The 72,089-nt window shown below is 34.2% G+C and overlaps 1 long non-coding RNA gene across 1 annotated transcript; it reads right to left on the bottom strand.

The window, feature by feature from the left end:
* Positions 1 to 34,440: 34,440 nt before the first annotated feature.
* LOC145693914 (uncharacterized) lies at positions 34,441 to 47,905 on the bottom strand. Its single transcript, XR_014132849.1, has 3 exons — positions 47,778 to 47,905; positions 36,687 to 36,878; positions 34,441 to 34,634 (listed from the first exon to the last, which is right to left on the bottom strand). It is a non-coding gene; the product is annotated as an uncharacterized LOC145693914 (long non-coding RNA).
* Between the last annotated feature and the right edge of the window lie 24,184 nt (positions 47,906 to 72,089).

Below are 72,089 nucleotides of genomic sequence, written 5' to 3'. Positions count from 1 at the left end.
AGCATTGCCAACTGTAACAAGTATAGTGTAATGTCGAAGAGGTCGGGCACCCGAAAAATATAACCTCAGTGCAGAAAGGGGGCAATCACTCCAGCAAATAACAAGAACATTCATTTTTAACAGTTATAAATTCATCAAAATTAACATATAAAAACAAACAAATTATCTCATTGCGTTAGAGCAGGTACGATTTATTGAACTTTTACATCATGTCTCTCCGGTCTTCATAAAATAACCAACTTTTTTTTTTAACATATACTGAGTAAACGTTAATGTTATTTTAAATGGTTACCTCGTTCAAATCCTCATGATTTGATTACTTTCTATTAATTACTTTTAGTTTGTTGCTTGATATTCATAAATACTTTCTTTCTGTATGCTTTTTACTAGACTATCCAGTTATTTGATGATAATACAAACAGAGTTCGGTGTTTTCCGTTTGGCAGATTTGTCAATTGGCAGATTTGGTAATTGGCAGATTTGGTAATTGGCAGATTTGGTAATTGGCAGATTTGGTCATTGGCAGATTTGGTAATTGGCAGATTTGTCAATTGGCTGATTTGTCCATTTTCACGATTGGCGCATATGGTCATTTTCGCGTTTGGCAGATTTGGTAATTGGCAGATTTGGTAATTGGCGGATTTGTCAATTGGCAGATTTGTCCATTCTCGTCATTGGCGCATTTAGTCATTTTCGCGTTTGGCAGATTTGGTATTGGCAGATTTGGTAATTGACAGATTTGGTAATTGGCAGATTTGGTAATTGGCAGATTTGGTAATTGGCGGATTTGTCCATTGGCTGATTTGTCCATTTTCACAATTGGCGCATTTGGTCATTTTCGCGTTTGGCGCATTTGGTAATTGGCAGATTTGGTAATTGGCGGATTTGTCATTTGGCGGATTTGTCCGGGTCCCTGATCGGATTTACGTTGCATACATTTCACACAACGCTTTAAGTGTTTCTTCACAACTGGTCTCATCTACTTCAATAAAATGATTTTGAAATGATCCGAAGCGTTTTATCTACCCATGGGTGATCTAAATCGTCATGGTAAGCTGTGAGAACGTTACTCACGTTACTCACCTGGGAATGTAAATTTTATACAAGTCTGGGAAATGAAAAACTCTATACAAAAGAATACCGTTATCGAGTTTTAATTTTTTTCTCAATTGTGTGAATTCCTTGGAAGCTCTTCTATTTCCTCGCCTGTCAAAAAAGAAATAATGGGTAAATCAGCAGGATCTTGCTTTTGTGCGTTCTGTAACTCTTAAACTTAACTGTTTTTGATTTTTTGTTGAATAGTCTGTAAATGATAAACACGCTAGTTTGTAATTCTTTGGAAGGGAATAGACGTGAAAGAGTATCTGCACAAAGATTAACAGAATCTTTCTGGAAACGTATTTCGTAGTCCAGCTGTTGTAATTCCAAAGACTATCTCAAAAGACGAGTGTTCCAAGGCTTGGCCTTATCCAACCAACAAAGATTTTTATAATCTGTAATAAAAATAACGTGGTGACTAATTAAAAATTGGCGCCACATTCGGACCACAAATACGATTGCAAGATATTCCAGCTCAGTAAAACTACAGCGAGACTCAGCAGGTGTTAAAGTCCGATTAGCGAACTGGATTATTCTTTTCTGTCCATCACTGTACTGATATAAGACTGCACTGACTCCCAGGCGGATGCATCTGATTCTAAATAATAAGGTAAATTCAAATCAGGGTGAGACAAGAGAGCACCTTTACAAATATCGTCTTTAGTTTGTTGAAAAGGTCGTTCGTGTTCTTCATGCCATAGCCACCTTTTTCCTTTTTGAGAAGCTGAAAAAGAGGTTCCATTTTTTCTGAGAAATGAGGAATAAAATTTCGTGACCAATTAAAGAGAACAATTACAGATTATAAAGATATAATATTCGTTGGTCTGCTTAAGTTACGAACCGTTCCTATGGTTTTGGATCCTTTTCGATGCCTTCGGGAGTAATGAAGAGACAAGATAATGAAGAGAAAATATATTGAATTAATACAAAACAAACATTTTTCAATGTTAAGATTAAGGTTGTGTTATCTGAACTTTCAAAGATTTGCCCCAGCAATGCAAGGTGTTCTTCGAAGCTATCCAAGTCGTCGATATATCTTAAGATTTTGGAATGTAACTCTGGTCCCAGTACTTTGTGGAGCATACTGTTTAATACACTGCTACCATTTTTGTAACCAAAACATGTGACATTGGTAATGCTGGCCTTCGAAATTGAATGCTTTATATTCCTGGGACTTAGAAGTAAGTAAGGCTTGATTATAACTACTTGCAAGCTCCAGAGAGCTAAGGGAAAATTTACATTTTACTTTTAATAATAAGTCCTGTATGCTTTCAGATTTTGTTTGGTGAAGTTCCACAAACTGGTTCGGCAAATGAAGATCTACACGTACCCTTGGTTTCCCGATTTTCTTCGGAACTACAAAGATAGGATTGCTGTGAACAGAATTCGAAAGACAAATTAATCCCAATTCTAATAACTTATGAATCTCATTTCGTGCATCTTGTAGATACTTATGAGGGAGGTTATATTGTTTACGCACCAACGGCTTGTCAGTTTCCACCTCCATCTCGTAAAAAAGTCTTTACTGGGGCCTGGATAATTTGTAAAAGTATCCCTACATTATGACAAAACAGAGTATAATTGCTTTTTCTTGTGTTTTTTAGTTAAAAGTGCTTTTTAGCGGCATCTCTAATCTGTTCGCCTGTAGCACATTGTTTTATAAAATAGCAGCTGAAACAGAAAAAATTGTTATCTATTGTATCTCTCTCTTCGTCTTCGGAAATTTCCTGAAAGTCAAAATTTTCTGGTAAAAGATTAATAATCTAGCCAAATCGGGGTTATTTGCACTACAAATGTGAGTATGAGATACCAGAAAATGTTTAGTTCGACCTACAGTAGGATAGTATGTGTTGACCTGTACCCCATATATAGTACAGCCTTCTAATTGTTTTCCGAGTGGCCAGAATTCCATTCACTACGTCGGTTTGACCAGTTTGAGCTATTCCTATTGCTATGATTTTGCCTTTCGTTGTTATTTCTACTATTATTATTCCTCCTTTCATTATTAGTACTATTGTTTCGCAGATTCCTAGAATTATTGTTTTTCCGTTCAGGTCTAGTGTTAGAATTATCGCGCGATTTGCGATTCCTGTTTCGACCCTCTTTATTGCTCTGATTACGTGATCTCGAGGGTCGGTTCCTACTATTTCTACTATTGTCATGTAGCGTACGACCTTGGTTTTGATTCCTCTTAATTCTCATGTTATTTACCCCCTGGTCTTGGTATCTTTGATTGTTACTCTTATTATACGGCAAATTTCTTTGGTTACATTGGAAATTGGAATTTTGATTACCATTATAGCTTTACTCTGCTTATATCTTTCCTCTCTACGACTTTGCTGAGCAAGTAAAGTTTCTAATTTTTGAATTGCCGCCACAAATTAGATGAAATTGTTACATGAGGGAAGGAAGAATTCAGTTTTAATCCATTAGGCAAAGTCTGTATTACATCCGTAAGTATGAGAAATTCAGGCAACTGCTGTGTCAATTCACGAAGTTTATTGAATTGATCAAGCGCGAAATCATGTACGGAACTATGTACCTTGGGATCGAACCTAGTACTCTTACAGGTTGATAGCCTGTGTTGTACGGTAGCGTTTTCCGCAAAAGCTACAATAATTGCTTGTTTGATTTGATCATAGTTAGTCAAGTCGTCTTTCCTGATATTATACCAACTTAATGAAACTCCTTGCAATGCATGCGGTATGAGCTTAAACAGAGCTTTATCAGAAAGTTATCTAATTGAGCTGTAAGTTCTAGCTTTTGCAAATAATTGTGAATTGATTCACTGTAAGGATCACCCTGAAATCTAGGAAAACACTGAATTTCCTTAAGCATGACATCATCTTTCAATTTCGTATTCATTCTCTGATGACTTGTGAAAGTAACACTTTTACTACGCTTATGGCTTCGATCATATACAATTCTGATTTCTGAATCATCACTTGCACTGTCACTACTACTGGTGTCCTTACATTCCGAATAAACCGAATCAGTAAAGTGCTTATTTCTAACTTGTCTAGGAGTATTTGGTTCTACTCGGGGTTCGAATTCTGACGCTCTATTTTCCGTACTTTCTACTCCCTGAGCAAGCTCTACCATATCAATCCTAATTTCTTATATGTTCTTATCTATTGCCCGTATTTCAATGCGACATTCTGCGTTAGATTCATTTTCTACTTTCATATTATAATCTATGAGTTTCGCTTCTTCGTACACTATCTTAATGTCTTTTCCTTGCCTTTGTACGCGTTCAGAAATTTCCTCAATACGGCCATGCGTCTCATCTAATTTATCGACCGTATCTTTATGTAAACTAACGCAGCTCTTCTAATTAGACTGACACACATCTAGGGCTGCTTCCAACTGATCCTGTGCATTCGTGCAAACCTCCTAAATGTTTCTGGATTTTACAAACTTTTGTCTCTATTTGTTCTACAGGATGACATGATTCTTCAGTTTGTCGCCTAACTTCCACGCTGGTCTCTGTGGCGAGTTCAACTGCATATTTCCTACTATGACTAACTTCGTGAAGCTTGTCATGAATCTTAAGTGTTATATCGTCGTATTCTTAACCGAGGAATTCGGCTACGTTTACTTTCGGATTCTACAGTTCTAATACCCCTCTCTAATCTTTCGTTATTTTCGCGAAATTCTTTTTGCACGGCGCTAACTTCTGACCTAATTCGCTCTTCAACTCAATAAAATTCACTTTAAAATGAGCAAATTTCTCTTCGTTTTTGCCTGCATTTTTGTTCTAACCTAGCGAAAATCTCTTCGTTTTTATCTGCTTTATTATAAAAGAAAATCTGGCTTAGTAGCCAAGTCTACTTCCTGGTGTGTTATCTTGAACAAGATAAAACTTAAAACGGACTATTAGAATAATATATACTATCACTAAAGGATATAATTAAAATCAGCTCAAAGATTTGTTTCATATTCCTGGTACTAAGCTGAAAGAGAAATGGTATATTAATATATTGATCTTATAAGTATTTTAGCACCAACGGTCTCGATTCGGATCGTTACTTCCGGCGTCATTTATTTATAAACAATTCGTGTTCGGGTCGCTGTTCCTGGTTCGTTGTCCTATCAATCAGTATTCTGCTGAGAACTGAACTTACCTGGATAGGACGACTAAGGACGTCTCCAAGAAGGGGTTTCAATTTGTTTCCAAATCTCTCGTCGTTCTCAATGATGAGATGAGCCTTAGGCGCAGAGAGGTTCGGGTGTCTCGTCTCGAAAACCTCACGGACGATCAGACGGTCATCCAGAGCATATCGCACACAAACATCATTCACATAAACAACGAAAACACACTGGATTAAATAACACTATACTTATTTATTGGAATACTATTATATAAAAAATAATAACTAAGAGAAATAAACGCAACACTTAACACAGAATGTGTATAATAATCTTCATTACTAAAATCACACTTTGCCTTTTTAATGCACTGTAGACCTTTTTATCACTTTTATATAGAAGATTATAATTCAGATTTCACTGCAAATGCTTCTCTCACACCATTGATGCACATGTGGAATTAGCACGAGGGAAAAAGTTACCGGGATAATCCCACGTAGAAATCCAGTTGCTATGCCAAACAATTCTGAAGTGTTAAGATGAGTCTTCATTAAATTAAAAAAGAAAGTCTCCAAAGTACAATGCCAATGTCGGAGGGCGCGTTTATAACTTTTAGACGCACAAGGTTTGTGAATCTGGGACTTCACTAGTTGGGGGCAGCCGTAAGAAAACGCCCTTTACCGGCTAATAGCTTGTGCCCCTTAACACAAAATCATACTTAATTCCCGACGCAATTTGCGTGGTGGATGTACACAATTCCGGAATCAAACTAAATCAATGTTATTTTTAGTTCAGTGGCCAAGATGCAAGAAACAATGTGGTAACTCGGGTGTGAGGAAGTACAGATAAGGAACTGCAAGACAGTCATTTCAACGAGAGTTCTGATGAACGGTATTGTGTACAAAGTATTAGTATATTGCTTTAAAATAATTCAAAAAACACTGCTTTATTTTTTTTTCATTGCGTAACAGTGAATATTTTAAATGGGTAAGCTTTTGATTGCTTCGCTTCTAACTTCAGATTTTCTGCTTCAAGTTCAGGAACGAGAATTCACGAGACACAACTTTATTTTATGACGTGCAGTTATCTAATGTACAGATCGCGGATTAGCGGGCAAATATGTGGAAAGCCAACGGCCGTGGCAGTACAGAAGATACCTTTCTAATATTCGTTTAGTGGAATAGACAGATAAGGACAATCTCAATTATAATGGGCTTAGTATAATGCAATACCATATTGAACCTACCCAGTACCACCTGCAAATTATATTTAGGGGATACAATATGAGATTCACTGCGATGATGTCCATAGTTATATTCCGATTAACGTTCAACGGTAATTTCAGTTGTAATCCGCAGTAACATAACGGTACATACTGATGTAGATGCATCCAAAACATTTTGCATGCATTGCGTTAAATTCTCACGGGAGAAACGGGTTTGCAAATGTTTGCAAATTCCAAAAGTATATTATTACAACTATATTATATTACTTTATATTACAATTCTATTACATTATTACAATTCCCTCTTTGTTTTGCATTTCAGTTGCTTCTTTTTCCCATGAATTCATACTTTGTTATACAAATGAGAGAATCCCTTGAAACTGAATTTCAACATATTTTAATTCAATATAGTACCAGTCAATTTTATACACAAATGTTTCATACAAAGAGTACTTATTGCAGGTAAAAGTGTGGTTCTCATTTGAGACTGTCATATTCATTCCCGCTTCACCCACATGCGGATGTAGGTCGGAAAGATGTTTTTCTAAGAATTAAATTTCCTCCTTTGCATTATCTCAGTTTTGCTTTAATCATCTTATTCCCTCATTCTTGAGCCGTGGAATGATGAAAACTCTCTGTGATTGCCTGTGCAAATTATTATGTTCATTTATCTCCAATTGTTTTCATATTAGTGGCACTGAACGTTTCATCTGAGTGATTTTCACAGGCAATCACAGAGAGTTTTCATCATTCCACGGCTCAAGAATGAGGGAATAAGATGATTAAAGCAACAGTATGTCTAGGAGGCCATTTTGAAAACGGAGACCCAACACTGTTTAGTATTTGAGGATCTATAAAACGAGGTTTCATTCTCCCGATATTTAAATTTAAAGTCTCAAAGCTTTACCTTGGGGGCACCGCGACAAACATCATTGAACGTGTCCCATGCCATTTTCCAGTTTCAATTTTTGTTCTGCTCTTTTATTTTCAACCAATAAAGTGTACTGACTTTTTACCTCCTACAAGGACCTTGTTTTGGCGTAGATTTTGAAAACGGTGACGTATATGAAGAAACCTTTGCCACAAAGGCATTTAGTGATTGAAGATCTATTAAACGAGTTATCACTCGACACATATTGATATTTAAAATTTTAAAGTGGGTTCCCGGGCAACCGTGAAGGGCGTCCTTTTGTGACACCGTAACAACTCCATTCGATGCGCTCCATGGCATTTTCTATTTTAGTTTTTGTTTGGTTAATTTATGTTTAACCGTTTTCGAGATACTTCCGTGGAAAGATTAAAATGGGCGACCCTATATATATATATATATATATATATATATATATAAATATGCTCGAAAATTTTTTCTCCATACGGCCGCAATGCCTCTGCGATAGAGCTTTCATCTTTGGTGCATGGATCCCTAGTTCGATCTCAGGTTCCACCGAGTGTATATTTCGGTGGACATACGCAGTCTGTGTGTGCTTTCTCGTGATTCTTTCGTTTCATCACATTTTCGTCATTACACAGTTTTATTCATTTCCCATTGCCACTATCACCGTCTTCTACCTACACGGCATAAGGGACGTAAGCTTAAAGGTTTCATTTAATTTAATTTTTGTTTCTCCATTTGCTGTAATAATTTATTTATGGATTTTCTTCAGTCGATAGAACTTGAAGGTTTTATTAGACATTTAAGTCGCAAAGTTCTTGACTATGAAAGTTTTTCACTCGTAATAGCTATGGCAGTAACACATTGAATGGAGTGAGAGGAAGGGATTTCAAAGGATATTATTCTTTGTTACCCTGACATTCCGGACATATGCATTCATAAATGCATTTCGATTATTACCAGTATGTATATTTTTCATGTGTAAACCTGAGACATGTGAATGCATGTGGGTATATGTATTTCACTATGTATTTCTTCATGCATTTAGTTTATCTTTCCACGTGTTACGTCGATAGGTAACTGATTATATTATTCTCCTTTTGCTTACAGCTTTTGTTATTGTCCGATTCGACAGCCTCCGCCTCAGTAATTGACAGTCAGAAAGACTTTTTACAAGAAAACCGAATAGAGACAAATGAGCCTAAAAATGTGCTAATTTCCTAAATTTACATCTGAATCGTTCTTTTTTCTTTTTCCCTTTTTCTTTTCTTTCCTTTCTTTTGTAAACTATCACATGCCATGTTTTCTTAGATACAAAACTAACAACAATATTGTATTCTCTATGCGTAGAAACGCATCTTGTGAAATATCAAACCTGCAAACTCCTGACTGCATTTGGTATATTATAAATAGATAGACATTTTGGGAGACACTATAGTATGTAGTATAGTTTTTTTTTTTTTTTTTTTTTGCAATTTCCTCAATTATTGCTTTTTCTTACGTGTCGGTTCACCAAAAAAACATTCCTTTGTCGCCTTCAAATCACTTACGAAAAAGAATATGGGATTTTGAAAAGTGGAATATGGTAAGAAGTTAAAGATATTTATTTATCAGAGGGATGTTGTGCATTATTTATTTCGTATCACCGTAAACTTAAATCACGCACTACTTAAGTGTTCAATGTTATAGGAATTATCTCTACTTAACTCATTCAATAATGATTTTGTTATGAAGTACATCATTTTAACATCCATACACATATTAACAGGGACACTAAATAAACCAGTGCATTCTGTGTTATGTCTGTGTAACTATTTCGGGTTTTATTGATATTGGTTTCCATTTAGTACTGTATTTTCTGTGTAATTTTACTATTTCTTAATATGTAATGATATATTTTCATTTCTTTAAAGTTAGTTTCCTTTTATATTTCTAATCCATTTCCATTTTTCTTTCTTTAATCTTCGTAATCGTGATACAGATAATTAGCGCACAGGAAATTCTCATTGATTGTGACTTTATGTAAATGTATGTGTATTTTATTTTGTAACTTTCTCTCATACCTTTTACAATAAAAATAACCATAACTTGTAAAAAAAAGTGAAGTATTGTCCTTTCTTTATACCTTTACACTTGCTTATTATGCATCGTTATTTTCCTTTGCATACAGGAATGCAGAGCGGCATTCCTAATAAAGGGCATTAAGAAATTATGCGTTTCAATTGTTTTGCATGTTCATTTTTGTCATTTTCAAAATTGTAAAGAAGTCATTTTCAGATAAACACACACATGCAGATAGTAGTGACGTATTTTAATTTGAAAAAACTTTTTTCCCAATATAATGCATGGCTTTGGCGCAAAGACGATTGAATATATATACGTTGGCTTATTTCTTCCTCGTTGGCAGCAAGATGGTCGCATTACTTGGTGAAAGTCAGATGGTGCGAGTGTGTTTCCTCTCGACGTTTTTCCCATTGTGCACCTTGTTTCAATGGAGGCACACCCAACTCCTGTTTCTATGTTAAATTGTGCAGATGACCCCGTTCGAGATATCCACGATACGCCACTGGTGTCGCTGCTATTTTCATTGCATTCTACACATACGATTTGGTAGTTCAATTGTTTGTTTGACGGTTCTATGTACATTATTAGCTGAGATAAAGGACTGCTACGGTACAAGATACAAGTATGCAACAACACCTCTGGCGGCTAAATGGCAAAGGATATAACAAAGTTTGTCCTCTAAAAGTTGACTTTTGTTTAATATCCTTTCGAACGATTTCAACAGTCATACCACTTTCCGTTGCAGATTTTGAAGTTGCCCTCCGTTGGAGGTATTCACGAGACGCTACTGGTATCGCGACTATCTTTATTGCATTCTACACATACGATTTAGTACTGCATTTTTTGTTTGAGAGCTCTACGTGCAGTTTAAGCTGCTATATAATCCTGGTACGTATATAATCACCCGGAATATATATATATATATATATATATATATATATATATATATATATATATATATATATATATATATATATATATATGTGTGTGTGTGTGTGTGTGTGTGTGTGCATTATATTTTAAGTATCTGTCTAGTATGTACGACTTCCACATCATAGTTTTAAAATAGTATATATGCATGGAAGAATCACTTACCTTGCCGTGGTAGCGCATCTACAAAGAGAAAAGAACTAAACAGAAAAAATATTATTTTTGTAGACAGCATAGTCTGAAGCTTCACGAACTAGGTCTTGTTAATGTGGCCAGTAGTAGCGTTATGTTAAAATATTTTAAGGTGTGCTGCTAGTTATATTGATTACATTTATTCCAAATATTCCAGTGTTGTTTTCATTCATTTCAACATTATATCTATAAAATTGCACACTAGTCTATTTCAGTTAGATGTGAATCGATGCGGATATTACCAATCTCTCCACCAACGCTTTTCAATGTTTTCATAATATCCTATCCAATACGGTAGACAGGCCTGGTAATAATTTTAAACATAGTTTTGGTTTGTGTATTACGAGAGCACTCAATATGGCTGCATTAAATAATATTGATCATATTTGATTTAACGACTGATATGTGATTGCTTTGTGTCAATTATAAGCTACTTTTTATGAGATTTTAAACTTTTGGTCTAACGTTATATTTTAATTTGGCATGGTTTCAGAAGTTATATTTTAATTTCCCATGCTTGCACATTTCCATATCTCTAAGTATATATTAGTTTAGAAAAGTTAACATTATTCTTTTTTAATTTTCTGTTACAAGAAAGAATTGTAAAACTTTGGACATATATATTTAAACATATTTCTGAATTAAAGACAGCTATGAATTCAGAGATAAAATTAAATCACTTTTAAACTAAAAGCTCGTAATATTATACATGAGAATGCAATTCTTTTCTAATATTTGTATTCTGTCTCAAACGATAATTTTTATGAGTACTGCAACATCAGGTGCTAAACGGAAGAAGTAGTAATGTGAGGTTGGATTTTCATCCCAGTTTCTAAATGGAATGCGTACGTAAAAAGGTGAACCGGAATGGATACATGTGTCGCCTATATTGCAATTGTAAAATCTCCTGCGTAATGTGAACATACTGTCCACAAAACGTCATGTTACTTTACTTACAGGTTGAGGAAAACGTTCTTGTCTGAAAAATGGTATAAACAAATGTATTAAACAACCAGGATACAATTCTGGGCACAGAATCCTAGACTTAATTCCAAAGCATAAGTCCGCAAAACGGCTCTACATCATTTTTGCTTCACTTATTTCAGCTCCATTCTATCACAGACAAGTTTTGGATCTAACCATAGTATTACTATACGCTTACTGTAATTTGGTGGATTCCAATTGCAACATAGATACTATACAAGAAAATACTATTTTTTAAATCGCCAATTCAATACACGTTATGTACTTCAAACTTAGATCGACTTAGAAGTCAAATATAAATATTTGTAATATTAGTCCTCCAGTATTAGTTGAAGATTATTTTTACATACAAAACTGAATATATAGTTATTATTTCACTAAGACAAATCATGGTGGACGGTTTAAAAATATATTTAATAATTTATCTTTATTCATTAATTATGTTGCCGACTCGCAGTATTGTATTGACCCCATTTTTAATTTGGTTCGTATGTCCGGAAGTGACATTTGACATTTATTTTAAGCTCTTTGATTGTTTTAACAATCGACAGTAACAAAATAGTTGGTGAAAAGTAATATTTTGTTGAATTCAAGAAATTCATAAATTTATTTTTGAATGTAAATTTGCCATAAACATTTTCATGTTGCTTTTGTCGTTACATTTTCCATATAGCTGGTTTGTCTATAAATTTTGGAAAATGGTGAATATACAATATATTTGTATTCTCGTTGTAACTCTCGGGTGTATTCTAGGTGATCTTGCATTCCTAGCTCTAACAAGCGATAGAAGAAAATTTATCACCTTTCTTAGTAGATTTCTATATGCTCAGAAAACTCTTAAAGTTAAAGATATGATTTAGAGTACTCGAGACATAACCAAAGAAGAGACAAACAACCATGGTCCTACTCATCTGAAACGATTAAAACAACTATACACCGTTTAAATCAATTAATTCTTCACGATAGCTATACACAAGATTATCGAGTTGGAAATAGTGGTACCAACCGGCTCTGCTCGAGCACTGAGCTACCGCGTCATCTTGAACTTCGGCTCGGTTCAACTGAGTCAACAGCAGAAGCCGAGCCGATTGGAATGAGCAATTGGCTCGGTTCGGCTCGGCATAGGTGAGCCATTCGGTATAAACGGGTCGGTTGAGATGAGCCACCGCCTCAGCTACTCTCGGGTTCGGCTCCACTCAGCTACACTCAGGTGAGCCATATGATCGAGCATGCTCGGTCGGAGTGAGCCATCAGCTCGGCTCAGATCTACTCAGGTTAGATATTGGCTCGAGCCAGCTTGGTTGGAAGGAAGCATCGGCGAAAGCGGGCACGGTTGTATCAGCCATTAGCTCGGCTCGCTTTTCAGCTCGACACGGTGTTGACTGAATCGGGAGCCAAGCTCCTCTAGATGCTGATAACACTTATACTTTGAACCTGAAAAAACATCGATTTGAAAGCAGTAGAAATACACATCACGTCCACTCGCAAAATACTCATGAGAGATTGTTCGGGGTAAGTTGATGGCTAACGTTTCATGAATCTCAGGGCATTCTTCTGAGATAGACTCTGGCAAACGGCGATAATAACGAGAGCTATTAATACATTTAAGTGGAAACATGTGAGATCGTCGTGAAACCCTATCGAAAATGGTTCTGATAAACCAAGATAACATTCACTACATAGGTATAACCAGCGTCGTAACTTAGATTTTTCTGGGAGAGCAATCATTAATACGGGTATTAGGGCCCCATAGAAAAGTTGTTTTCCTAATCCTTGTTCCCTCTCTTTCCATATTTCTCTTATTCTTAATGGACCCACCTGTGGGCACCTTCCGCAGGGCAAGGTCTGCGAGACAATTAGCTGCGCCCCTCAGCCCTTTCCATATATGACAAAATAATTAAGAGGGAAATAGCAAATCTCAAAGCCATACTAATACATATTATTTTTAGGGCACTTAATAGTAGACATTTCTTACTGAAATGGGCAATAGACTCGTTTTCGTTTTATTTACATGTTGTGTGATGTTTTATTTATGTAATGTAGGGAACCTGTTTGATGCTTAATTTATAACTTCATGTTCGTATCGTATATGGAGTAAAACAAACGTCATAAATGGGCTACGATCGAAAGCGGGAAGCTTCCCATGTGGGCAGATACTCATGCCCCCAAAAGTTATGGCTCTGGATGTAACAACAAACTATGAGGAAATAAAATGTGTCAACAAATTTAGTACCTTCATTTTTTATTTCCCATATTTAATAATAATAATAATAATAATAATAATAATAATAATAATAATAATAATAATAATAATAATAATAATAATAATAATAATATCCATCATTTTGAGTTTAGGGTCCCTTTCACCAATGAGACTATATGCGAAGTAAACCTACTGCTTAGCGAAGGCCCGGAACCGAATGAAATCCCGCCGGGAATCGAACACAGGTCTCCCCCACCAAAGACACGTATAATAATAGTATATTAGATTTTGAGATTAGCGCCCCTTTCAGCGTAAGTCCCAATTGCTGCTCTGTAGAAATCTGCTTGTTGTATGCTCGCTGCAACGCAATCTAAACTAGAGACTCTGTGACGGATTGTTTTTGCTGTTTAAAATGGATTAACGGAACGGATAGTTAAGGAAGTCAAATATATTATATTTAAAGTATATATGGTAGTGTTAGAAAGTATTTTTCCTGTTCTACTATTCCTACTACTACTACTACTATATTTTCTTGAAATACGTTCGTCGTTACGCAATTCTGCAACACTAACATTAGCCGCCATTGATCAAACATAAATGCGAGTACAGGTAGACGTAAAACTTAAAAACAGGCATGTCTAAAGGGAGATTTCAACATAGAACACTCACAGCGAGCAATATATGCGCCAGAATGCAGGGAAATATTTGTCCGCTGAAAAGAAAATTATGAAGAAACAATTGTTCGACGTGATATTGAAGCATAAGGATCACGTGGTCAGCTCCAAATGGAAATGATTGAAGTGTCAATTAATTTCTGGTTGCTTTTTAACAAGCATTACAAAAACCAATCATAAAATAGCTGGATTGGAGATTCGAACCCTAGACATTTAATGACTATCTCACTGTTCAAGTTTTATCCACCCATCCAGTAATACACAGCTGAAATTTCAGTAACAAACATAACATTTCGGAGTAGTTGTAATCATTTTTTGTATTAACGTTAAGTTCTAAGTATGAAGATTTGTTCTGATTTTTTATTTCTAAAGCTTGTTGTCTAAAGCGCAACATTAAAGTAAATGTAAATAACTATTTTTTTCATATTTGATACTTGAATACTTCTATTAAATATAATGAAATTACGAGGTGTATGCGTATTGTATGGACTGATTTTTCATAACATTGATTTTTGGAAGGGTTAGATAATTCATATTGGCGACAAAAATATTTTTACAGATTTTAGTGTATTATTTCACCACGCAAGACGCTTCTTTTAGATTTCAACGTAATTAATTAAATACCTACCAAGATACACAGATTTCTATGGCAGAGAAAAAATATTGTGTCACACTCTAGATTTCTTTAAAAGGGTTGTTCTAACCGAGACTTGGCTACTTAAGGCTTCATTAGGCAAACCGAAAGTTCCTGTTTATACCTGTTATTTTTTTGTAAACCAAAGTTTTGTTTTCGTGGGAGTTGGGAGACTTCGGCAGTAGTGAAAGAATAATTTAAGTGCTATAGGCACTAGGTTAGAAATCTGGGAGTCCTTGGTTCATGTCCCCTCAAAGTCAAATTAATACTTTAAATTTAATTTGTTCTTGCATGGTGTATGATGATTTCTCTTTGCTCAAAGTTTTCCATCTAGAATTGAGATGAAATAATCATGCACATGTTAACCGGGAGAAAGAGAGAGTGGAGATAACTCCAATTGAAATATTATCCTAAACATTCGTGGATATGCATATTTGATTATGTTTTAGTTTATTTTTTATTTATTCTTCTTTACGAAATTACAGTTTTCGATTACTTACATTATTGCAAGAGATAGTGTATAATATATTACGGCATATTAGAAGAAAGAATTTGTAAACTTTTGATATCGTATATGCTTCTAATAAAACATAGTTCTACAGGGTGCGGCACGTAAAACCGGCCCGTCGTAATATTCTGGTATATTGTGCTTTTGGCAACACTTAAATAATCTACCTTCCTACCAAGAAAGGGCATGTCGAGGTCGGGTCGACTTACCGGACCTGCAGCAGTCACGTGCAGCCGCAGCCAGTGAAACTTGTCGAAACCAGTTGAGAAAAAGACCTCGTTGTGTTAAGCCGGGTGAGTGTTAAGCCGGGTGTTGAAGGGTTCATTCTCACTGAATCCTTTGTCAAAACAAAGAATTTGTTTCGGGAGAAATTTCCAGGACGTTCTGTGCCAGCAAAAAGCACCATTCAGGAATTGATTGAAAAATGGCGGCGTAAGGATCGGTTCAAAATGCTCCCAGGAACAGACGACCATCTGTCTGCACACCTGAATTAAAGATGCAGGTGGAGGAGATAATGACAAGAAGTCCTCGAAAATCAACCAGGAGATTGAGTCAACAGGTTCATGCGAGTGAGAGAAGTTGCAGACGTGTTTTAAGGGGACTGAAGTTAAAACCGTACCGGATAAGTGTTGTGCAAGAACTGAAGGAGCCTCACCTGCAGAAGAGGGTGCATTTCTGTTCATGGCTGTTGAGCAATGTTGCCAGTGGTTTCTTGGATCCACTAATGCTCATCATGAGTGACGACGCGTGGTTCCACCTGTCTGGGTACGTAAATTCCCAAAACAACCGGTATTGGTCGACAGAAAATCCACACGCAATAGCATTACAACACAACAACTGTCAAGGGTATATATGAATCTCCTCAATCGTGCTCACATGTGTGTTGAAGTGGGCGGAGGACACTTTCAGCACCTGCTGTGAAGGCTGCTGTGAAGGTGAGTAGTCATATTCATACATTAACTAACTAACTAACTATATGGCCTATGGAACCCGGAGGTTCAATGCCGCGTTCACAAAAGCTCTCCACTGACTTCTATCCCTAGCTAATTGGATCCAGTTCCTACTTTGTATTCCTATCTCTGCGAGATCCATCTTAACATTGTCCTCCCATCTGCGCCTAGGTCTTCCTTATGGTCGTTTTCCGATTGGTCTTCCAGTCAAGTCTTTGAAATCGTTTCTACTTTCTTCCATTCTAGCTACATAACCCGCCCACCTAAGCCTCCTAGACTTGACGACCCTAACAATGTTGGGTAAACCATATAAATTATGTAATTCCTCGTTATGAAGTTTCCGCCATTCCCCATTTCCGTTCCTCTTGGGTCCAAATATTCGTCTCAGGATCTTGTTCTCAAATACTTTCAGTCTATGTTCTTCCTTCAGAGTAAGTGACCATGTTTCGCAGCCATACAGAACAACAGGCATAATTATCGTTTTGTATATTCAATACATTACATTACATTTATGTGTTGTAGTTAATCATATTCAATACATTACATTTCATTTTATGTGTTCACTTTACGGGCCGGTATTACGTGCCGCACCCTGTATTATAATTCGCGATTAAATTACACAAACTCATGTGCACACATAATATGGCTACTTGTTATATTTTAGAAATATGACATCCTTTCTACTGATGGAATGGTTTCCGCAAATTGAACTGACACGCACTGCTCATTTTGTTTCTACTTACTTAAATTATCTTCCTTTTCTCTTTTTTTTGTTTCCGTTGTATTTCTTTTTTCTTTTTCATTTTCTTCTTTGTTTTTTTCGAACACACTGGAAACCTCTAATGTAACTCCACAAATTATTCTTGTTAAGTTTATTGTGTAAATAAATAATAATAATAAGACATTTAAAAAATAAAATCTACGATGTTTTTGCTGATAAGAAATATTCTCGGAAAACAAAGTTGTTAGTTAAATCACCTCGATCTGATATTCTTTTCATAAAGTTTTAGTAGATATATGAAAACTTATATGTAACAAATGTGAAGGTAACGTTAAAGCGAATAATGTAAAAGAGAAATTTCACAAAATACTGTAACGTGTGAAATAATGTGAATTTTTGAACAACATTGATTTTTCCTTGGTATTTTTAAGGTTAAATAATATATCTCTTTAATTCTCTGATGATATCAATCGTTCTTTAGATACTAAATTGTCTTCTAACTGATTCTTTTTTCGCCACAGGGAATTAACGTATTTTTCGAATTAACGTATTTTTCCATTTTTTGAAGTTTGCTTCACTGACATTTGTCAAACAAATTAGAGCCTTTGTAGAACGTCTTGTGGAAGTCTGAGTCAACAAACCTTAGCAGTATTTTTTGGTTGGCTATCATTGCAGGATGTGTAAAGATGAATTGCGAATGAACTTTTGCTCGTGTACTTACATTATATTGTAATTTAAAACAACCTACGTAACTGGATATAATATTATAAGGTTCCTTCCCTCTTTTATAATCAATTACTCACGTGCTTTAATAACGAATATGAATTATTGCATACAGAACATACCACTAGCAAACGATGGAAAGAGGTTCCCGAGAGGACACGAGGAATGATCGGAAGAAAATCGAAGACGGCCAACTTCTCTCCAGTTATTACCCTTCAAGACGATATCTACAAAAGGGGCTTCCAACTTAATGGAACCATCACTTAACAACTCATCAATAATATATTAACAACTCTCTACAGGGACCACAAAGGACAATGGAGAGTTTATATAAACTACCTCTGGAGGTAGGAATTTGCACAAGAGGGATCCTGTAATCGACTTTCTGCCAGGGTTGCAGGGAGCTGCGGAGAAATCATATAGTTGAATCCCTCTAATTCCCAACTGGCGAGGTTGCATTTACCCTTCTCCAGGCAGGACGTTTTAGTAACGTAAACGGGCAACCGGGGCCTATCAGGGCCAGTAAATATTTTACGTGCAGAACACTCAAAATTCAATGTATTTGTCACATACTATTTCGTCCAATCTAGAATATTTATTTTTGTAAAGCAACAAAACTTTATTTAACCTTTTATTAGCCAAGCAGATAGCAAATCCGGTTCAGACATTGTTTTAACGTAGACGGGCAACCGGGGCCTCTGAGGCTCAGTATATATTTTAAACTAAGAACACGTAAAATTCAATGTCTATTGCCACATAGTGTTCCGACTAAAGGTTACAATAGCCATGTGTTAAATATATAATTATAGGACTATTTGATTTAATATTTCGTAGTAATTACAATAAGTTATGTGGGACCGTCTAGGCCCCGGCTGCCCGGCTAAGTCAGGAAAAGGTTTTCAACATTTTAAAAAGAAATCCAACAGCTTTACCAATGAAGCTACCGCGCCTGGAAGGCTCCAGTTGCCCGGATAAGGGTTAAGCAAAGTTTTGCCCGTGATACTCTAAGAGACAACCCTATCTTTCACAGTGTGAATTCCTATTGACCTTAAAACATTTAGAGATGTACAAAGAAAGTTTGTACATATTCATATTTGCAAATAAAATGATGAATAGTTTCACATCCCGGAGTCTTTATTAGACTCTACCGACAAAAATGTTTCACTATTTATTTAATTACTGAAATTAATTTTTCGTTAAATCTTTTGAAATTAATTACTTGTATTTTTTTCTAATTATTCGAAATAATTAGACACCAGCTTGTTGAAAGTCAACTGGAAATTTCGATTGGAAGCATTTGTCGATTTCTATCAATGTAATACATCACCTAATATTTTGGAACTATTGATATTAGGATAAGCAGAACTATAATATATCTATTATAATTACATAAAATCGATCACGGAAAAGAAACATTAAAAATGACCCTTAATATTGAGTGAAGTAAGTCTATAGAAATCTATCTAGCGATACAGTTTGATAGTTAAATTTTATCGTCTTTTCTGAAACGTCTATTGCACAGTTCCAATTTTCAAGAATTATGAAATTATATGCAAGTTGTTCAATTTGAAGTATCTTCACATCGAAGCGATTATTAAAACGCTACAGTGATATTTATGACATTATTTTATTTAACCCTACAACTCATACTCAAAAAAATGACACTTTTGCATAGGTGGGGTTTAGTAGACTCCATCCCCGTATCTCAGTGGAAGTAATTACACATTAATGTTTTGATCACTACAACATTAGTTCAATATGTGCTACTAATACCAATGCTATTTTGATATATCCACACTCATTTTAACCACAAATATTTTCGATATGTTTATCGTAATAAGTATAGAATTCACCTAAATATTTGCATGTAGCTCCGTAAGAGTAACAATTCGACATCCTTTCCTTTTTGCTGAAGCTATTCTTCCCCTTTCAAGATATTTGCAATATCAAATATATCCTGTGTAATATTATAATTTCATTAAACATATCTTGTGTAATAAAATACTCCTATTCGTGTTGTGGAGAAGTTCTTTTGAGGCTCCGTGCTGGTCCAGGGGTGTGTTAAGCACATTGTATTGACGAGTCTGACTGTGAGGTGTACTGAAATAGGTATACTGTACACTCTCTTGCGGTTAAAATACCTTATTCACCGAATTCTGTATCCGAAAGCAAGTTTCTTTCTCATTAAAAAAATCTATTTCACTTGAACTATTCGTTACGGATCACGTATGCTGTGCTTTTTCGAAGCATCCTTCTGCATCACTCTCCTCATGACTATCTTCAGGACTTTCCACAGAAGGGAAAACTCCTTCTTCTCCATGTAACTCAGACACAACTTCTCTAAAGTTGCTATCTTTAGGACTCACTGAATCTGTAGTCTTCCTTTTCCTGAACTCACTTTCACTGGCTAGTCGGCGTACCTTGAAACTAACACAAAATTACACTCACACCTAATAAAGTAACACTAACTTCACCCTAAGTGGAGTACTTTCACTACGCCATTAAAATTATGAATAAAAAAGTTTATTTGTTTTTAGCAAGCAGGTTCATACTTTCATAATCTCTGAAAGTAAGAGCAAAAGGGCTACACAGAGAAAATCTCCAAAACTAAATGAATTCTCTTTATAATCAAGTAAATAGCAAATAAGTAATAGAGTTTTCATTTTATATACGAGCAATAACATTTAAAATGAAGTTAATTCATCAACACAATTTATGAAACACCTGTAAAAACTAAAGTCTATATGAAACACCTGTAAAGTCAATATTTAAATGCCAAATAGAAGCATTTATCTAACATTGTTTTATGTAGCACATTACAAATAATGAATTATTTCTTGTTGTGGTCTGAGAGACATCAGGTATGGAAACTTGGAGTAGTGATACAAAATGATAGAAATCACGGAAATTATTGCTTGCACAAGGCTAAAATTACAGAAACGCATTTAGATATAAGATGTCACGAAAGATGAAGATTTGATACAGAATTATTATAAACCAAAGAACCTGTATGGGGTCTGTCAGACACCGCATATGCGTTCTACAGTTGAAACAACTATCTGGACTGAATAGAGACTGTTAAAATGTACCTCTAAAAATATTAATCTATAGACCGTATGTTCCAGTGGAGCATAGACCGCAAATAATGTTTTGAGAAAGGGATATAGGGACTTATAATCATTTTCCTGATACAATGAATTACATTTTTCGTCAACTAGTTATGAAGTTCGAAGTGGATCACGTTCAGAATTAGGTATACCATTTGTCTCGCCTGAAAAGAGTACAAATAACTTCGTGGAGCGCAGGTATTTGCTATTGACAGAAAATAATAGTGATTGCGGAAGGATAAATTTGTACGAATCAAATACCAAGTTAAACGGTTTGCTAGTAGTGCTTGTGAGAATCAGCTGTTTGATACTTCCCCTCATCTTGGATCAGTAAGCAGAAGTAGTAGATAAAAATAAGTTGTTGTTTTGTAAAGAAAAAAAGAAATTGAATGTGATGAAGGAAAAAAAATCCTTTTGTAATTATGCACTCTACACAAACTGGCTCTATGCCTGTTAGGACTAATTTGGATAAGCTCACTGTAGGCGTAGCAAATATTACACTTGGAACTCGTTTCTCATTCGGTTTTGTAGCACCCAGTTTGTCAGTTACGTAACTCGTAGGCTCTATTCTTAAATCCTCAAAAACCGTTTGTTCATTTTTGATATTACTTGTCCCAACTTTACGTTTATGGATTATTTTATGTTGAAATTTATCCTTCCGGGACACTCTACGCAAACTGCAGCGCTTTCGTCTCCGCAATATGCAACTTCTGTGTAACACCCTTCTTCAACGTAAAACGTCCGTCTTCTATAATATGACACCTCTCACTTGTGTTTAATAAACCTTTCATTTTATTCGTATTGTTGCGCTACGTTTGCATAATTCTTCCACCGCTTTACTCAATATTGTCTGATAAGTGATGATTATGTTGTTACCTTCTTCACAGATTCCCCATTTTTTCTAGCATGATACCAATTACATGAATTCCTTCGACAATTCAACCGCTTCATTTTATGTTGTATCCTTGTACGCTGTATTGAAATTTTGTTACTCAGTGGCCGGCGTAAATATTCCACATTGATTTTAGTAGTTCTAAAGTACTTCTCTCCGACCTTCCGGTATATTTTCAATTCCTCTCGCAGTGTTATCTTGGAATCCATACCTTGGAAGCTATAAAAGAACTTCCTAGTAGTGCTTGGAATTACTCCTAGCACTGTGCCATTCTAACAAAAAAAAAAAAAAAAAAAAAAAAAAAAAAATAGCGAAAAAACACTCGCCTGCAGAGGCACTAAGCATACCATTAGAAAGGCCAATTCATGCTGATTACAACAAGCTAATAAAATTCATGTACGGTTCAGAAATTTCGGAGAGTGATTTAACGTTAAATTCGCGATTGCACCTCCTAGTGACCTACCGTTATTATGTAATTTTGAACAACATCAACTACTGCTTGATCACTGGGGTTCATTCACAGACAAATTAACATTGCAGGTTGGATGATGGATGGAAAAGACGTAGCGCTGAGAAAAAACAGAGAACTGCACACGATGTATACAGTTCGCGGCATAGCAATTGTTCCAAATTATAAGTCCAAATTAATAACAAACTCTTACCCCGTCTTCAAATGAACCCAGAAATGCATGTCTCAATCGATTATTTGCTACTAGTACGATCCAACTTCAACTCCTCCCCTCCTCCACATCTCCTTGTCTAAAGCAGTGTGTGTGACGTAGTACACTCTTTCCATTCAGACGAGAAAAACAGGAATCAAGTTTACAATGTTATAGCTCTAAAATAGTCTTTTTCATTCGTTTGTTCTCAAGTATCTTTTAAGGGCCTATTTTTAAAACAAGAGTCACACAATCTTCCCATAGCTTCATTAATACCTTTAGCTTCATTCTTTCCTTTCTTTTCAAGACTGCAAGCTAGTAAGATGCTCCCTAAGAAATGTATGGAAATTGCCAATAACGGCAGTACGTTTTTTGCTTCCTATAGTCTGTAATGAACGCTCAGAGCTCGAAAATATCTACTGACAGAAATGAGTGTTATTCAATGATTCATTTTATTTCTTTTCAGTAATTGCAAGCAAATGTTCCAAGAGCGTCATTTGGGCGTGACAGGAGGGTGTAATTTCTCCTCCCTTGAGCTTCATAAATACATATTGTTTGAGCAAATGTATAGTAATGCACTAATGAAAAAGTGAATTTTTTGTCGGCAGAGACCCCCCTCCACGTATAAAACCTAAAATGACACTGCTTTTAGCAACAAACCTGTAGAGTTACGATAGCACATTGCTATAGATCTTACATTTGGTTTCAAGAGTCGAAGGTTTGATCTCAAGCCATATGAGTTCCTGGGCGACAGCAAGAGAGACAGACAGAGAGAGAGATTGAAATATGGAGACAGAGAGGAATGATTTATATACACAGATTTAAAACTTGAGGACAATGATCGGACAGCATTCGTAATATGACGAAAATTGTGATTTTGTGAAACAGAAAAAGGGAAGGTTTCGAACTGCGAGTAACACATTAGGCAGTTATTGAATTAAGGTGGGGAACAGTTATGAGAGCATCAGATGATTACGAATGGAGAGAAAGATTTTGAGAACCGTGAAATTAAGAATTTTTTTAAAAAATGCAGCTTCCGAGACGGGTTTCAAACCGCGGACCTTCTAGTTATCGAAACATGACTTCATCCATTCCGCTACGGAGAACTCTGTACTCATGCACATACGTTCCTTTTAGCTACGTTGAAAGCTAACTTAATGGGATATTCCAAAAGTTGACTTGGTGGATGCTCCGTTTTGATAGGATATAAACCTCTTGTAACTTAGTTACAATGTGCATAATGAATTTCTCCTTGTTCAGAACACTCTTTAGGGGAGGAAAATTTGTTACTATTGTGTTAATAAGGTTGAATTTGATCGAACCATCTGATAAAATACTGCCAAACCCTGTGCGTCATTGTCTGTTAGGCGAATGGTTATTGTAAGTTACTCCTACGTGTATGGTCCGAGCTTCGAATCAAGACCATTCTTATTGGTTATTTTCTTTGAACTACGCTCATACTGCGCATTCCACTAGTACAAAACCTCGCGGACCAAAACCTCGTCCGGCCAAGACCTCGCCTCCCAAAACCTCGCGGCCCAAAATCTCGCCGAGCCGAAACCTCGCCTGGGCAAAACCTCGCCGCCCAAAACCTCGCGGGACAAAATCTCGCCTGGCCAAAACCCCGCCTGGCCAAAACCTCGCCGCCCAAAACGTCGCGGGGCCAAAACCTCGCCTGGCCAAAACCTCGCGGGCCAAAATCTCGCCGGGCCAAAACCTCGCCTTGCCAAAACCTCGTCTTCCAAAACCTCGCGCCACAAAACCTCGCCTTGCCAAAACCTCGTCTTCCAAAACCTCGCGCCACAAAATATTGCCATACCCAAAATCTCGCTTGACCAAAATGTAAATGTTCCAACAGATGATAAGGATGACGGTATAAAAGACGCTGTTACAGAAGAAGTATCACGGGTATTTGACCAAGTCCAGCGATACCATATGAAAATTCTATTTCTGTATTAGAGGATTTCAAAGTGAAGATAGGGCAACAGGATGTTTTAAACTGGTTATAAGGAAAGAAAGACTGCATAAGGAAAGTAATGACAACTAACAGGGTTAGTTTCGTGAACTTTGGAACATCCAAAAACTTAAAAATTTTAACAAAAATCTAATAACATTTATGAAAGTATGAAATAATATATGAGTTTTTACGACGTCCCTTGATTATGTCCTGTAGGTTAAAGGAGATGTAGATGACCAGGATGAAGCAAATGATCGAATAAAGAAAGTAGAAGGAAACGAGAATAACCCGAGAAAGTCCACGCACACGATGTTTTGTATATTATTATTATTATTATTATTATTATTATTATTATTATTATTATTATTATTATTTGTATTATGGAATTGCATATTAAGAAATTCATTGGGTAAATTTTAAAGAAAAATTTCATTCGCGGCGAGGTTTTGGCCACGCGATGTTTTGGGCGGCGAGGTTTTGGCAACGCGAGGTTTCGGCCCGGCGAGATTTTGTCCCGCGAGGTTTTGGGCGGCGAGTTTTTTGCCGGCGAGAATTTGGCGCGGCGATGTTTCGGCCGCGAGATTTTGTCCGTATCCCCACTAGTTCAATTTTGAAGTAATGTAGTCACAGCTAGCTTAATTCGAAATCATTTTCAAATATGATATTTGATACTACATGCGTTTCATTAACTTCTGATGTTTCAAACTTGATATTAAATCTTAAAATCTTAATGCAACTCATTTCCCTACGGCATATCATCATGAATATTTGCACAAGGACGACAGTCAGGCGTTAATACAAAATTCAGTTCTTACTGTAATGTATATATATATATATATATATATATATATATATATATATATAGAGAGAGAGAGAGAGAGAGAGAGAGAGAGAGAGAAAGAGTTTGACTCAGAAAAAAACGTACAGTGCAACATTGACTCTTGGAGGAATTTCAAACGAATTTACTATATGTATAAATTACCATCTCAACAGTCTGCTGTGGAGGCTAAGACACTGAAACCATTCCAGCGAAGCGAAGGGGTTATAAGTAGAAAGTTTATAATTATTCTCTACTGTATTTCTTATTTATAATAACATATTTGATATATATATATATATATATATATATATATATATATATATATATATATATATATATATATATATAAAATATTCTACGTTTCTTAATTACATTATATGTCTCACATTTGAAAAGGAGCTTATGACAATTCACAGCAGCAGGGACATACTCAGATTGCAGGCCTTGGCAATCCAGAGCTCATGCCCCACGAAATCACTATTTTTCTGAAATTATATCTAATTTTAGAGATAATGATAGACAGTTTAGTAAAACATGCCCTCAAAAAGCCTTGTCTAGCCCCATGCAAAGCAGTGAACATTTTAGAGTGCGAGCAGTTAGTATTTTTTCTCCAGAAGTTATATCACCGATAATTCCGAGTGTGATATCAGTATTTGTGCATTATCACTTTTGACTCGCAGTGTATTGAAACCCACTAAAAAGGAACTGTTCCGAGGTCTTCATTAGTTCCCCTATGCCCAATAGGGTCAACCTTGGACATATCCACATCTGAAATATCATCCTTTAAGTCAGAGATCACGAAAGCTATCCATTCGATACACATATAGGATATTTTCTGATAGGATATTCATATAGGACATATAGGATTCTTTTTGCCTGTCACTCTCCATTGTCAACTCCATGCCAACCAAGGCTTAATTTGTACTTACGCAGCATCCACAGTGTCACTATCAATCTTTGCACATGAATTCGACACTAATATCGTTCGTATTTGACGTCTTTTACATGTCATCTTCACCTCTTGGTAGGGGTGGTTTCAGTGTCTCGCCCCATATATGGAGAAATTTAAACCAACGTAAGTATAATTATAAATTACCATTTGAAAAATAACTGTGCAGGTGATCTTTTTCTGAGATGAATCCGTTAACTACTTATTCGATATCAATGTATTGCCTTTTTGGCTTTCCATGGTAAAAATTGCCAAAGGGCTCAACTTTATCTGCACAATTGTGCTATGAATATAGGTTTTAGTGATTTAATTCACTGAATGCTCGCTTAGATGTTGCTCTCGTCAGAGGAAAATTGAGATACAATTATAAAAGAAAAATGAAATGAAATATTTAAGTTTTACGTCCCACGTTTATATCGATTGCGCTAATGGTGATATTGATGCAGAGAAATGAATGAAATCGTGGAATAAAGAAGTGGGAGGAAACGGAATAAACCTGAGAAAACTCATGCACACCGTGTTTGTCCAAAAAAAGTTCATTCGGCGCGAGCGGAATCGAACCAAGGACCCCATGCACAATAGGTAAAATTATAAAAATATAGGCGTCTAAACAAACAAGGAACATTACTATCAATGAGAGTCATATAAGATTAGATCTTTAGCTATTTCATTCTAAGGTAAGGTTTCAATCTATCTTGTTCTTAATTAATGTTCGAAAACTTAAAGTTGTTGCTGCAAGGACGTGATAAATCTTTTTAGGAGACTTCACAGTATATAGCTCCTTCACAACTTCTTTTCCATCTAAGTCTAAAGTAGTTGTATTTTAGACATTGAGGAAAAAGTGTGAAATTATATAAAAAACCTTCAAAGTGGAATTACTAAACTTCAGTGGACCCCTTTTCGCTGTAGGACTCCCTCACCACACTCCCGTTAGGTACGCCGGGTGAATGATACAGTTTCGCCCTTTTAGGAACATTTTCTAAGGCAGTACGACATTTTTTTTACTGCTGTGTGAATTGAGTTGTATTTATTAGAACTGTTTTTAAAGGAAACGAAAGATCCTATACTCAACACAAGTCATGTCTTTCAAAGCTCTATTGGAAAACGAAACGAATCATCGTATACATGTGACGTTTTTGAAGAGAAAAAGAGCGAAACATTGATTGCACAAACGTATAATGCTATCATTTGCATGCAAATTTTTAACTTATAGAAACGTGTTGGCTTGTTAGATGAGGGGTTGGTAAACGGGATTCTGCTGGTGGTCCTACCTTCGAATCTCGTGCATTCTTCTTGCGTTTTTCTTTTAGCTACACTGAGTTTGTGCATTCCAGATCTTCAAGCTTGAACCAAATCTAGCCAGTTACTGAATCGAAAGTAGCTGACATCATTTTCAAATACGAGACGTTATTACATGCTTTTGATTAGCTTACTGTACTCAACTTTGATATCAACTCTTCCGTCCTTCATTTAACTCATTTCTTGACGTGTTTTGTTACAAAATTCATTAATTCTGACGGAAGAATTGCTTTACCAGTTAATGGTGTCTGCTTTGAAAGCAAGTGCAAAATATGATAATTAAATGTCATATCTGTAGTTTCGTGTGGAGAAAAAAACACACTTGTGCACCGAAGGTTTAAGAACAACTCAAGTTAATAATATAAACTTTGCCGAAGATTATTCACTTATGTTATCATAAAAGAAATACGAAAGACGTTCTGAAATGAAGAAAGACAACATACAACTTTGCAATTGGAGGAAAAGAAACCTAACGTGACAAGAATAAAGACGGATTATTTACGGCGTAGTGATCGTGGTTGAGTGGTCAACGCACTGCATCAGTAATCTTGAGGTTCGTGGTTCGAATCCAATTGGAGCACTTTTTTATTTTAGGATTTTTGATGGCGATTCATCGACGATGACACACGTTTTATTATATTCAAATATTTGAATACACGGATGTTTCAATACTTGAACTATAAAAACTTCAAGGATAATAATAGTAATAATAGTACTTATTATCTCGTAGAAGATTAAAGGCTAGGAGCTTATTATCACTCCGGTCATTTACAAGCAGAGACGTGACATTTGGCAAGAATATTTCTGATTTGTTTAATGTTTCCCACGAGAAGAGAAATTTCTCATCTTGTTTCTAAAACAAACAAAATAACATGAGAATTAACATTTTACATTCAAGACGGGATAAAGTAACTCAAATTATCATGTCGCATGTCGCCAGTTTCTTTTAGTAAGAGTGGAAGAACGTAGAAACAATTCCACAATGTCGTTTCAGACAAATTTATGACTCATACTAGACCTTAAGGATGACCGTTTTGTATTAATGAAATGTTTGCGAAACACTCCAAGTTTTCAGACAGTAGAAATCAAAGGTATAGATTTTGACATGTTAGATTTCCCCCTGCGAAAGAAGTCGTTTGAACTCTAACTGGTAAGAACGGGAGAAATTTACTATGTTTCAGGTTATAATACATCAGAAATACATCCGAAATCAACTTTGTAAATTATAAAATATTTCTGAATTTCGTCGGAGGGACTCGAACCGCGGACCCGTGACCCACGAAACGACTGCTCAAGCCACTACCATAAGACTGCTCTTTTATGTAAGGGTGAAGAAACACTCGTCTATATAACAAATTGCAAAAGTTTACAATTGCTATATTTTATTAACGATGAAGCACTGATTTCGGTCATGATAAAGTGCTATAGTCCAGAGAATTTAAGTTTATTTTTTTAAGACCGAAAGTATCTTCGTAACTTACCTCTATTATATTCGGTTATTCTCTTTTTACATTTATTTCCAGTAACGTTGAACGACAGGGACACGAACACAAGTACATCGAGGACATTTAATATTTCAAATGTTCTCCCATCGGGAATCTAAAGTGAGACCCCGTCTACCATATCTGATGGGTGGGTTGCCCGGTTCTGTCCCAAGACTGACAAGTAAGCTTGAGACGGAAAACATCGTGCTCGTGGGTCTTCTCGGGACACTCGCACTTTTCATTCTATTAATTTGTCCATCATAGTTCACTTGCTTTATCATTGTCTTCCTCAACCTAACAGGCATAATCGTGGGCCATTAAACGAAAAGATTGCATTTTCTAGCTGTTAACCCATACCATTCCGAATCAAAAAACAGTTGCATATTATTGCTCATTAAAATGTTTGCACAAAACAATATGTAGAAAAAACGGGGAATAGTAATCGTGTTTCGCTTTAGGTGAAGGTATTATGAGTTTGCTGTTCACTTTCGAATGGAATTACGATTCCCCGTTTCTTTTCTACATATTTTTGTGGAAACACATTAATGAGCAATAATATGCAACTCTTTTTCGATTCGGATTGGTTTGGATTAACAGCTTGAAAATATAATCTTTACGTTTAATGTTCCACGATTATGCCTGTTAGGTTGAGGAAGACTATGATTAAAGCAAGAGAATTATGAAATGAAATGAAATCTTAGTTTTACGTCCCACGATTATGGTGGTTAGGCTAAATGAGACGGTGATGATGAGAAATGTATTAAATGGTGGAATGAAGGAAGTGGGAGGAAACGGGAGAACCCCGAGAAAACCCACATGCACGATGTTGTCCGTCTCAAGTTTACTTGTCTTGGGATCGAACCAGGGACTTCACCCATCAGATAGTTCAGTATGGAGGTCTCAGTTACGACTCCCGGTGGGGGAGCCTTTGAAATATTAAATGTCCTCGATGCATCTGTGTTCGTGTTCTTCTCGTTCAAGGTTACTGGAAATAAATGTAAAACGTGAATAACCGAATATAATAGAGATAAGTTACGGAGATACTTTCCTTTTTTTTAAAAAAAATAAATTTGATCTCTCAGGACTATAATATTATATCATGACCGAAATCAGTGTTTCATCGTTAATAAAATATTACAATCGTAAACGTTTGCAATTCGTTATATACACGAATGTTTCTTGACACTTATTTAAAAGAACAGTCTTAGGATATTGGTTTGAACAGTCGTTTCGTGAGTCAAGGGTCCGCGGTTCGAGTCCCACTGACGAAATTCAGAAATATTTTATAATTTACAAAGTTGATATTTCTGATGTATAATAACATAAAACATAGTCAATTTCTCTTGTTCTTACAAGTTAGCATTGAAACGGCTTCCTTCACAGAGGAAAAACTAACATAACGTCATAGTCTACACTCTCGATTACGACTGTCTCAAAACTTGGCGTGTTTCGCAAACAATTCATTAATACAAAACGGTTATCCTTAAGGTCTAGTATAAGTCATAAATTTGTCTGAAACGACTTTGTGCAATTGTTGCTAAGTTCTTAAACTCTTACTAAAAGTAATAATTATATTTCCGTTCGTCATTTTCAACACGTTCCATATTCGTTCAACCAAAATTGGTAAATACGAACTATTTCCTTTTGTATATATATTTTGTTAAAATATCAATATAACGCAAACATAATCCAATGTCTTTTACCCAATGTAATGCGTATCGTGATAAAGACAAATCCTACTTAGTTTCTGTTAAGGCAATTGAAGGTTCAATTTTTATATTCTCCAGTAGCTGACACCTTCTTTTTCCCCGTCTTTCATTCCAAAGTATAAGGCATTTCATCCTTATAGAGGGTCAAAAGAACTTCCTTTGATTTTTCTTAACTTCAGTATGCTTATTTGCATTGGAATAGGACGTAAAATTTAGGTCTCAAATATTCAGTAATAATAATAATAATAATAATAATAATAATAATAATAATAATAATAATAATAATAATAATAATAATAATAATAACAATAATAATAATAATATAGAAGGCAAATTCCATATCAGGACAGATTATATTAAAATCTGTAAAATCGCCGATAGCGTTAAGCAAAAGTTAGAAAATAGTCGGGATTGGAGACAATTGTCAGAACCATCAGGACGTACCCTCTGCATACGTCCCTACAACCACCTAAATGTTAAACGGAAAGTTTCCAGGCCAATTTAATGTAGAAAGTAGGGATACTGAACTCAGAAGACCCATACAAGAATTTGTTTTTAAGTAATGGTTATGGCGGCTAAGCTAGAGAAGTAGTCGATGATGAGAATGAAAGAAATATTGAATTAAAGAAACTGGGAGGAAGCGGAATCCGGAACGAAAACTACGCACGTGGTGTTTATTCAGTACAATGCCCACTAGGCGGGAGCTGAGTGGAAGAGGGTGAACCACTAAATTAACCACTTCAGTAATAATAATAATAATATCAATTTTGAAATATCGCAAGTTAATATCAAGTTTGAAACATCGCAAGTCAGAACGGCGCATCCATCATGTCAACTTTTGGAATATCCCATTAAATTAACCTTCAACGTAACAAAAAAAAAAAAAAAAAAAAAAACAATGTGCGTGGGTACAGAGTTCTCCCTGGCAGAATGGATAAAGTCATGTTACGGTAACTCCAAGGTCACCGGTTCGAAACTCGTCTTGGAAACTGCAGATTTTTTAAATTCTTAATTCCTCAGTTCTCAAAATCTTTCTCTCCATTCGTAATCATCTGATACTCTGAAAAGTGTTTTCCACCTTATTTCGACAGTTGCTTGATGTGATCCTCGCAGTTGGAAACCTGTCCTTCTTCTGTTTCACAAAATCACAATTTTCGTCATAATACGAATGCTGTCCGATCAGTTTTCCCCAGTTTTGAATCTGTGTATATAAATCATTTCCTCTCTGTCTCAATATTTCAATCTTTTTCTCTGCCTGTCTCTCTCAATGTCGCCCAGGAACTCATATGGCTTGAGATCAAACCTTCGACTCTTGAGACCAAATGTAAGGTATCTAGCAATGTGCTATTGTAACTCTATAGATTTGTTGCTAAAAGCAGTGTCATTTTAGATTTTATTCGGGGGGGGGGGGAGGGAGGGAAGACTCTCCGCTGACATTTTTTTCACATTTTTATTAGTGCATTACTATACATTTGCTCAAACAATATGTATTTTTGAAGCTCAAGGGAGGGGAAATTACACCCTCCTGTCCTGCCCAAATGACGCTCTCGGAACATTGGCTTGCAATTACTGAAAACAAATAAAATCAATCATTGAATAACACTCATTTCAGTCAGTAGATATTCTCGAGCTCTGGGCGTGCATTACAGACTTTAGGAATTACAAATCTTACTGCCGTTATTGGCAACGTCCATAGATTTCTTAGGGAGCATCTTACTAGCTTGCAGTCTTTAAAGAAGGGAAAGAATAAAACTAAAGGTATTAATAGAGCTATGGTAACATTGTGTGACATTTTTTAAAAAATAGGCACTTAAAAGATATTTCAGAACAGACGAATGAAAAAGACTATTTTAGAGCTATAACATTTTAAACTTGATTCCTGTTTTTTTTTTCGTCTAAATGGAAAGAGTGTGCTACGTCACACACTGCTTTAGACAAGAAGAGGTGGAGGAGGGGAGGAGTTGAAGTTGGATTGTACTGGAAGCAACTAATCGATTGAGACATGTATTTCTTGATGCATAAGAAAACGGGACAAGAGTGTGTTATTAATTTGGACTTATAATTGTTGTAACAATTTCTATGAGGCGAACTGTTCAAACATTTGTTGTCATTGAATACCGCACAATCAAAGATTATGCCAGGATATTTCTACGTAGTACGAGTTTTCTTGTTTGAACGTTATGATGTACCAAACAAAACTATCAAATAACGTGGAACTTCACTGCGATACATTGGAATGTTTCAGTTTGCGTTCAACAAGTCATGTTACCGAACAAATTATATATATTTTGAATCACCTGTCGAATTTGCTTTTCTCTTTGGTTATGTTAAATGTTCCCTTGATGAATGCATCGCAATTGCACATATAATATGTTCATGGTACGAAGAATGCTTTTCCTGCGCCAGTTGTTCATAGAACAGAACAAAAACGGTGATCAATTTTTATCCTTAACCTATCATTATTTTGAACAGTATAATGAATAATTTTAACTAATGAGCCCAACACTTTTAGTAAAACAGTTTTCGTTCTGTTTCCTGCAATAGATTTCAATACGTATGTCAATATTTGTTGCTTATAATGTTGCACGTAACGCGTTAAAGTGCATATATACTCATCCATTTCATATAAACTCGGAAGTTGAAACTCTCGAACTGTTCTGAACGGTACATAAATTTTATTACTTTGTTTTAATCAACATGAATTGGCGCTTAAGTTACATCCTTATATTCGCTGCAGACGGAAGCTTTCTTCCGAATTTCTCTTGTAAGCTGTCTTCGAGTACCTTATCCCAATATGCTAAATATTATATTTCCTTTGAAACCTACTGCACCAAAACTCTGGTGATCTTAAAATTAAACAAACTAAATGCAAATAAATAAAGGGATTCATGAAAAGTAGATATAAAGAATTCTATACCAACTAAGGGTTGAAAAACTTACAATGTCATGCATAGGTTCCCGGTGTTATAAAGGTGACAGAATTGTACTATTTAGTGTTTACACTTGGATGTTCCAATAAAATATTATGATTATTCAGTTCATGTTATAACCCTACTCGTGAGTGAGTCTGTTGACTCCTATGTTAACATTTGATTCACTTCGAGTTTCTAATTAGAAAAAGTATTCATTATACATTTCATGCACACACACCCACGAGAAGAACATATTAATAATACAATACTTACTATTCTGTAGTCTGATATGTTTTTGATGTACTCTTGAGTAGTGCAAAGTTTACAGTATTAGACACTAACCCTAAACCATTCAGGGAAAATACCTTTTCTGAATTTCGTTCTGCAATTACAATACATTGTGTAGCAACTAAAAGACTTGTAACGTACTATTTACAGTTAAAATATAGTGCTAATTCTTCTACAATACACGACATCATACGAATTTCTTAGGAAGAAAAATGTGTGAGGTAATGACCGATTTTTTGTTGTTTCCTCTGCACAGATTAACATGTTTAGCTCAATAGGATTTCTAGAGAAACATATTTCAAAGCTCACTTTGAGTCCTTTGCAATAAGCTTTCCTACTTGAAAGTAAACTGAATTAAAATCGATCAATACCGTTCGATGTAAATAAAAACATACACACACTGAGGTATTTCTTTACTTTACACATTTTCATAAAATCATATGGTTTTTTGTTATTTTATATTTTATAAGATCGGTTTGTTACTTGTTTTTGTTTACATTATTTAACACATTTTCTGCCTCTGTCTCTCACATATTGCCATGTGTACAAACACAACGTTGCACAACTACAGCAATGCTACATCTATGAACATGACTTGGTAGATTTTCTGTTTCCAATGTTGTTTCACTCAACTTTCATCGGACGTCCAAGTTAATTCTTTGCCCGGTGGCCTGAAATAAAGAACAGAAATCAATTTTTGGATGTTCATAATACATATTGTTTTTTTAAAGATTAATTGCCAATACCTTCACTTTTGATAATATATTTGTATGTTGGGACGTTATTCTATCCTTTTGTGATATCTTACAAAAATTGTAAATCATTTCAGGTTTTCGTTATGAAATAAATGAACGTGTAAATTAGTTTAGGTTGGATTTTCATCAATTTTGGAATTTCGATTTAGAATGTTTGGGAAAAGTTTCCTCTCGGTGAGAAAAGAAAACTATTTATTATTACTTTCTCCATAAAGTTTTTTGATTTCGTCTTCTAGCGAGGGTTGAAAGTTTCAAAATGTTTGAAAGGCTAAAATTTAGGATTTCGGTTTCGAATGGTCGAAAATGTTTCCATTCGGTGAGACAAGAAAAATATTTATTTACAAGTTTTCATAAAATTTCATCTCACAACCATTACCGTGGATTGAACGTTTTTAAATTTTTCAAAGTTCAAAATTAGGAATTTCGATATCGAATTGCCGGGAAAAGTTTTTTTCGGTGAAACAATTAAACATAATTTTTGTTTTTTTCCCCATAAAATTTCATTTTTCATCCTCTACTGAAGGTTCAAAGAATCAAGATATTTTAAAGATTAAAATTTGGAATCTCGATTTCGAATGGTCGGGAAAATATTATTTTCGGCGAGACAAAAACGTCTATTTTTATTTTTTCATAAGATATCAAACTTCACCGACTGCCGGGGTTGAAAATTTCAAAATTTTTGAAAAGTTGACATTTAGAATTTCAGTTTGGAATCGTAGGAACAAAATTCCTTTCGGTGAGACAAGAAAGATATTTATATCATTATCTCATAAAATTTCATCTTTCAACTTCTACTGAGGATTAAATTTTCATTTTTTTGTACATTAAATTTAGGATTTCTCATTTCTAATGAGGTGGACAGGCTTTATCTTGGCGAGAGAGAGGAAATATTTATTTCGAAGTTTTTCAGAGTGTTTCATTTTCCCCATCTCCCTCCTCAAAAATCCCGAAAAATTAAATTTTTGAACTTTCACCTTGAATACGGTGGAAAAGCCAAATGAAATAAAAAATGTTTTCAAAGCCATTCATAATGCTATCCTCCTCTACCCCACCGGGGGTTGAAAACTTCCAAAATCCCGCAAAAATCCAAACCATGGAACCCCAAACTATGGAAGTATGGGGTAGAGTGGAAAAGTTTCAGTTTTGCTTACAAAAATATTTATTTCAATTTCTTCACAGAATTCCGTCTTCCACTTCCCACCGGCTCAATATAGAATATTTGAAATATTTTGAAGAATTCAATTTCTTGATTTTAGAATGGAATGTACTGGAACCTTTGTTTTTTAGTGAGACAGTGAAAAAAATATTTTAATTTTATTCACAACAATGCTTCTTTAACACCCCTTAAATCATTTAGAGAGATTTGAGGGTTTTATTTTTTTTTCTGAAGTAGATTGGAGATACAATACGGAAACGAAATATAAGATGTATTTAATTAATAACTATTTTTATAACGCAATATTTGCAATTGCTCGTTAATGCTTAAAGAACCACCACAATTCATTTGTGCTCAATGAGTAGTATGCACATTTTTTGTACCAACTTATCCACTGATTTTTTTTTCAAACTGTGTCATAGATGTCGGTCTGGCTACTCTTGCTATAATGAAGCATTTTCTTCTATTCAAGCCAAACACAGATACAGACGCTTCTGTCACTAACTCGACAAACCTCTCGACTCCTTGATTTTAACAAGAATATGATTCAAATTCAACAATTTTGAAAATTTCAAATTTCCAAACTTGCAATTCTCCGTGGAGTGTTGAGGATGAAAATTTATGAAAAAAAATGGAAATATTTTTTTTCTTGTCTCACCGAAAGGAAACTTTTCTCGACCATTCCAAATCGAAAGTCAAAAATTGCTCAAAATCGGACCAGACTTATGTAAATATTGTTAATAGGATGTAAAGAATAACTACAAATAGAAAAAAAGACTATGTAAGGTTTTAATAAAGAGACATCGTTGTACCATTTTTTGTTGGACATTCTCTAACACATTTTCCTCCTTTTGTCTCTCTAATATAGCCACCTGTACAAACACAACGTCGCACACCTATAGCAGGGCAAGCTTTTCCGACATTACTTGGTAGTGGTTTTGTTTCGCATGTTTTTTCACAACTTTCATCCGACGTCCAGGCCAATTCTTCGCCAGGTGGACAAGCTGAAATAGAAAATAAAAATCAATTTCTAGGGGGTCCATAATACATATTATTTTTAAGGTAATTTATCAACAAATTCACTGTTCGATAAACTTACTGTTACAAGGTTATATTAACCTTTTATGATATCACACAAAAATTGAAAATTATTTAAACTTATCCTTACGACATAAATATACTGTAAATATTCTATATACGATATAATGTATAACTGTAAATAGAAACACTATAGAAGGCTGTAGTAAAGAACCACGATTGGAACCATTTACGGTGGAAAACATAGATTACTAAAATGCGTGGACACAAACAATGAAAATTATAATTATATTCTTGTAAAGTTGAAGTTTCTTTCATACCGGAAGTATTTTATTGAATAATTCGTATTTCAAACGTATCTGTAAATCTATTTCCCTAACTTTTAAAACTTTTACATTTTGTATGGTATCGTTTTTTCCAGTATGGAACTTAGTGTTCAATACATAGCCAATATCAACAGCACTGTATAAAATAAAAATTATATTGTAATATTGTAATATATAATACAAAATAAGCGTTCATAATTAGAAGTTCAACTTTAGTTTTTCTAGTTTCTGGTCCCTAATTTGATAGTATCAATTCAATCGTTAACGAACAAACTATAAGTGAACCAAGTTTGCTGCAAACAAACATAATGCTCAACTCATTTGTTCACACAATATGTACTATCATCTCCATTTAAATATTGCATTTCAATAGAATAGCAGATGAAAATATAATATATAATTTTAACAAATGTCTCCTAAATATGTTTATGTAGACATCAAAAACAGTTAAGCTTTGATTACGGGTTTTGAACACAGTGTCTCAGTAAGATCGGTATCTTTAGAAAACACTATATCCTGCAATTTTCATCAGAAATTACCCACAGGGATATTGACTCCTTCGTGAACTACCTGTTACACAGCGTTTCTTATTAATCGATATTTCTGTTAGAAAAGTTTCTTAATAAACGTCACTTGCTTGAGATCAATAATCATTATTAACAATAATCTCGGTGGACATAACATGCAAAAACAACAATTGGCAATTGGCAATCAAAATAACATATGGTATTTTATCATGTATTAAGATCAATTCCAAGGCTATTGGTACGTTTATTTAACTTATATTCTCTTTAAAACTTCATTTCTATTTGTTAAGCAAATATTTTTAACAAATTGGACTTTGTCTTCTTTGAAGACCCGAGGACCTCGAGATGTACCCAAGAGATATCCACTTGTAAATAATACACCAATAACTTTCTCCATTGGAGGCCTGGTGTAAAATTAAGTTTAAAATCAATCATAATACTCTTAGCTCATTTCAATATTTTACATTTAGTCAGTGTATTTATTTACAATTCTCATTCACTACTGTCAGTTGATTACTGTTCACATCTATTATTTACAAGAATAATGAAACTCATCTTTTTTATACTACATTATTTGTGTTTGGCATTTATATACTTTAATGACCTCACTACTCTCGGAAATAATTACCTCAGCTGAGCTGTAGTGTCAATTACGCGTTATTGAACATAGAAATTCTACATGCACGTTCAACATTAATTCATCTCCTGATTGTTGCGCAAAATAGTAATAACATGCTTTCATTTAAAATGATATATATGACTGGTAATTGTAATAATACTACTACAATATGTTTTCACATGATCTTAGCTACCAAGTCACATCAGTGCGCAGAAGACATATAAATTCAAGCAGAGTTTGTCGTGCCTGTCACATTTTTCGGTATTTTTTCAGTTTTTCAGTAGTTACATTTCATAGTTGCATATTGTTAAATATGTGTGCGTTCAGGACTCAATGGTACTGTGAAATGTACCCCTATATCATTTAGTACTCATAAAAGCAGCGAACTTAAGAATCTGTCTCTTAATGCTTGGAAAAAGGAGTCACATATACCTGATAATACATCATTTCAATATTTGTTCTCCTAGATTTTAGTATATATACAGTAGAATATCTACTTCCTTGCTGTAGGTTCAAACAAGCATGTTTTAATGTTTCCAGTTTTATTTTGAGTTTCTTTAGCAGTGGAATATACATTTATGTTCTATAATCTGTTCACATCGTAAATATCGCACAGGTATGATCGCGAACATGCTGGATTGACATCATTGTGCTGTACGTCGACCATCGTAAATTATTCAGTTGAAGCGTAAAATATCTAGCATTGAGCTGGTATAAGTTGAGGTGTGTAAAACAATACATTTTTTAGCAGTGTACGTTATTTATTTAACGTACATAAAATTCGATGTTTTACTTCTTATTTCTGCTATCTTTTCTTGAGGAAAATATTAACCCTAGGAATGGCAAAGTGTGGCTCTGAGGTTACGCTCATGGCCACAATCTTTATTGAGTAGTCGCCTTAGTAAAATTTGAAGACTTTTAATACTTTATGAATTCTCAGAGTATCTTTGTATATTTATTCGCAATATTCCTCAAATTACCTTGAATTCTATTTTAATTACCTTTTTAAATCTTTCGGTTTTCATATGTAATCATGCCAAGGTAAGTTTCGGAGGCTCAAATAAAAAGATCAGTACTTTTCTTTAAAATTCTTCGTGGTTAATATTTAGAGGTCACTAGATGTCAGAACTTGCAAACGGTAAAATTACAGTCATAGATGTTTTCACCCCCAGATTACAAGTAGCACCCAATTGTTTTTTTTTTCAGTTAAGAACATCCGAACACACCTCAAAACTATCACGACAATACTGTCAATATTAATACACTGTTCTATTGAGTTGTACTATACGTAATTTGTATTAGTAAGGAAAAGCGAAAGATTCATATTAACACACCGAATGTCGCCTTCTAGTTGCGTCGTTGGGAAAGGATTGCAAGGCTTGCGAGGCAACCTGAGGCACCATCTGAATCCTTCTAACTCGCATTGCCTTACCTCTCTTCCTCAACCACTTTCACAGTCCAAGAAAGACCCCAAGAACGACAAGCTGGTTTGTTTTGCAGATAAACAGCTTTATGGTTACAGAAATAGCTACACTCGTAAGAAATTTCTGCTCCTATTACTGTCCTTATTTTTGTTTCTATTCTACAGCTGTATTCTGATTTAGCGTAGATAATGGATAGTATTCTTTGTCTATGTTATTTAGCAAGTAACATTATTAAAACGTATTTAACTTTCTCTTTATTTGAATTGCAACAGTATATATAGTAATTCGATGCTGATGCTGCCGATCTTAGTAACAAGTTGCTAAATGTAGCACTAGTAGTACCAATGTTTTTTTTTTTTTTTTGCTTCCCTTGAAGTACCGAGCTGTCACTTTTACGGCCATTTAATTGAAAGAGATATATATCATTTTTCTTTATATTTCTGTACCTTTAGCTACAATTTAGCATGTTTAATCGACTAACTTATGTCTCATGTAAGTTGTTCTCCTAATATAGTACAGAGCAGCCACTAAACCCCGTAAACATATTATATATAATTAAATATTGTAAGTTCGCCCAAAGAACAGGGACATGAAAAATTAATATAAATGGAAAATACATCTATTGCTAATAAGAAATAATTTTAGCCGTCTCGTGATCATCTTGCCTGCTTTGTAGAGACTAGCTGCGCTACGTTCCTTTATATGAGACATTGTGTATAAAACATCAAAATATTTTTTTTTATTTCCAACATTTTATTACATGAAAATGAATTTTCATTCTCAATTTATTTTTATTTCAACTTGTATGCATTGACCTCAAGGCAAGAACAATTCTCTCATGCATACACTTGTATAATGCGAGTGTATTTTCTGACTGATTTCAATATTCGTTTAAGTGAACATGTCCTTTTGGTTTGGATTCAAGCACAGTTTGGGAACTTCTCTTATATTTGGACGCACACTACCAGTCAAGCTCGTCTGTTTCTTTTCCAAAGATTTTGAAAACTCTTAACTTGTAATAAAAGTTCTCGTAAATAACATTCAGTCATCTGTTAAGAAAAGGATACATCGTCTTCAGAACAATATATTCGCCTAACCGTAAGTTCCGACGTTCTTCTTAGTACTTTTCCAGGTAGAGAATCCCATTTAGTACATATTTTGACTTAACATCTGCAAGCACCCAAAAATTTGAATCCAAACATATCAGGCTTCTTTAGCAAATATTGAATGAATTTTCATCTCATTTTAGTAGGGAATAAATGTTAATTCACACAAACACTTTCCTGGGTTTTAGTGTGCTTGATATAATTTGCGTCGGTCAAAGATAATCTTGATGCTGTCTGAGCTTCAATAACGTTGCATTTCAGAATGTTTCTTAACATTGTTTCGTCTTTGAACAAACGAAAAGCACAAACAGAAACACCATCTTCAATATGATGTAACACATAATATCACAAACCAGGTTTCTCGCGAAGGATGTCATAAGAGGCAGTACGCCCAGCGATGTTCTGTATGTCGAATTTACCTTCAGTACATGTCTCATCACCTTCTGTACAAATATCTGATCGATTACTTCTGGAAGTTTCTGTATCTGTTTCCTCGCTTTTATCTGAAGAAGTAGCTTCAGGTACTACTCGCTACTGCTGCTGTCTTCATAGAAGAAATCTCCTGTTGTTCTTCGAAGCGAAATTCATATTTACTCAAATCAAAGAAATTACGTAACATCTTATCAGGTATCATGTTTCTGCATTTATTTATATATACCTTTAAGAAAACTTTTATTTATACATAGAAAAATATTAACAACATTATACGATTATTATTCAACAAGAAAAACATTCAAAGAGATACCACATATTTTAACTTTACGGTAATGAAAAACAGAAATAAAACATATACGTACAAAATAGCGAACTCATTGGAAAAATAATGTAAAATATTTCAAACTGTGTTATAAACAGAATTATTACCATATAGCGTACAACATATAAAAGTGTCTACATGAAGAACAAAATATATATGTTTAAACTAGACCTATATTGGCAGCCTGGTTCCTCTACGGGATGCAACAAAAAATTGTATTTATTTCAAATAGACACACAATATTTATATCCAATATCAAAACTCTTTTTAAAATAACATATGACCTAGATTTTGATACCTAACTGTAGTAAATGTATGAGATATAGAATATTGTTTTAAGTGATGCCGTCAAAGTGACGGATTGGTCTTTCTAGTGCTAGCAGATTCCGACAGACAGACAGTGACATATTATTTTTTTTTTTTTGAAAAAGTGCTAACGACATTTAAAATGAGTTGGCCATAAAACTGGAGAATTATTCTCTTGGTTTGTTTTTCAAAAATGTCGATACTACTGAGCGATTGTTAAAGATATATAAATGAAAAGAACGCGGATTATTAAATGAGTGTCACTTTGCATAATTCAGATATAATCTGTGCTGTTCATGACGTCATCAATTGAACATCCCATGTGAGGCAAACTAGGGCTTCCATTGTGGTGCGGATGATTATTACACATTCGTTTCCCAGACAGAATAACGAACTAAGATAAGGACGCGTGTTCTTTCTTAGAAGAGAACCAAAGAAAAAGGGGAAAGTATTATATTCGGCTCATTATAATTTTCTAAAAAACGAATGACACATTTGAAAAATCGTGTAATACTGAGCTCTATTACCAAATGATGTTTTTGTAATCTGGTTTAATACTGAGGTGAAGTGATTCTCTGAAGTGAAGTTATATTCATGTATCGGTCTGTTCTAGTTCAATTTTATAAAAAAAAAAAAAACATTTTTCTTTTTATTCGTAAGATTTGGCATCATATTGTGGAACGAAAAGAACCTTTCCTGAGGCCTCATCTCGCTGAGAAGAATAGTTAATCCATCACTGAATTAGAGCATTTCGAAATTTCACTATGTCTAAAAGTAAATGGTACTTTCGATCTATCAGCAAAAAATGATTCCGTCTGCACAAGAAGCCGGTGTTGTTTCCTTCAGTCATGTTCACAGAGATGAAATGTTGCGTGTTTATGAGAAATATATAAAGAGAGTTATTGAAAATTTTAGACTGAGATTTAACGGCCATTCTCAGGTTTCTGGAACCTTTGGGAAACAATGAAAGAGAAGAAGAAAAGCGAGACAGATAGAGAAAACTAAGAAAGAAACAGTTTTCTGTACTGAAATTGTCGGAAGGAATGTCTTTGAGTATATCTAAGTAGAATGGAAAAGAGGTTACCAGAGGAAGTTCTACTGGCAATTTTTCTGTAGTTTAACTTATAATGGCTCAAATTGTGCGAGGAAAATATTTTTTTGCTCCATTATAACAGTTTCTGTGGACAGATCATTTTCGACATAGAACAGAATGTTCTGCTCTCAAAGATGTTGACTCTCCCCTGCACATGCGTGTGACCTTATTAAAGTTTCCTCTGAGGGTCCCACGATTCCAGATGCATGGGAAGATTATGAAGAAAGTATTCGCCTGTTCAACGATTTCATTGAGAGAATTCACAACCGTTGGATTACGAAACGAAGGAGGAACACGTAGATGTGCATAATGACACATACTGCGAATGTGGTTACTTATATGAAGTGAATAGTCGTACATTTCGACCTTAAATTATGTATGGTTAAACTTCAAGAAAACACAGTGACTACTTTTTAGATTACTAGCTGACGTTTTGAAATAAAGTGAAATTCCTCAATATTTGGTATTGATATGCGATTTATTATCTTATGTGTCTATATAAGAGATCGTTGAAAATCTAATTATGCTTCCACAAGTCGTGAATACTAGTTGTTTTTTTAATTGTGTTTGTTGTTTTGTGAATACGTGTTGCAATGGTTGAAAGGCGAATAAATATATTATTAATATGGCTCGAGTACTAAGCTAGCAAAGTAGCGAGCTGGTTTTATATTACATTAATTTAACTTGGTAAATTAGTTCTTTAAACAGCTTACAATTAAATACCTATAAACACTAACTGTGTATATTTTAAAAGATATATTGTAGAAGCTTGATATACATAAGTCTAGACACCCCGACGATATATCTACACCCACTGAAATCAAAATCCTGGGAAAATCGCTGATTGATGTGAACGCATTTTATTTCATGTATACGAGTTTTTTTCTTTTAAATTCAAATTATTTTTCGTTAGTTTAGAATATTTACCTAAGGGATTTTGTCAACCTTTTATGCAACACGGAGAACCCTACATATTTTTATACGGACATAATTACAAATTCACAGTTCTTGCTTTGTTCCGAAGAGAAACACCTCTAGTCCAAGGGCAACGGGGTAATAACTGCACTCTTAGGGAACGTTTTACACTATATTAGAAATGACCTTAGGGTCCTGAACCTTAGCCCTTAACCCTTTAGCAATCATGTATATTGACATATTTCAATCTGAGATCTTTAAATGACCGTAGATCAGACTGTTATTGCAACATTGAAACAAATTATACCAACATCGGTTTGTAAGATTGTAGGCTTTCTGTTTATTTAATGAACTGGACATTTATGTGTACAAAGGTTAACTGATTGAGGGATATTTAATGAAATTTCTCTTATAAACGTCCCCTCTCGCGATTCATTTTGTTATTACGTGGTAACACTGAAAACTAGGTGAATAATAAAATGCATTTAAGTATCCTATTTTATGTTCTACTTAAACTGAATCTTTCGTCTTGATCCATCAAATAGCAGCAGAGGAAAAATTATTTTTATTGTTTTCTCAGAGTTCATAATGATAGATTTTCATTTAAGTAATAGGATGACATGCTGTCAATATTCCGGTCGTCATTCAACAATGGAACAATGTATACCTCGATCGATTTGCAAGACCTTACTTAGGCTTCTCGTTTTAGTAATGAACCAGACATTTCTGTGTACGAAGAAAAAATAATTGAGGGATATTTAAGAAAATTTCTCTAAAGAGTCCCTTCTCGCGAATCCTTTAGTTATTACGTGGCAACACTGAAAAACTAGGTGAATGATAAAATTTGTTCTGTTTCATGTTCAACTTAAACTGAAAATTTCGTTTTGTCCATCAAATAGCAGCAGAAGAAATATGTATTTTATAGTTTTCACAGAGTTAATAATATTTGATTTTCATGGAAGTAAGAGTATGATTTTGTGTAAATATTTCGTTTTATTGTTCTATAGAAAACAAGTTATTCAAGTTATTCTGTTTGATTTTCGTTATTCGTTATATTATGACAGATTCCTAGTACCGATAAATCCCCCAGGAAGATTTTATGGTTTGTTGGCCCATGGTAGAATAAATTACTTTAAATCAATGATTTTACTTTTGTGCGGTTGCATTATGTTCATTTCAAAATATTTGTTGTTTGGGTATTCTACAATGAATACAACTTCCAAACATGTCTGCTGCTACGGTTTTTTTAACCACTCGAAGTTATTACGTATTACATGTTGTTATTACATGTGGACACAGATTATCGTGCTTAATATAGTGGGTAATATGTAGTTTTTTATTGTCGTAATATTAAACAGTTTATTATACTCTTTGCGTTTTTGTCTGTCTGTGAGTTGACAACAACAGCGCATTTGCCCTGAAATCCACATTTTCTAAGTTGTTCTGAAGAAGAATGGGAAACAAAAAGAAGCCAGTTAAACGAATGACAATTGCAACAAGAAAAGGGATTGATGTTGTGAAAAATCGAACATTCACTGTAATACACTACGCATAAAACTAAACTGACATGAGGACGGGAAATTGCACCATGAAAAGCTCCTATAAAAGCTTTCAGGTCAAAGAACTACGGCAAGAATGTGTCACTGCATAACTGCACCGCTTAACGTCAATTTGAATCAAAATTCCTACCGAATACTACATAAATAAGCACGGTCTGACGCTGGGACTAAAAAAAATCATAAAAGTGCCAAGATTGTTAAGTCAGTCTACTGAAACATGTGTGGTGGAGAATTGTACACTCTTAGTTCATAATTTACCACATTTGGAGCGCACTGTTATAAGACAGTATGTAGCAGACATCCAGAAGCTGAGCTAAATTGTGAATCAGGAGAAAAGTAAAGGATGTTTCATATGAGACTCTAGTAACATGTGTCACTAGAATAGCTTAACGTGCTATTAAATGAAAAACTATTCGATAGGAAGATGAATCACTACTGTTACAGATTCAAGAAGAGAATCTCATAGCAACCGAAATGAGAAAAACTACTTGTACCAGATCGTCGAAGTGAAATTGGTAATGGAAGAAAACATACCTATGAGAGGGGCTTATGCAGGCTCTAGCCCCCGGCCTCCAGGTGGACAGGAGCCTCCACACAGATCAAAATCTAAACTGAATGTGTAAAAAAAAATCATACGAAATACAACTTATGACAACGTATGTGAAATCATTGTCATAACATAAAATATGTCAAAAATATGAAACACATTGACTTAACTTTCCTATTGTACTTTCACAGAAATGCATTAGGCGAAGTGAGCAGAGACCACGTATTTTCTTTTCAAGCCTCGAACCTCCTTATAAGTTAAACCAGGACTGTATGGTTCACAATATACATCCAAAATTAATTCAAATATATTACCTCTTGTTATTTTATGAATCTTCTGGATGCTTGTTTATTGGCCACAAACGTGATTTGGACTAAGAACCATTAAAACTAGAATGTAACTACAAGCAGTCAAAGGAACCTGTTTTTCATTTCGGTTTCAGAAGCATTGATCAAGCCTCAGATCAATCGACTGAGCATTATTGGCTTACATAGTGACATAAAAGTTTGGCTAATATGAGGCATCGTAGAATACTTATGACGTATATGAAGATATTGTTTGAAACATTTATACCAACACAGTTGCATGTATTAACTAATAAAACATCGTTGATGAAATCATATTAAACATCAACTACGTTACCAGTTTACTCTCTAGGTACTGGAATTAGGTACTGGTTGAACGTATTGCTGTAGATGCACTATAAAGTAAGTTCTCATTTGACCTTCAAAAGCTCATTAACCTTGTTTTGTTTCAAATTTAATGACCCTTAATGTCAATGGATGCGGTGATGATACTGTGGATGATACTGATGTAATGACGAAGGCGAGGAAAACGAAGAACGTTGAAAATATCCAAACATATTTTTTGCCATCACGAATTTATTTGGTTCAGACTGCTACCTAGATTACTCTCCGTTCACCAGAGGTAAGAAGTAAGCACTATACCTTTTAGTTACCACACGTTAGCGCTGCAAGTGAAATTTATGGTAATAGTGGAAAATGTGAACGTTTTATTTTCGAAAGAGAACATTCCCACCATGTACTTCTTTGCGGGATAGATTTTAATGGTTTCCCTATGATTGTGGTTAAATGCTTCTCAATAGTTAATTTCACAGCAAAATTGAATGAACGAAGTGAATTTGCTCATTTCTATAAATAAATTAAACTTAACAATATAATTGGTACTGAAAGCACTCGCATAACTATAAATCCTATATCCTAATTCAACAGAACTCATTATTGTAGTACCATAAAGCGTTCGTTAAATGCCAATTTAACAACATGATTGGTGATAAAAATGGTTACTTTTAAACTCATGCCACCCCTAAAAACAGAGATATGAAACATATAACAATATATTTTGTTATCCGTATTTTTAAGCATCAAAATAACATTCACGAGTACTAAAAGTTAAACTGTATCATTAGTTTCAATTATTGCTTTTAAACAGCAGAAGTTATAATCGATCCTTCTCAGAACCTGTCTGCAATTTCATAAGCGTCCATCTTGATACGTAAAACATTACGAAAATTTGAAATATTTTAATTTCTACCTGTACATTATTTAGTTGTATTTCATTCCTCCAGAGCATCAACCCTGTTTTTAACATTACGATATTTGGTTAGTCAGGAACACACTCACATTTAAGTTTCAATCTACAACTTACGTTAAGAGTCCTACTTACTTGTTAATGTTTTGGGAGATTGAGCACAAAACTTAACTATCAACAGGAGAATGGAAAGTTTCGTGATTACAGTCATACTTGTAGATAAATATTTTCTTAAAAATAATTTGAAGTTATTTTATATGAACATACATTAAACTTTAATGTCTCAGTATAGTTTTTATGGATACTATAAGAATTTCTGTCCCGTGGCTACTTCGTTAATTTCACGATCTAACTTAGTTTACAAGTGTGTTTAGAATTTTTATGTGTCACATATTTATTATTTGTAGTTAATGAAGGGAATCAAGTTTATTATATTTACTTATTACTGATTATGTTTCAGTAAGTATAATGCAAATTAAATGATACTAGAACGTATCTCAAACAGCATCATAAGAGTAAGAAATGCGCACTACAAACGGTTAATTTTCTTTTTAATGCTGTCTTTTAATGGTAGTTGAGTATTATTAATCCTTAAAGTTATAGGGAATGTTTTGCTATGGTGATAGTAACAAAAGGAAGGTATCGTAATATGTAAGAATAAAAAAAAATATCAACAATCGCATCAATCTTTTTTTTTTTGTATACGTTCTCTTTTAAAACTAACTGAATGTTGTGAGTCTGTACTTGGGATGTGCAATCTATAGATATTGTAATAGCAAAAGAAACTCCATGTCAATGCAACAGTATATATGAAGATTTAATGACATATATTTTTCAAAATTTTATAGACTTTAGTGCAGAAACAGTTCTAGAAATATAATGTTAAACTACAGAATGTTTTCCCTTACATGTTTGTATTTCCAATTCTAAATAAAACTTTGCTACCATCAGAAAAACTTAAGTGCATAACAAAATTCCATGCGTAAACGAAGAGTAGACACGACATAAAATATTTCATTAAAGCTATAGTAGGTTTAGTGGACAAGGCCTTCCACATCAGTGATTTTCAACTAATTTAAAGTAGTAACACTGTCTACAGTCTAATGATTAAAGAAAGGAATGAAGCTAGAATACAAAGTAGATAAATTTAGGAAACGGCTTTTGGCATCGTAAGAAGGGTTGTGGATACAACACCGTGGTGTACCTGCAAGATTTTTGACTATATTATCCTTCCTGTGAAGCCTGCTCCTTTTTTAATACAAAGGTAAATGCCCTTCTCCTTTGTTCTTCCCCTTTGCCCTTCCGTGCCAGGTACTAAAGCAAACACCAGAAAACTGTAATATGAACCTAGATTGGGATTACGTTTGTATACATAAGTTCACTAGCCATTTATAGAGATTTGTAAATCATACTTGCCAATCTTAAGATCGTGTGTGTTGTGGCATAGATATCAGTGTAAACAATGCAATGGCAAGAAAGAGAAATCAACTTTCATATTTAATGGTATATTAAATACCTGATAAATACATATGCTTATATATTATATAATACATTACCAAAAATGGGAAACATCGTGGAATCCGTTTTGTACTTGCAAGTATTGTGGCACGTTCACAATATCGGTTCGATAAGTCAGCAAATAAGCAGAGCTTATTTTTTTGTATAGATCTAATATCGATAAACACTTCTTCGAGTTCAGTTTTAAAACACTGGACTCGTCAAGGGTGTAATACAATACATGCTTCTTCAAAGTTGTTTTCTACGTAGTATAAGGTGTAAATAATATAATTTTTTCATATTTAATTTATTTTTCAAGTCACTAACTTGCATTGAAATATTGTACGGATTTTTTTGTTTTACATTCCCATAAAACCCATGTAATTTCAATTGCGATTTAGCGGTTTAATTCTTTCAATTTATAATATCACGTATATGAAAAAGATTTTAAAACCATTATTGTTTCCAGCGGGAAATTAGTATTTTCTTCATTGATACCCACAAATTTATGAATTTTGTCTCCCAAATACCATATCTTAAATATTGTTGAGCAGAGTAGTCGGAGCACGTCTCTGTAATACGGAACTTCATAGAATGTTTATTAATCTTCTAAGAAAGCAGTAAATTTTCATAGCGTAGACATGATATATAACTTTCTCTGCATAAACGGAAGACTAAAAAATTAGTGAATGTACACATGTCGTCCTCTGTAAGTTTGACACACATGTTCTGTTCTTTAATGTTTTCTATTAGACAAGTTCTCCCTATAATATACTATAATTAAGAAATAGTTAATAAACGAATCTCTGAGCAAAGTAAACCTGCCAGTTTTAAGAAGAGAATTCCATTTTTAATTTGACTTTATTAGGCATATGATTTACATTCGCATTAACACATTGCATACTATTAGACATATCATATTTTCCTGCAAGTCCTGGTACATGACATCAAATGTCTATTTTACAACAAAACAACAAAAATCTGTTTAAAAAACCCACTCTCTCCTACGAGTGTGTATACATTTTGGATTTTGAATATGTGTTTATTTTCAGTAATTTTAAATTGAAGTTGTTGCCGATACACTTTCACTAGTTTTGGGATTAGGGTTTCGGCATTGTAACGGTTAGAGAATTAGATCTCTCTTGTGTATGTTAGTCTTTACAGTTTTCGAGATTATTGATGGTTGGTAATAGTTTCATCCACTGTAGTGTTTTCTTAGCTGCTATTGGGAAGAACTGGTGAATGTCTTGACGTTGAGTGGTAAGAAATTAGAACCAACGGTAGTTTATGGGATTACTCGTTCGTCGTTCTAAAACACGTGGTTGGACTGGGTATAATTGCAAATTTAACTGTGTAACTATATTACGTAAAACTAGTTGTGCAAATTTCACTATAAGATTTAGTTCATTCAATAGAAAATAAAGGTAATAGGAAGAATACAACAGTAATAATAGTTTAGAGCCGGAACTTGACTCAAAATAACTAATACTCAGAGAAGTATTATGATACTTTGGAAGGACGAAATATTTATAACAAAATACAAAGTAAATAATTTGCAAAACCAGGTTAAAAGGCAATACAAGTATAATGAATAAAGTCTAAGTATATTTAGATACTTGAAAAAGAAAACAAGAAGATTTGTAATATGTTTTGTTTATAAACAACAAAATAGAAATAAGTACAAAATTCAAACAAGGCACTTCTGAATCTCACGGCTCTGTTTTCCAGAAGGCAGAGAGGCAGAGAAACATGAGATACTACAGGTTAAATTTTGTCTAGGGATATAGGAATCAAGACACACCCATCTAGTTGTACCTTACGTCGCTATCCTGTAAAGGATGGGTTTAGTTCTAGTATAAAGGAAGGGACACTCATTCTTGATTTAACAATATACAATTTATTAAAATAAAATAAAAATAACAAGAAAAGGAAAGAAGAAAACATAGTTTGCAACACTCAGAATATATCAGAGCAGTGCTGAGACAATATTTTGAAAGCCTTGACAAATTATGACATCTTATCTGTCTTCTAGTTTAAATAATAACTGAATGGAGTGAAAAATCCAAATTACAAATTACAATGACAGATATTAATTGCAACCATTTTCAATTAATTGAAGGATTAAGTTATTCTAACATTTGAAAGATAATGAATTTAGTTGAGAGTTCTCCACTAGAACTGTGCCATATTGAATTTGTTCCGAGGCTGCCTGCCGAAAAAAAACTTAAAACAGAAACATATTTACCTGAAAACATATAAAGATCATAATGTAGTATAGAGCAATTTGATATCTCAAATTGTTTCGGAGATGTGATAAACAATGGAGATAAGCTTGCAACAATGCCAAGAATTATGTAATTCCGAAAATTTTCTGTGGTTCCTTTTAACCAATTCGTGTTATAATAATAATAATAATAATAATAATAATAATAATAATAATAATAATAATAATAATAATAATAATAATAATAATAATAATAATCGAAGCCTTATGCCAAGTACACTTTATCACTAAGATTGTTATGGTGTAATTGCTTATAACATAAGAGCTTCAATAGGTAGAACATAAACTGTTAACAAAATTGCCTGGACATGAATCCGAATAGCTTGGTCTTAAGTTTAAAATAAAAAATTGTGGTAAATAAACTTTATCAATGACGCCAGATAAATTGATTTTTTTTTCTAAATAACATAAGGATCATACAAAAGTAAAAAAATCAAAAATTGAAATAGTTAGAAACTATAAAAATCTTTAAAAACTATGAGTTTTTTAAGCTCGTGTACTAATCTGGCGACCATCATCTTCTTCCTCAATTTGTTTTAAATACAATGTTCAAAAATAATCGATATAATAGCATGGAAGCAAAGGAAACCAACAGTGTTTTAAAAGGTTTCTACATATACGTCATTTTATGCAGTACAACAATCTTTAACGACTTTTTTTTTCATATGTAAGTACGGATTGATTTATCAAATTGTTGTAAACGCCATTGTAATCTTTGTGTCTATTGAAAACCATTATGCAGTTGGTTGTTATACTTAGTACCTCTTTCAAAATAAAGAATTTGATATATCATTGTTTCCATTTCTTCAAAATAAGTCGTCTTATCATCGTACTATTCGACACTAAGGTACTTCGAATATGCATTTTCCCTTGCAATTCACTTGCCATATTATTGTAGTAGAGACCTTTGAAATTTGAATCTTTTTAATACTGCAAGGCCTTCGGTTTGCACCATTAAACAATAAAGGCAGTAAGTTTTCGTTTAACATGCAAATTTGAAATATAGAAAAACATTGCTTAGTGTTATTTGAAAAACCTTGTTATTCGGATTGCAACATTGTTAATAATTTTTTGCATTATATAATACATCAAAGAATATCTACCTGTTAATATTTCCAAGGTACGAAATTTCAGCGAGTTTTGTTTTTTGCAAAATGCGAAACAATTTAATGTGTCATATTTCATTTTGATTCTTGAAGTTGTTTTAAAGTATGTTGGCAGCCCTGAAGTCACATTTAAACCTGAAAGGACCTACTTAGACCTCGCGAGGACTGCGTTAGACCTCCCGAGGACCGAAATAGACCAGTGAAGTTCGGGATAGACCTCATAGGTACTTGAGTGCTTGGAAAAGCCGGTCTGAGTAGGACATTTTGGCATGAGTAAACCTCATGCATCATAATTATATATATGTTTGTGTTCAGTATACTCTTCTACTATATATATAAACTGTGTTTATTTTTACTATATTATAGTAAATAAAACTAAGCAACTGTATTTAACAATATAATAAAAGCAAAACCTAATAAAAAGTGCCTACTAACAATATTATTGGTTGGGGTCCGCACGGACCCCAGGTTGACATTAACGTAATCTTTGAAAGATTGGCGTTATAAGGTTGATTGTAGAAGTAAGTATTTTCTTTACGATGGAATAATCATAAACACTGAGCTGTTGTATATGAGTTGTATTTAGCAGTAAGTCCGTTCTATTTACTCTTCTCCATATTCATAAATATTTATCGAGTTGTTATCTGTATGATAAAAATCATCTTGAAAATACCTTAACTAATGTCAACAAAGTGTCACCGAAACACTGCAGACACTCAGCACATTGCTTTGATGCGGTGGAATACATCCGTCATCAAAGCATTACATCCGTACCCTTTTTCAATAATGGCATATAAGATTCTACCGGAATATAAGTTTGCTTATCTATATATTAATATGCTAGGTTCATGTGTTTGTTTCTAGGAAATGTATATATGTTGTGTCATATATTGTCGAAAACGGGATCTCGAAAACCTCAAGTGCTAGAAACTTGCCGTTCTCACTGGTCGATTCCAAATTTTGTGCAGATGGCTAGTTCTAATTGAGTATTTCAAGAAGCGTGGTTGTGTCGTGTATCTGGAAAGAAAAGCATTAGTAGTCATTACAACTGCATCTTAAAGTTTGCTATAGTCTTCATATTTTACTTAAGAATGTTATATCTTCAATTTCGTACTTCACAAAGAGAGTCATTCCATAAAACGCCTAATTTTCACTTTAAGGATCATTTTGGATCTATATATTATTAAAATAATTATGGTATAGCAAATCCATGTATTTAAATGGTCTCATTCTTTTCACTTTCTCTAGAGTGCGGAGTAGGAGAGAGGCCTGGAGTATGTGATATGGAATGCTTCCAGATGACAATGGATTGCCGTGCACCTACCAGAGGTTGTGTCTGTGCACGAGGATACACCCGTCATCCTGTATTCTGGAAGTGCATTCCGTACTTGGATTGTGTTCTTCATAAGTATGTTTTCCTTTGGAAGTTTGTCCAACGAATGGATCCATAAAGTGAGTCTAATCTCTGATCATTGATGTAGAGGAAAATAGAATTAGGACAATTTTAGTAGCTATTAAATATTTGCTGATATGTATAAACCAGGCAAATATCAGGAAGATGCCTAGAACACATGCGCTGATGAGTATTTTCCCATCAATGTTCCATACAAAATCGGAGTTTATGCCAAAAATAACATAAGCAATGAATAAAGTCGACATTCTACTAGCAAAGTTGGTTAGCCCACTTTTGGGAATTGAGTGGAATTCGGTCAAATTGGTAGGTGATTGGGGGTGCGATACTATGGCGGTAAAGTTACTTAGTACCAACGTTGGTTAAATGTATGTTTAGCCAACAAACTATTCTTCCGAACTTCACACAATGATGCCAGAAGTGATTGTTTTCCCAATCATGAAATACATTCCTTTATCGTTGGCTAAATGTCAGGGAACCCCTGTACGAAAAGAACTTTCCCCACAACTTTGTCATTATGTTTTATTGTTGGCTAATTGTAGCTTACTCAGTCATACTTGAAGCTGGTAGAGTGAATCTCTCCTTAACCTAGTTCTTCACCTCCATCTCTTCGTGTTTCAATTACGAATTCAAATAAGGAGTTCGTGTTGTGTACGTTGAATCATTTTCCTATAAGCAGAGTATAGTAAGCTTTTTTTAAAGAAAAATAAAGATTTACAATGCACGACAATTGTCAAAAATCCATCACTTTAAAGGTGTGTGATGGTGGGCGAGTTGCTCTACCCGCTTGTGCTTTGGCTAGCTGCTGCGGCTTAGGTATACAGTGTCTGGGTTCATTCCTGGCGTGTGACTCCATGGAAATTTAACTATCTTCGATATTTCTGTGTTCGTGTTCTTGTCGTTCTAGGTTAATGGCAAAACAAGTAAAATTAAGTAAAAACTTAGTAATAAACAGTGTCAAGTAATTTCGAAGTATATCTGCTCGCCAACCAAGCAACTGGGGTTCGCGTCCCGTACATTGCTGTTTGTTTTCCTGCTCGGTCGAAGTACAACTAAAAATTAATCTAATATTTAAAGACTCTAACCCTTATAAAATATTTGAAGTATCTAAGAAATACCATTAGAAAATCAAACGTGCCAAACCCAATGCATCACTACCCTACACAACTCGCCCGCGGGGACATGTTACGTAGTTCTGATAGATTTTTTTACGTAAACGTCAGCATTTGGATGGTGAACCATTTTTCCACATGAAGGTTGGGGTAGGCTAACAGAAGGGAGACTGGTGGGATTTTCTTGGATGAAAGATGCCCAAACATTCTCAATTTTGTTGGGGTTTGCTTGGTCCATCGTTGCGAGATGGTTGGGGATTGGTAGGGTAAACGAAAGCCCAACTTCCGTTTGGTTGGGAAATCGATGGAAAATGATTTGGGTGGGAAATGGTTGCCAAAGCGGGCAAACTTGACGTTCGGCCACCGTTGGCATGTCGCATTGCCACAATTTTCCCAACCTTAGGCCAATCGATTTAGCTAATAAGGCACTCGACACGTCTTGCGTACATGCAATTTCAAATTCCTTACAAATCCAGGAGAATGTTCTGTGGGTCACTTCGTCATTATTTGAGCAGCACACTCACTGAACTGTACCAGTGTTTGTGTGTTGGTACTATTCTGGATCCGGTAACTAAAGTTTACATTCCGTTTCTTAATACATATTATACGTTTCTTCACACATACCATCAGTGTTATGTCACTCGTAAAGCAAAAGGAGTAATTGAGCACAGAGAAAATGTAACAGAATCCCAGAATGAATACCCTATACAGACAATTAAAGTGGCCTTGTACTGGACTAAATGTCTATAATTAAGCTCAACTGTCCCCCGATACTACAAGGTCGTAAATTGAAATGGAATGCAGTTGCATAGTGAGTTATTGCAATTGTATGACAGTAGTAGGCCCCGGCGTTGTCCCGAATGACACATCCTCACTCTCTTTTATGACCGGGATTTTTTAAATTCGTTCCCTTTTACGGCTAAGATGAGTGTTTTGGTACCTCGCTGTTGATTGGCTGATAGAGGTCACGTGATGTTAGACCCCACCCACGCGGGAAATTCAAATTTCCAGGTGACGTGGTTTGACGTCATAGGTCACCCCGCGGGGAAATCCCTCATTTTCTTTAATGACCGGGATTTTTTGAAATTTGTTCCCCTTTAGGGTAAGATGATTGCTTTTATAACTGATTCCGATTGGTTGACAGAGGTCACATGATCTTAGACCCTGGGATATTTGAAATTCGTTCCCTTTTACGGGTAATATGTATGCTTTGGTACCGTGATTCTGATTGGCTGATAGAGGTCACGTGATCTTAGGTCCTAGGAGTTTTCAAATTAGGGTATCAGCTTTGATGTGTACTTTGGTACTACGATACTGATTGGCTGATAGACGTCATCTGATTTTAGACCCGCCACACAGTGAACAGGTTACATGGTATAACGTGAGAAAATCCCTCACTCATTTGTTTCATTTTTATGGGTAAGATGAATGTTTTGGTACCTCGATTTTGATTGGTGGATAGAAGTCACATGATCTTAGCCCCAGCCCATGCTAGAAATTCATAGTGATATGACGGCGATCCACCCTTGACCGTGACTTTAGAATTTGTTCCCTTTTTAAGGTTATCCTTTTTGGTACTTTAAAGTTCCCATGGAGGATTCAACCCCCTCCTTAAATAACCCTTTTTTGGTATCATGATATTGTACTGAAGTTTCCTTAAATATTATCGTTCTCTTTGACAGATAAGATAATTAACAGCTTTCTTACCTTGATAGAGAGACAGCTCGCCTTATGTGTTTACGTATGGAGATCCTGTCCTTGAATTAGTAGCCTATGTCTCTGGAAGGATACATTTTTTTTAACAATGGTGAAAGAGAGGGTCCATCCTTGTCGCTTATAGATTTCTTATAACACATTGTTGTCAGTTTAAGCGATTTATTGCTCAGTAAGCGCTTCATTAATGGAAGCAGTGTTGCCAGATTTTTCTTACCAAAACTACTCCGATTCTTTTTGAAACGGTTCCGCAGAGTGCAAGAATATTCAAACTAAAAATTTCTCGAACTAAAAAAAATTGAAACAAAATATTTTCGAACTAAAAAAAAGTGAAACAAAAAATTTCAAACAAAAACTTTTCAAACTAAAAATTTTACGTTTCACGGTTAACCGTCAAGCTTTATCAGTTATAACTATTCTATTTCACGTTTTACGGTTAACCGTCAAACATTATCCGGTTTTTACCTATTCGATTAACAAATAAACGGTTTTGATCATATTTACCAGTGAGTACAAAACGTTGAACAAAACCATGATTTTTAAATGTTAAACAAAACTTAAAACTGAATGCAGCAAAAATTTGAAAATCATCCACCAATCAGATAGCATGAAAGATTGTGATAAACCAATCAAATTGCATCAACAATAGCTTTGCCAGTGTCAGATTACATCACCTTGTGATTAAATTTCTAAGTGTTGTAGCATGTATTGCCGTTCATCTATGAGTCATAAAATTCAATAAGGTTACCTATCATATTTCGGAAAATTCAAGGTTAATTCAACCACCACCAATGATCTTAGACTATGAGCTTAACTAAAGTTAAAAGTATTGTTTCAAATTTCGCACCTCATACTAAAGTTTTGTTTATCACAATTCCCAAATTTAAAGAATACCTCTTAAAATTAATCATATAATTACATGTTGTAGTTAGGTCTAAAATAGATCAATTGTTTATCTTAGCAGAACCAACTGTTGTATAGAAACGTGTTATTTGACAACTTCCACAAATTTTGAATAGTAAATGAATCCCTGTACACTACCTCATCAAGGTCAATCACATGATACATCATGTTGCTAACTTTTATATTTGGCGGGAATAATCAAAACCAATTACGTAATTTCATTTTGACAATTCTCAAATTATCCTACAAAGTTTAAATGTACCAATGTCCTGGATTCCTAATCCCATCATAGATCAATAACTAACCACGTGATCATACTAATATTTGACAAGGATTTACCCAAAGAATGAGATACCAACCAATTCTAAGAACAATTATTAATTGACAATAAGAAGTGTACTCCTCCCAAAATTTAAGATTGGTACATAAATATACATGTGTCTTACGAAAAAAGTAATAAATCTTGTACTCATTCCCTGATAAAACCGTATCAAAAAAGATAAAATAGGTCAATAACCTTTAAAATTTGAATAGTTGGCCATAAGAGGGACACCAACTTGTTATTTGATAATTCCCAAATTTAAGGAATGGTTCTATGTATCCCAACAAAATTTAAAAGGGAACATAAAAATATAAAGGTAATAAACTTCTGCACACATTCATCCTTGTCAAAGGGAATAATCTCTTGCGACATTTACATTTTGGACTATTTTTTACCCATGAAAGTAAACGAAATTTATAAGAACTTATATTATTATATCAAATTGGGCACATTTTTTATCCATAAAAGAGAACAAAATGGACATCCCAAATTTATACTAATACATATTAGGGTCCTATAGTACTATATTAAATGTTTAAATTTGGTAATTTCCAAAATGTAAGGTAGAGCCCGATGTACTACTTCAAATTTTTCAAAGGGTGCACCAATGAATCTATATCTTAAGAAATAAAATAGACCTCAATACATGCCCATATAATCATATAAGGTAATAAGACCTCATCAAATGGGTCAATAACCTCCGAAATTTAATTAATGGTAGTTCTTTACCAGTGAAAGGGAACGAGGTGGACCACCCAAATTTATAGTGGTACAGATTGAAGTCCTGTAATATGATACCAAATGCTTATATTAAACAATTTATAAAATTGAGGAGGTGAGCCAACTATACCCTCCCAAATTTTTAAATTGGTGTATCAATGTACCCATGTCTTATGATAGGAAATGAACCTATATACATGAATATATAATTATATAAGGTAATAGGACCTCATCAAAGGGGATGAATTGGGCCAAAAACGCAGCACATGGTGCAACATATTGCTTATGTTTATATTTTGGTAATTTTTTACCCATGAAAGGGAACTAGGTGGAACACCCAAATTTATCCGGATACATGTTGAGGTCCTGTACTATGATGCCGAATGCTTAAATTGGAAAATTTCCAAATTTGAAGGGGTGGGCTATGGCACTCCTCCCAAAAATTTAATGGTGTGCCGTACCCATGATTTGCGATAAGAAATTGACCCTTATACCTGACCATATAACCATATAAGGTAATAGAATCTCATCAAAGTTGATAAATTGGTCCAAAAACCAAACACGTGGTACAACATAAAGCTTATGTTTATATTTAACATTCATCTCTGCTGTATGGAGTCCCTGGTTCAAACCCCGCGAAAGTAGTTTTGTGGTGGGCAACATTATGCTCGAAAAACTCCAATTTTCTCCCACACTTTTCATTCATTTCTCATTGTCACCGTTTCCTATAGCCTAACCGGCATAATCGTGGGACGTAAAACTAAAGATTTGATTTGCATCAGTGTTAGTCCATCTCATCAAAGAGATAACAATCTCCAAATTTTATGCCATAAAATGGAACGAAAAATAAAAAAAACAGCATTCATAAACCTTTGATTATTCATAACGTAATAAATCATTAAGAATATGTTTTTAATAATTTTAAAGAATCATCATGACAACTAATCCAAAACTCCCAATTCAATGACGTCATAGCCGGGCCAAGGTACCTCTGACTCATTTGCACCAGCATGCATGGACCCTGAATAAGCATAAGCAAATTTCAATAGGAGACGCAATCCCGGGCCAAAGCATCCCTGATTTATTTGCTATGAGGCTCCAAATTGGATAATCAAAAGTTCGATAAGGTGAGTCCATTACTACTCCTGCCAAGGAGTGCCACAACGTAATATTGAAATATTAACATCGAATCCCAATACATTATGCCCATCTACAAACGCAAACCGTAATCATACGCTTTAGCTACTTGTCCACAATAACAACTTCGGATTGTTTCGTTTAAATCAGCTAATAATAATGTGAGTAGTTCACATCATAAAATGAGTTTAAATTTGGGAAACAAACCAGCAACATTCGATAGTTCAAAACCCATCATATGTAATAAAATATATTGTTCTATTCGAAAAAGTAATAGAGAAAGATTTTACCTGCATACTATATTATGCAGAAGTTTCTACACAGTTTCTATTCTAGATTAGGAATAAGTAATTTTTCTAAAAGTTACTTCTACTCTAAATTTTCTACAGCTAGTAGGTTTATAGTGTTTTGGCTAGAACATATCCTGCTCTGTGCAGCTTGGTCTGAAAGAACCTCCTTCCCGATAAAGCACAGAGTGAGGGTAATTTCACCTGCCCTATGCATTCCGAATATGACTCAGAATACCCCTTGCCTTAACAGGTTAAAGGGAGATGGTCTTCCTACCCAATGAACGCAGTGATGTGTGATGATACCGATTGCTCAACGAAGATCAAAGTAGGGTGCTATCTATTGTCAATTCACTATGGAGAGATAGGAAGAATGGGACCAGTTGATAACTAATATCCTCTCAGCTAGAGGGGATTGAAGGGGTGATCTTATTTCTTCGTGCCATCTTCCATCGGAGATTCTGCTTGTATGTGATTGTGCGGAAGCATTATGCGTTATTTCCTAATACAAATTGATATTGCACCCTGCAAGGGAAGATTATTTCGAGAGATCAAAAACTAATAAATACAGTGGTAACACCGAGTACTGGAAGCATACGAAACTAGTACTACAGTAGTGAACGACGCTGTATAACACTTAGGATGTGAAATAATATTGTGTGGGGAAGAAAATGAGTTTGCAATCTTTTCTTCAACAATTAAGGTAGGATCAACACTGGATACCATTTCCACGAAAACTCGTGTGTTGTAACTTCATGTTAGTTAATAAATGGAAACGTTTTGGCCTATATTTGAATGTTTGGTAAATAATGTAGTTCATATACCAACGGCTGTGGTTATGAATTTGATAGTTGTTTCAAGGGGAGGAGCGACATTTTGAAATTTTGCATATTTTGGCTTGGGATAGATATGTTATAGATCAGGGTTATAAGGCTAATTAGACTATTTGTAATGGCAGGCGTAATACTGATTCGTATCGAAAGTATAAGAATTCTTTAAAGAAAAGTAATTAAAATCGTGGTTGTCTTTATGTGACACACATTAGGATTTGCAGAGGAAATGAAGTGAAATACCGATAAGAATAAGTAAAAGGAAGTAGGCGCGGATGACTTAATAGTGAGCAAAAAGCGCCTTAAAAATGAAATTCGTGGTAATTGGTCATATAAGTTATTTTCTTCTCGTTTCAGAAGGGTCTATATGGAGATTGTTATAGATTTTTGAATGTTCTAGGTATTGAGGAAAAGTTGGGATGAAAATTGTTAGGTAATATCATTAGACCCATTGTAAATCTACTGAAGTTTTCAGGCTTAAAAATATCCAAATAGCTCAAAATTTAAGGAATATATCGACGAAGGACTCATAGTGTTTGTTGATACAACAAGGTTATGGTATCTTGATATCCTGCCACGTCTCTTGTTCTTTTCTATTTTCTTCCATTCCACTTCGTTATTTTCAAAAAAAAATATTTAACATTACAGACAAAGGTACCGTATAGCTTTCTTTTACATATTTCTGGTAATTGAAAAATTTATAAATTAGGATTCGGATTACATATTATACTTACACTTTTGGATTGTGGAAAAATTACAAACAAAAACTTCCCCTTGGACTTTCTTTGTGAACGGAAAGTAAAGGAGAATTTCTTGTCGTGAAGGAAATGTCGTTTCCTTATGACAATTTTCATAATTTTTCTTCCGCACTTCGAAAGTCATTTTAATATTTGTCTTTACAAATCTATTCTTCTTTGGCGACAAATCAAATCTCTGCGCTTGAAAGGATGATCCCAATTGCCAGTCAGGGTATGTTCTGCTTTCGTACCCAAAACCTACAAAGAAACATATACCATGATTTACGTTTGGACATGCGTATTTAATCCGAACGCTATGTGTGCTAGCCGTCGTTGATATTCTTTTTGATCTTTCTGGAAAAGAATTTAATTATAAAGAATTTTGGGCGTTTCTATTTGTCATTTCTATTATACTGATATTAGCGTGTTTGAAATTATATTCATATTTGAAGTTATATTTCTGGTTTTCTGGTCTTCCGAAGACCTTGATAATTGAACGAATTGTTTTTCAAGTATTTTGAAGATAATTTCTTCAAATAATTTTTCAACATGCTCTTCCGTGATCGAACTAACAATTTTTGTGATAACACACATTTTTGCAAATTCAACGGCCAATAAAATATGAATGAATTTGCCGCCATCAACTGAAATTGGCCCGCGGTGTCAAATTGCCAACAAAAGAGAATTCACGGGACAGTGTAGGAACTCGGCTTGTGTTTTCTCAGTAAGGTTTTAAGCTTCTAAAACTCCGGCCATACCATGGCCTTATTTGCGAAACAATTTCATATTAGACACGTAATATTTTGTTAACACGGTACGGCGAATATTTGTGAAGACAAAATGTGACGCCTTCTATTGTTTATGTATATGTTGAAACGAATAATTGGCGAGTTATTTGGTAATACGAAATAAGTGAAATATGAGTAGTTCGTGATGAATTTATAGTAAATTTTTTGTTGTTATACAGAACAGTAAACTGCTGTACTGCTGATATTTCCGTTGGCTACTTTTCTTTCAGAACAGGAATAATGTTCCAATTTTTCGTTGCTCCTGTACTAGATTCCTAAGTTCGCATTAGTGATCAATATTAAGAACGGAGTATTAGAATGCCTTAGATCGAAAGGCGTCTTAGATTGAATTTGAAAGAATAGTGAAGTCATTAGCTGAAATTGTTAATGGCTAGCAATTATAACATAGACATATCGTAAAATTCATAAATCATCTATTTTCATCCACATCGATAGAGGAAGGAAAAAAGTGACTTCTGATGTCTAATCATATTACGGTCTGTGTTGAGCTGCATTTATTCGTGTTGCCTTATTGAAGAGGTTACACATTGTGAAAATCCAACACTCTTTATGCTTCGGTTGGTAATATTTATTTCCAAGGCATTTTTATAAAGACATTTTATTATTTTCCAAAAATACGGACTCAACTGAGTAAATGTCTCCCAAATACAGAAGAAAGATACACAGAATCAATAGATCTGAGGTAGGTAAAACAAAAGAAAACTAGTCTCTAAGATTTTGAATTTTAGAAAGAAGAAAAAGAAAGAAAGAAACAGGATTCGAAATGCATCGAGTTTCAGTCTTCCACTCTAAACCCTCATCAACCGAAATTTCTTTGAAAGATATTTATATTATTTTGTCTTCATTGATATTTTATGTATGTAGCATATTGTATAGATCCACACAGAAAGTGATCATTTCCTTGTTTATACATTTGCAAACGATTACTTGATTGTAGAAGCTACTATATATTTGACCGTAAATCTAAACATTAAGATCAATCAAATATTTCACACTCACAGCTGTCTTTATATCATTATTGTTCCTAAAGCACCGATAAATATTTAATGCATATCGGAATTAGTTTAACGCCATATTGATAATGTGTAATCATATTATAATACGTTAATTACCTGTTTTATTGCAGATTGATGTATTTACATTCGTTCTTCCTAAATTTTTAATAAGGCTTAAATGGTAGAGCAAACACAACGTTTCTTAAATCGAAAATGTGTTAGTTGTTCGAGAAATTTATAATAGCTTTTGGGAATAATTATATACAATTGCTCTTTTCTTTGATTCTCACTTACTAATCACTTTAATTTAGTTACACGCGGAATGACAATCGTAACAATTTGAACTATAATAAACGCACAAAACTTAGGTCATATGTGGGAAAATTCTGAAACACACTTATTCTCTTATTATGAAAACAATATAAAATCATCGTTTTTCTCTGAAAAATCTGGAAATCCTTATACATTCCTGTTTCCGCTCTGTTCAGACATTATTTAATTACGCACAGTGCAATGTTCTTAATACACTACAAGCCAAGATTTAGAACAATTGAGACAGAAATTGGATTCAATATGGATATTGCTATTCGTTACGTTCCCAAATAATCGTTCACAAAACGGTCAACGTATTAAAAGTAACATCTACTCTCCTTCAGTTTCGAAGTATATCTATCTTTTGCGGTTGGAGTAACTAAAGTCTTCTATTGATAATCTTCATTGGTATTGGCGTTATTTTTATTTTTATTTAACTGTCACTAAAAAATCCAAGATCACAACCCTAAGATAAATAAATATTTAGGTAATTGTATAATATAGTATATATTACTCTCAGCGCACTTGCACCGTTAACACCGTTCGACCAATATATATTTTATCACATACCACATTGAACAGTTAGATTTCTCAGTCTCTATCATTTTCTGTCCTTAATATTACCAAATAGATTGATTATTTCAGACCATTTTGTAGCACTCTCTCCTAAGGTTTCTTTTGACCGTTCATTTCGTGTGAGATTCTTGTCAATTACTTTAAGGAATGATGAAACATTTTGATATTTTTTTTCTTTATTGACATTTATCTTTAACTGAGCCACGCATTAGATTGTTTTTATATTGCACACACATACGCTCTGTAGCTATGATAAGATAAAGGGTAGAACTTACATAATGTACCAAGGGTAAATTCCAATAAAACTTGCTATACATTGCTGAAAGTGTTTAATATTTTTTTATTATTGTACAATTCCACATTCGTGAATAATGAACGTTGGTAACAGTCCAGTCATTTCAAAATCAGTTTGCGTTGTCGTATATATCTCTATAAGCACTCACGTGTACTTGACCTTTACACAATTTATACTCCTAGTAGCGATGAACTGAAAAATAAAGAAAGTGCATATATTTCTATGCATACTAGTATAAACTTTATGAAATATTAGCGTTGTTAAGTATTATGTGCAAATAAAAAGCAAACAATCTAAATAAGTTTATGTTATATGTTGGTATATTGATCTTTACACATCAGTTATTTTCTTTTGGAGTGATTTAAAAAAATATGCTTTCAAAATTATTCCTCGGAATTAAATATTTCAAAGAGTAGTTATTAACTAGGTACATCGGAGTAATAGAAGAATTCAGACTACACCATTCATGATTTATACGCACATCAAGATACCATAGATACAGAAGGATAACCGGCTAATAGCAAACTCATTTGAAAATGAACTTAACCTATCGACATCGTAACAAACACATTGTAATTTTAAGAACTTATGACGCTCGTTGTAACTCGCTCGGGCCAATGCCCACGACGCTCCGCCATCCGTAGATCACATTTCAAGGTACTTTTAGCTAAACATAAATGAAAACTCAGAAGTTCAATTCTTCTACACGACTTTCTTGAACTTACAGTATATCACAAACTTCTCGTAACCGTATTCGTCAACAATTGTATTAGTATGTCCGAATTTCTTTGCACTGATTGAAGAAGGCTGCACATCACTTGCTACAGACATCATGCTTTGCATCGTCACAAACGTACTATTATGCGATATATATATAGGTTCCATTCAATATGGGAATCCTCCTCCAGTTAGGACAAGGCAATTACAATTTATCCTAAAGTCTGTGCCTTTTGAACAGCCCATTAATTATGTACTTGCAGGAGAGGAGGCGAAACAAGGCAAACGTATGCCAATCGATGGGGAGTTAGTCTCTTCATAGACCTTGAATATTGCTGACATGTCGCACAGATACAACAGTTATAAGTTGTTCAGTGTCGAAAAGAAATAGTTTTATTGAAACAACTTGTTATCCTGTTTGTTCCATGATGTTAAAATGCTTCTATCAGCTTCCTAATCAAGTCGCTGCACATATAAACCATTTGGAAACCATGCCGTGAACGAAAGCACCGCCATGCAATGGTTCTATTAATACCATTCGTAGAAGTGACCCTTCCGAATTAACTTGGCTTTGGAAGAGCACCTGTGTTTGAGGATGGCAAGACTCTAAAAACAGCCATCAAGGATCCAGTGGTCTAACTTGTTATGAACTTGCAGAAATACTCTAGGTTTCAGATGTAACAAACAGACTATGCTTCCACAGAATAGGGAATCATACAAACTCCTTCTAGCTCGTCAGAAAATCACTACTCAGCAGTTGTGATTCTGAACAGTTGAAAAAATGTTACGTGCATTGTCGTACAAGGAGTGGGAACTAATGAATCGCAAGGCGAATGGTTCTGTTGAGAAGTGTCGAGTCATGTACAAAAACGAAGACCTGTTAGACCTTTCAGAATTTTGGCTGCTAAAGATTGTGGAATACAAAATATTTACCGGAGCTCGAGTAAATGCCCACCTGTCTCGTTCCCGAGACAACCATTACTGAGTATTTACTCGCGTGAACGAGGAAGATAATAGGAACGTACACACAGAAATCTCTGAATTCACTACCACCGAGTTGTATCACCACGGTATTGTGCAGACGCAGACACTTTGACAAAATATATTGGATGTTGATGAAGATTACTTTGAAACTTGAATATACGAACGATCAATTGTAATACTTTTTGTTCATCACTTTTGAAACGAGAATGTACGAACGATCAATTGTAATACTTTTTGTTCATCACTGCTCTATTGCTATCAGGTTTTTATGTTACCTCGCGTTTTCTCGTTACATTGCCATACGATATTCCCAACAACATAGCAAACTTTTTCTTTCATAACAGATGCGAAGCTCGGAAATGCTAAACCGAGGTTATGAAATACCTATCAACTACATGACTTATGTTTGTTCTTTATTGTATATAGTTTAAGATATGTGTTAGGTAATAGACGAATTAGATCTCCTTTTAAATTCAAAATAATACAACAGGTATTTTACAGAAATAAGCTGATAACAACTGTCATTTCATTGATTCTTCATTCATTCTACATCTAGAGTGTAATGCTAATTTAACAGTAATAAAAGCAGAACCTTTTTAGAATGTATTGTTAGTCACTTCTTATATTGGATCAATATACACATCTTAGTACCTGCATGTTAACATTATTCTGCAATAAGTTAAATGTGTTGAGTAAATTGAAAATACATAAACAGATAAACCCGATCACACAACATTCGACATAGTTCTATGTAGTTCTAGAATTGATGCTAAATGACGTTAACTTAAGTCAAAAATCGTAAATGACATCTTTATTAACTAATTAAAGATAATACATGCTCAAAATTCTAATATTCTAATATTATTGAAAGATCACTAAATAACTGTTTGCCGTGGATCACTACTATAACAACTATAAAACATCTTTCTCGCATTACAATAAATTTCTATTTTCTTTCTAATTTCTATCAATTTGCTATTAATTTTCGCAGTATGATTAACGAAAAGATTATTATTTGACTTCTATCAATGTAATTATTTTCATTGCTAATTACTCAAGAAAATTGACAGTGGTAGCGTTTCCTTCATCATTCTAACTTTCAATCGGTTTGCTCATCCTGAAACAGCTTATAATGCAAAATTACTCATTTCTGGTAGTCCTTTATGTGACATCGCTTATAGTAGTAGCAGGTAACGTTATCTCTTTTGGTTCGACTGGTCCGGATTCCGATCTTCGAAAGGACACACTTGTGAGAAGAGTTGTAACAATTTTAAGTCAGCATTACAGACTTTTATAGTTTTTTTTCTCATTCATACTACGTAAATGTAATGGATTTACAATGATATAGATGCTTCCAGTATGCTTCGATCCTTACCACTTTTATCTTCTTTTTCTCTTCCTTTATAATATATTGGACAAAGGGTAACGTAATAAGAGAAGGGATGTGATACGTGAACGGCATAAGACCATAGATGGCTATAAGGACGAGAAATTCGTATTTGTAGTTATATTCTGATCTTTTAAATGAGGGATGTAATTTGAATTTATAATGCCCAGTTTCTATTTTCTTATTATAAGCATGTTTGTGTTAAAGAGACGGGAAAAAACATGTCATACAGTAACTGTTTTTCGATTATTCAGAAAACATTGTCATTTGTTACAATGAATAAACCATTGTGACCCAAATGCAAAGGAAACCGATAACGTCATGCAGAATGACGCATTGATGGAAACGAAATTAAAGTTGCCAACTTTGCAAAGAAAGATCTCATCTCAAAGACAAGTAGTATGGGTGAGGTCTTTCCAAACTTGTAACTTACCATTCGCGTTTTTTAAGTTTCTACAAGCAATCTATACAAAAAATTCACAAGGAGCTGTGTAATTTAAATCGCAGAGGACATTTCATTAATCGAAATTGAAATTGTATTTTCTGTGGTATTAAATTTTGTTTAAACAATTTATATTGGAAACAAGATGACACTGACTACTTTACTAAACGCAATGTATATACAGAAAAATGGAAACATATATCTTAGTTTTTTTGTGGATTGTCTGTGTTTGAGTGATTACACAGGTTTTTCTTGTTTAAGATATGCCAAAAAATTAAAAAAAAAAGACTGTACCGATCTTCGAGTAGTAATCTGAACTGAAATTGGTCTCAGTCATCATATCCATTTATAGTTTTTTTGGGCCTGTGTTGCAAGAAGAGTTTAATATTTTTTTTTCAAATTTGTAATTTTATTTTTTCTACTTCAAAGAAGAACTATATTTTTTTATAAATTTAGGTGCAACCAATTTGCAAGTATAAGCTATTTCTATATAATATAACATTTTTAAGTTGGGATATTAACTATTTGAGACTATTTGGCACTACACACACTACGAAAGTATGCGGTAGACTAAACAGTTGCATGCAAAAGATCACGTTTTCTTTTATACACAAATCACGGCTTTTTCCTAACATATTTATATTGCCATGTTTAGTTTCGTTTCTTTTAGTTTAGTGTGGCAAAATCAACAAGTACACGATAAAGATGGTAACAGTCAACTTATAACTAATCACGAGAAACATGTATATACAGTTGGATATTAATATTTAGATTGTGCTGAAGTATAAAATTTGATCGGAATCAAAGTCAAATGATGACGTTAACTTAAAGCTGAAATGCATTTTGTATTGCTTTATTGTGCTCCGTAAACAAGGGAAACCAACGCCATGTTAAAATGTATACTTCCAACATGTGTAATGAATGTCCTTCATATATCTGAATTTAAAATATAGTGAACAATTAACGAATTTTATTGCTTTTAATACGTAAGAAATTATTACTCTTCATTTTGAGGGAAATTACTTTATTTAGCGTTAATTTGTTTTATGCTGTATATGTAATAACAAACTTTTTACTTACCTGGGGAAATATTAATTTTGGGTATTGCAACGAAGCCTAAATACACATTTGTCAGAAGGCCCCCCCCGAAAACAATAATATTAAAATAGGTGTTACATGATTTCTGTTAAGGATCATTGTGGTGTAAGAAAAATAAACTATGTAAAAAAATTAAATAGGTAATTAAAAAATATAGACGTAGGTACGGTGCTTTACCGAGAAATCGTAAAAGTGAGTTCACTTTATTAAATACAACCAAGATTAATAAACTATCAATAATTAGCCATTATCTTCGTTATTGTTAAGAATTAGATCACGGTTTATTTTGTATTCACTACATATATAATTAGTTGCAACACACTGCCTTGAAAGGCAATCAACACACTTGGGAATTGCATTAAATGTTCTATATTTAATGAGCCTCCCGTTATAGCTAATTAACTTATATCTTCTACTATAAACATGTCTACAATTTGATTATAACTGAAAAATTAAATAAAGCTCACTGTGAATGGGATTGTTGTTCTAGATCTCTATTTGTAGGATTAAAATGTGAAGTGGTGATTTAAGATGCTACGTAATATGTTGCATGATTTCATACCAAACTTAGAGAATTATGTAATAAAGATATTTTATATATTAAAACGAACTTAATCAGTAATATTTTTTATCCATGCATAATTTCTTGACAAGTAAAATCTAACCAAATCTTCGGAAAAGGAAAAAAAATGCGAAAATGAAAATACTGTTTCAAAACGCCACTCATGATGTCCCCATTGTCATTCGTGGTTAGCAATATCTCTGTAAGATTATAATTTATAACTATTTTTAATCTTACATAGGTAAATACGCATATATTGGCACAAATTAAATGTGTCACTTAGCTAGGTAATACTGTGTTTTCACCTCCTGTTTTGTTCAATTTCCTTGCGAACTATTCTGAGTATTCTTTTTATCCTAGTTTCTATTAATTATGCAGGAGGATGCGTTACATGGGTTCAGTATTCTACTCCTCTATGAGGCACTCCTCAGAGTGGAGAAAGGAGAAGTCGACGATGGAAGAGCCAAATTTTGAATAGTCGAAATCACAATAATGCATCAGGCAGTCATGTGGACTACAGGCAGAGATGCCAATGAAGGGGATTGCTAAATTTCAATTTCCTATAAGATACAATTAAATAACTCTAGTGACGTTTTCGACATGAGGCTGTATGCCTTGTTTTGATTAAGTTAAACCTGGCTTTCAACTTGTACAATGTTCATATCTCATGCTGCTCATCATTTTTTAAATGTTTTTCTCCACTTTTCTGAGACACGGTTTGTTCCTTACGACGAATTGATTGCACTTATGAACGCTTTTGAGAAATGGCTCTAGTTACTCCCGTCGCTTTGGTCCAGGAATCTATGCCGAATGATCTGTTTAAGATGATACACAGTGGCATGACCTACATGAATAATTGTTGAATTGATACATTTCTGTGACGTAGACACCATGAAGTTTGCCTATGAACGATTTTCAACAATTATTTCCCGGATCTATTCACTTTCAGGTGGCATTAGAATAAACTCAAGAAAACTGCTCTTCTATATGACTAGTGATATATTCTTACTCTTCTCGTCGCTATTTCACTACGCGCCTTAAAGTTGCATATTGACTTCCGCTCAATATAACTGAATCAACCTGTGTAATATTATTGTTTTCCCAATTAAACACATCACTTTGTCATTGGTGTCACTGAACGATGTACTTGATGCATAGTTTGAACGCTCCGACACTGTGTCGACTGTTATTTCTACCTGGATAATTGTTCCACCGTTTTCAACCTTTGAAGTCCTATTGCAACGACACGAATACTCTTCGCCTTAATAAAAATTAGATTTCCAAGTTTGTCTTATATGTTTATGGTTTCTTCTCATGCGAGAATTGAAGAGGGAATACTACACACTATCGCTCTTCTGAATATTTTACATTTTGATTAGGTCGTTTGATACAAGTAGGAAGAAAAAAATATGTTATGGCTGTGCAAGTTACGTGTGCCTAACATCATTACCAGGTAAAATTTTAAATAGTATTTTGAGACAATAACAACGGGACTCAAGAAATTTTAATAATCCAGATAAAAACAGTGAATGTTACTATCTAAAAAATATTATTTCGAATAGTTTCTAAACATATTGCGCAGGAAAAAAGTACTCATATGTAGATAATGCATATTTTTGTGTAATGTGTTTGATATATGACGGGAAAAGAACGTAAGTGCAAATAAACTATGTTCCATCACGTCTTTTAAATTATTAACCATATAATTGGTATATACAGTTGTTCCTGTCAGATAAATTACTTCACTATATTGTGTTAAGTTTGTTTTTTTATTTTGTTGTTGAAAAATTCGTACGTATCAAAGTAAGAAAGTATTTTGTAACATGAAGATTTGTTTTATTATATAGTCATGTTTATATTGCATATTTTATTGGGTATTTTTCATTTCCAGGTGATCCTATTCCTTTATGCATTTTTCTCTTTTTTGTCTTGGCGCATATCTGTTCGGAATGTGTATTGATAATCGGATATTGATTTATGTGTTTCATAATATATGAAGCTTCTTTATTTTTTTTCCCCTTTTACCTTCTATGTAGTATTTAACGAGTAGATTCGAAAAGAATGTGCTTTTTAGGGTGCCTGGATTTCTTTAGGTAGATGACAAGGTCCAGAGAACTAGAAGTAATTAGAGTTAATACATTTATACAAGTATGGAAAATTTCGGATCTCTGGCTCTCCGAAATCCAGGAAGTAAAATCGGAAAAAAAACAA

Source organism: Thermobia domestica, chromosome 9 (assembly GCF_964235325.1).
Source record: "Thermobia domestica chromosome 9, izTheDome1.hap1.1, whole genome shotgun sequence".
Taxonomy (NCBI): Eukaryota; Metazoa; Arthropoda; class Insecta; order Zygentoma; family Lepismatidae; genus Thermobia; species Thermobia domestica.
The sequence above is the reverse complement of the archived record's forward strand: the minus strand, read 5'-3'. Positions and strand labels throughout refer to the sequence as shown.